Below are 66,422 nucleotides of genomic sequence, written 5' to 3' on the forward strand. Positions count from 1 at the left end.
ATTTATCCCTTATGTTGTAGACAAAACCAAAAAGTGTGACTTTTAACTCTGCAACACTTATACTACACCAGTCTTCGACTAAGAAAAAATCGAAACGTACTCACCCTGCAGCAACCTTTCGGCAAACTTTTTCGCAGAACTGCGTTTGATTCTAAACAAATCTTTTTGAAAACACTGAATTCCGTCAGTTTATTCAAACACAGCGGACACACGGTAGTGGGCAGGCCATCTCCCACAGCAATCTGAGATGTTAATAAACAAGTTATACATTAACAGAATTGGGAAACAGCAATATACAGAAAATGGATAACATATAATTTGTAACTTACATGTAAACCGACTAAGTCATGTAGGGCATCCTTCACAGTTATTTTGCATGCTACACTCGAAGAGAATATGTTGTAATAATAATCATGATTCTTCATGCAAAGTCTGCAATGGTCAATTTCTGAACTCCTTCCAGAAGAATCCGTGGAAATCCCACTGGCATGACTCATGTTTTCGCTTCAAAATATCAATCACTATTTAAAACAGATCTCTCGTCAAAGAAATCATCCACTCAGCATTAACCAACATCACAAAATTCCGCAAGGAAACTGCATTCACTACGAGTATATGTGAAAATGAAAATACTTTACAATGCTCAACGAAAGGGACATAGAAGCCAACAATTAATGATTCGCCTGAAAGATATATCAGGACGCAATAGCAAGGACTGACAATATTTTCAACAATTTTTGACACGATTACAAAATCCGTGGGCACAAGATACGCAAATATTGATCCACAACGTTACTTGTTAATATAAGACAATACAATCAAACCTCATATAGAGTCGATGTTTTCTAGTTGCTATTTTATCCGCGAATAGCGTATCTATAAAACAGGCCAAACATCCGCGTTTGAAGACAATTTTCTTTCCATTTGATATAATAAATAGATACTACAATCATATTGATCATTCTTGTTTTCAATGTATTGTAACATAACTGTTTTTGGCTAATATTTATTCAATAATTTAACCCAGAAACGGAATTTAAGCCCAACTTCGGCTTGCGCACGGTCATATTCCTTTTACGCTCTTTGAATCTTGTAATGACTGTAAACTTTCTTTGATATGGTATTAATCGTTAAAAAATATTCATGGATCATATATCTCAATAAATCTCAATAATATACCACTTATCGTTGAAAATACCTCACTTTTCGAATGTAGGCCTGTTGCATACGTTATCCTCTAGCAGTGCAATATGCAACTAAAGTACGGTATCTGAACTAAGCCTCGCTTCCCTGGTCAGTTATAAAGTGCGGCGTCAATAAGCTTGAAATTCTCGTGAAATGCTTGCTGTTTACTCTGCTGCTTTGTGATTTCTTTGTGAGATTCGACTTAAATTTGAGCTCATTACGCCCTTTTCTTGATAAGTCTAATGTTTTTGCATTGGTGTACGTGATGAAAATGATCTTAATGTATTAGGAATTCGGAAACCACTGAGTGCTACGTGGATGATTTGTTTAAGGAGTGAACTGGTTTAGAGTTTGAATAAGTTATTGCAGTGAAAACATGAGTATTACCATTGGGGATTTCTCGGAGTCTTCAGAAAGCAATTCCGAGGGTACCCCGTGCAGACTTTGCATGAAGAAATATGATTATTATTATTACAACTTATTCACTTCAACTGTGGCAAGCCAGATTACTGTAAAGGATGCCTTATATGATTTAGTCGGCTTAAAGGTAAGTGACGAGTTACATATTATCGATTTCCATAGTTCTAGTTATATTCCGTTCTATGAGTATATTTTCCACGATCCGTCTGAAATCTCGAGCATATGTTTTCATTGCTTTCTCAGGTTGCTGTGGGAGATGGCCTGCCTGGCACTTTATGTGCTCTGTGCTTGGAAAAGCTCATCGAATTCAATGATTTCAGAAATATTTGTCATAAATCGGACGCAGAACTGAGAAAAATTTCGTGTGGAATTTACTTCAGGGTGAGTGCATCTTATTATTTTTCATTGGAAGCTTCGTGTAACTTACAAATAATGTGAAATGAATGAATAGTTTCACGTTGATATCGACGAGATGGAATACTTAAGTAAGATGTTTGTATTTTGAAAATTGAACAGGTTAAGACAATAACGTGAAAAAGTGACTTAATCGTATATTTGATGTAGCCACGACTGGCTAAGTGCTAAGATTCATGCCTGCATCAAATTAATAAATGCAAAATTTACTAAAAATCACTTTGATTTGGATACAAGAGTTAATGGAGCATAAATTTGTTAATTAACAATATTTAATGATGTGAAAGGACCTCGCCAATGATCGACGTAGCAGTGAAACCAGTCCAGTTTCCCACAAGGTGTTTCCGAATCCTGACAAGGCATTTGTTAAATCGCAGTTGGTTATTTAGTGGTGAGGACTGCAGACGTTTTGTCTTTTCGTACTACTATGTGTTTAAAATTCAATCCTTGCAAAAAAAGTGGTAAATGGAATTCAACTATGACATCCTAGAAAAGGATATCAATGAATACGAAGAATTTTTTTTTAAAATGTGTTTTCGATATATTTCTTTTACTTTTAACCTCCTGTATGGATTTAAATTTGAACTGTTTAAGTTAAGGTCATTTACAGAATCGCATTTGCGTACGTTTTTTAAGTTTATTTGCCATTTTCTAGATGTATTAAACATTAAGTGATATTTGCAATTTTCTAGTTGTATTAAACATTAAGTGATGAAAGAAATGCAAAAATATACAAGCACTAAATAGTAAATTAGCTATACAAAAAGTATCCAATAAAATATTTCAACAAAAAGACTAAAATTTCTAAAGAAGGTTAAAAAAATTGATTCGACATACCATGGCTATTTAGTGTACTTGTCTTTTGTTATGTAATAATATTAAATATTTGCATTTTTTATATTTGTATCATATTTGATTGATTTGATATCAATATTATTTGCTAAAATTATCTATGTCAGTGGTTTATAATTTTTTATATCTTTGCTTACAAAAACTGTTTATTCAAATTATTTTATGGTAAATAATATTTTGTTTACAGAATTAAGGTGGGGTAGGTGCTACCCCTAGACAGCATATATCAAATGTAACGACCCTAGGAAATTTTTCAAGGCTTGCTAAAATCCTGAGATTCATTAAAAAATATAATTATTAATAACCAGAAAATAAAATTAGATTTGCGTTCCTCTCTCTGTAAAGTGGTAATTTTTATAAATTATTTCTTAAAGTCTTGTCAAGGGATCGCACTTTCCCTGTGCAGGGGGCAATTGCATCCCATAGCAGATGTACATTATATTTCTACATTACATGACACCTGGGGTAAGTGCAATATGCCCGGAAATTCAGCTTTACATTGCTTTTTATGGTATCACCTTAGGTTTAACTGTTCTAGAAATTCACTTTTATCTATACTGTTGGAAGTAGCTTTTTGTATCTTCTGGTTAATTAGGCATTACACTAAGGAATTTTAGTCCAATTTGTTTTACTAATGATGGTGACAGTATTCGAATTTCATACATTAATTTACAAGCATATTACAAATAGCTAATGTTTATAGAAGCTGAATAAATAATAATAAAGATAGCAAAAATGCGATGGTAATGTGATGATATATCCAGATGAAGGTACGCTGTATCGAAACTGGTCGCAAATATATTTTATTTTGTGAAACAGCAAAGTCTTTTCTTAACCTTTGTGCACAATAAAGATAGCATAAAGTTTGTATATGACTAGATATCTTAATATAAACTAGATTGAAAGGAACAAAAAATTGACTATAATGTAGCTTGCGTTATCAGTATAAAAAGCAAAAGGAAGAAAGAATGGAGAAAAACTCATGGTGTTCAAACAGTTGAGCAATGAATATTGATTTGTTTATTTAAAGTTGGGTTTTAACCTAAGAAAGATAGGCAAATTGTTAACTTATCCTCAACAGCCAACTAATGGCTTAGGTAATATTTTTGCAATGTCTTCCCTATGTATTTTGCTTTAATCCTCATTCTGTGGATAGGTGAAACTTATTTCAGTCCTACAAAGTGTCCTCAGAAAGCAAACCATGGGATCAACTGATTCATTGATCTCCAGAGTTTTCCATATGTGCAACAGACTTTTTACCACTGAATATGGTCAGAATCCAATCTCAACTACTACCTTGTATTTTCTGGAGCACACCAACTATCCCAAACTCTCTGAATACTACCAAAGGAGAGGGTTTAATTTTGCTATAAACACTTATACTCTCTTACTTAAGCACTAATGCAGTGATGCTCAAACAACCTAATGAACTAACTGTGCAAGTCGAGGGAAATACTCTGTTGCCAACAAATCTTGTCTTCCCTGGGTACGTAGAAAATGAAGTTTCATCCAGATTCTATGCATACATTCTGGCTTATTATTACGATGCAATTCATGTAGTGTCTTATGCAACAAATAAAAATGAGCATTTATCACAAAAGGTCATCAATCTTCTTCCTTGCATACTCAATCCTCAACCAATCTTCCCAAGGTTGGTCGTCTTTGAAAGGTATTTTATGCTATTTTTACGAGCATAATCGGCTATCATTTCCAAATCCACTTATGTAGACAATTCTAATCCAATTTTATCCATACACATTATCCCATATTTAGGAATCCGTTAATGTTTACTTGCACATTTTCTCCCCATTATATGGCAGTCCTTTTTGTGTTATTCTCACATAATTGTGCACCATTTCTCCTTGCAATCATAATTATTGCTTATATTATGACAGCAACCCCCATAATATGCACGAAATTTTTAAATATATGCAGCCAGATCTTAAATACAGCGAAGGAAATACTCGTGATATATCTACATAAAATATAAGCTTGATTTTGATATGGCTACAGGGAAGGTCTCAAGTTAAACTTTGCATAGACAATTCCAGCTGCATAGAACTTAGGTTATGACATTTAGAAAGATTGAAACGTTACGGCAAGAGCAAAATGCAAGGTAATTATTTTGTGAAAACTAACTTCAGAAAGTTTTCTTTATCAAGAAACTGAAAAAATAAAAGTTGATATGAGGACTCTAATTAAAAAACCTAGTTTTATAGTCTACAATGATTTGTAATATTTATACAAAGCAGTTTAATGCAAGAACTGCCAGACAGAAACTAAAAATTTAAGCTACACTACAATCACATAGCTACTTAGCACTAGAATGCCGAAGGGTGTCATTTTGACACCCTACGCGAACATTGTTTTCAAAGCTGGCCTTTAAAGAGTGTTGTAGAATAAAATATTTCGTGACTTTTAATCATTTTTAGGGCTGAGTAAGACGACAGTGTTAGGGATAGCCCCCTCTCTTTTTTCCGTCTTAAAAATGAATTTTTACCTGGAATGCTGGAGGGTGTTATTTTGACGTCCAGTATATTTTATCATTTGTTCATACGGTTTAGGTCTTTCATGGTATGTGGTTGGAGTATTACTAGCCAAAGTAGTATTTAAGAATAGTACATTACCTCCATGATTGTTCATGTTTTACATAATTTCAATAAAAATCAGCTGTTTATAATTTTTTCGAAAATTTATTAGCTTGTGAGGCAAGTATATTTCATACTATTTGTGAATGATTTGCCTTAAAACCAGCCAGATTTTACCGCGATGCCACTTATTTGCTGTAAAACACAAATGTAGTGACGCACGCCGCAGTGCAGTTGGTTTCTTCCAAACCTCTGTGTTCGGCTGCCTGGTGCAGAGTTAGGAACATTGGCTTGCTGGCGTGTCATGAGAAGTCGAGACGTTTCTCGACTTACGTCGGCAGTTTGGTCTTAATAATGTTACTGCATAGATGCCAGAGCAAATTATTGCAATACTAAATGATATTCCTCTATTTCATGCCATGAACTATGTGAATGGGCATCTAGCTTTGCTCTGAAACAGCTTTTTGTCAATGGTTATGTGTGGCCCAGGCTTGGTTATGGTTAGAGCATTGTAGTACTTCAGTTGCGAAAGATAAACATCTTAGTATATACACACAATTGAGTTGTTTTATCTGCTACTATGTACAGTATTAGCTATGTGTTCCTCATTGTGTTTGTATACGAACCTGGGTCAGCACTAGCTATCGGGCTGAAGAAATTTATGCGTAGTCGTGAGGTTGTATGCAGATGTGCTGGCCAGGCTTCAAAGCGATGATGCCTTCTCGCTCAACATCCTACCCAAGAAGGAGATGGACATGCTGTGGAACCATAGCATGGGCCACACATAGCCACAAATCTAAATGCCCATTCACGTAGTTCATGGCATCAAAGCATGATAAATATGGGCAAAAATACTGGCTTGTAGTAGATTAGGACAGTAATTATTTGATAAGTGGATTTCATTACCTTGGCAAGGACAACTCTCATCAAGCTGTCGGTCGTTTTACAGAGCATGCTGTATTGAAACTTATGCGGCCCTACTTGGCCAAGGGCAGAAATATCACTAATGGCCAATTTCACATGACTTTGATTGGTTTTGCTCGGAAAAAAGGGTACAAGCCTTTTGGGTACCTACCATAAATGAGAGAAAAAAGGACATCTCTGCTGGAATTAAAGCTTCTTGGGAAGAGTTGTATTAAAATAAATTGCACAAAAATGGTTATGTAACACTTACCCTTTATCAGGGAAAACCAAAAAAATGTGTTCATGGTCTAAGCTCTCTTCGCCCTCATGTGGTCAGTGACAACTCAAAGAAATCACCCGAAACTGAGCCAGAATGGACAAGAAACTGTCAAGTAAAGATAAAGTGCAATAAAAAAACTGTTGGCTTTTGTAAGCTGTGTAAAAAGTCGGTATGTATGGCAAAAACATTGCAAAAGTGCCAGAAATGTAAAGAAACTGCAACTTAGATAAATCTTTTTGGAAGCCTGTACAAAAAAGTATTCGATTTCTGTTTGTGTTTTTACTAAGTTTTTATGTTTTCTTTTATATAATGTTGTAGTTAAATAGTCGTAATTGATTTTGTTTCCAAATTTTCATCTGTAAAAGCAAATTTCCACATTCGAAGACAAAAACCTGATGCAAAAAAAGATGCCACAGTCCAAGAGAACAGATTTTTTTGCTTACAATTTTTTTACTTCAGTCAAAATCTCTTATAAAACATTAATTTTTTTGAAAATATTATGGAACCAAAAGCAAATATTACAATGAAGATGATGCTTTAAGTCAAGCGGCTAAGAAAAAAATAATCTGCAACATAACCCGGCTATAAGAACACGGGTGTCAAAATGACACCCTCCCGGCATTCTTGGGGTATGCCAATTTCCCGGCATTCTAGTGTTAAGGAAAGAATGATTGGATGTGGCAGGAAAAGTGCGACTCCCCGTCTTAATTCAATGTAATGATCCGATTTATAAAATTTAAAGTAAGCAAGAAAACTAACCCATGAAGAGGAGAAAACAAGTTCTTACGTAGCCCCTTTGATGCATTGATTCTGAAGGTACTGTGGTGTAACCTCTCCTCACAACCAACAACAGGTACGACTTGAACTGAAGGGTATATTTCCTAAGCATGTGGAGCGAGAATTTGAGGGATAAATATTTCAAAGTAGTTGGCTCTGGTTCCATTGCAATGGGTGAAATATGTTGTATTGCATCCACATGCTTCGAGAACGGAAATACGACCTTCCTTGAGGGAGGTCGCACTTACACCACCTCACCTTACAAGTTATTGTCCAAATAAATGTACCCATGAATGTACACTTGAATGAATGTACACATACATGTAATTTACCTGTGAAAATTGTTACCCTAAATCTCTATTTTAATTAGAAGATTTTAACTTCTAAAGAAGGGAGTGAAGATACTTTGCATGACCTTGATATTCCAGGGGTAACATGAGTATGCTGTGAATGCCACGATTTGAAGGCCTACTCATGGCCCCAATGATGCTATAATAAAGCCATAATAGCATGACCTAAGTTTTACCAAGAATATTCTTGCCCAATGTTGATTCTTATAGTCATGTGGTTTATGGTTTCAATTTTTATTTAACGTCATTGATAAGATTACAAAAATCCTTTTTAATCAAGATTATCAGCATTACTTATTTGTTGATTTTGAAGTAGGTGAGTTGTTTATCAGTGTTACTCTCTTTGCAGAGTTTTTTAGGAGAGGGGGCAGTTCATGACAATTTGAGGTCTTCTACTGAAACCAAGGACTGTGTTCATGATGCGATTGTAAGCACTTCAGAGGTAGTATGCTCAGTCCAGCCAAATGAAATATTCATTCTGGTGCCAGACATCCAACTGCCCACAGCCAATATGTTGGTAGGTTTTATTCTCATATACGGTAAAACCTGTGTCAGAAGATTCATTATTTTAGCTTTTGTTATATTAATATATCATTTGTATGATGAAAATAGGTTTTCCTAACATAAGTGTATGCATTTCTATGGTTATTCTTCTTTAATATTTTGATCATAAGGTGCATGATAGAAGGTGAAATACTTATCCATTTACTCACAATTCAATCTTAGTTGCACAATATGGCCAATGTTAAATGGTCTTGGTTTAAAATATAAGTGGCTCACCAGTTAACTCTCGAGTGATGAAACTTATTATGAGCTCATTTTAAATGAAGTGTGTCTCATTGGTCCCGAAAGGGACTGGAAGGCCATAAAATATTAGCATTAGGTGGTCCTCTTTGGGACTGCAAGTATGATAAAGGTTATTTTATGTGCATGGCTGTGACACAGCCACAGTAAATTCATTCTATGGTGGACAGAATTTAAATTGTACTGTCTGAAATGCATCTGTAACTTACCGTGGCACTTTTTGGGACAATGTCTGCAGTGTTCAGTGGGGGTGACTGTTGTAGTTACAAATGTTAGATGAAAAGAATTTTTTTGTGGAAGACGGTGATTTCGTTTTAAGAAGAAAAGTATTTCATGAGCCTCTCAACCGGTTGTGGGTTCATTAAAGTCTTTTCTCCTGCGTGTTGCCATCCTTGATAAACCGTGGGGGCCTAACACCTAGTACCATGAGTTTTGGTAAAATTGCCCTAGGAATCTGCCTTGTGATCTGCAATGTCAGCCCGCAATGGTTAAATTTGCAGCAGTCCAAGGGACTTTTTTCTCATTCCAATTCATGTGTATTTCATTTGTAATAGGAATTAAAACTCGATGACACAAATTTTTTTGTGAACATGTCCTGATTTGCTGATAGGAAGGAAAAAATAGCAACGAAAAAGTTGGACAACTTGATTTTACACGCAAAAAATGGGTACATATTAAGAAAAAAATAATTACAGGAAATGATAAGGGGCGGAAATTTTTTGACACAAATGATCCAATGAAGAATTTGATTCTCTTTCATATTCTATTGAAATTAATTGCCTCATTTAGACTATAAAGGCCCTCAAACTTGGCTGTCTTGCATTTAAATCAATGGTGTAAAAGGAACAATCTGATAGTTAACAACCAGAAAACTGTCTTCCTCCAATTTCAACATAAAAACTCCTTCAAAAAGGATCTTATCCCTCACATAGACAAAATCTCACAATCCTCTGATGTTGACACTACAAAGTTCCTTGGACTTCAAATCTCCACCAACCTTGATTGGGCACCTCACGTACAGGTCGTACTAAAAAAAATCTCCGTGGGTATATTTATGATTAGAAGGTTGCACCCGATTGTATCAATGGATACTTTAAAAATGGTATACTTCGCGAAAATTCATTCCCATATCTCTTATGGCATTCTGTTTTGGGGAAACTCACCTGCAGCAAAAAGAGCCTTTTCAGCCCAAAAACAAGCCATTAAAGCTATGTACCATGTCCCTATTTGCACTCCTGGTAAAATTTTCTTTGCCAAATCTAAAATCCTCACCCTCCATTCTTTGTATATCCTGACATGTGCCTTTTTTGTCAAAGCAAACCCTTCCCATTTTCTTCAAAACTCTACCTACCATGATCTCCTCACCCGTTCTAGAAATTACATCCATTCAAACCAATATTCCAGCTCTCTCTGCCTAAAAGGTCCCTACCACTCTGCCTCGATCCTATACAATAAAGTCCCCAATGAAATAAAGAATAGCAAATCACCTTCCAAATTCAAAATAAGACTGAAAGACCTCCTAGCTGAAAAATGCTATTATTGTATTAATGAATACCTGGAGGATGCATTATAAAGAAAACTTTCTAGATGGCAACCTGAATGCCTATATTTTTCCATACTTTCTGTTAGTATTTTTATGAGTGATTTATTTTTATGATGTAAATGATAATCTTGAGAATTCCCAAGAACCTGGAAAATTTTCAATCATGTATGTATGTTGGTATGTAATTATCTGTAATCTCATATTGACTTTAGCCTTGCAGATGTATAATTTGCCTATGGTGAAAGAAATAAATAAATTTCTTTACAGACAAAAGGTGGGATTTGAACATTTAACCCTTGGGTTGGTGACAATTATTGGGTGTACTACTAGGTACTTTCTCCCATGGCCATTTATACCCTAAATGGTGTTTAGCCTCACCAACTGTCTGCCTCCAATTTCTTATATCTTCTGTCTCCTCCTTGCAGACTCCCATTCTCCCTGTATCAACCAACATCTAATCCTTCAATCTTTTGTTGGGTCTTCCTGGAGGTTGTCTTCCATCAGGGTATTCTTACCGGTCTTTTTTTCCTCGGGCCTCTATCTGTCTTGGTATTCCCCTGCCAATGGCAATCTGCAGCTCTTAAGTTTCAGCAACTACGTTTTGGAAGTTGAAATGGTCCCTGAGTTCCCTATTGTGTTTTATTTTCCAGTTTTAATTATCTCTTATGGGTCGAAAAAAGCTGTTTAAAAACTTCATTTTAAAAGATACATAATAAACTTTTTTTTCTGTTCTTTTGTCGATGAGTCTTGATACAGCTCTATTCAGAAGGGTCGGTCTTATTTTGGTTTCACAAATTTAAAGTTTGGTTATGATGGATAAAGTTTTTGATGACAGGAGTCTGATGAGGACATACATACTTATACTACATTGAATATTATTAAAATATGTTATTAATATTGGGACTTTATTGAATGTAACCCTGCATTCTTTTCCAGTGTCAAGTACAAGTGGAGAATAAAGAATCTCAAAGAGAAGAGAATAATCAAATGCTGCATGGAACAACTGAAGATGGAATTGAAAGTGATGTAATAGACCTTTTGGCAACTTTTGATAACTTGGTAAGTGAACACTCTTTCCTTGTTTACACGTTCCGTGCTCATGATGCCACATCTACATCATGGCAGCCACTACCAAGTGGCTGATGACGTAAGGTTATGTCATGATTCCCTTTTGTGTTATTTTCCGCCCTGAGCATCAGCGCCCGGTGTTAGGGTATCGGAGATGGTCATTCTCCACTCTTTACGTATTTGCCCTGCTGAAAGCTCGGAAATTTTTTTCGATTTTTTCTATTTTACCCAGTTTTGCTCTGCAAGGACGTCTTTGGGGGTGGGTTTTTATAATCTATTTCATTATTACGTTCATTTTATAATGCAGAAAACAGTAAGATATTCTCACAATTGTTCTTATACCTTTAAAAAAACTTTAACAAATATTCAAAGTTAAATAAAGAAAGATCCTTTTGCAGTTGATTAAGATAGGTAAGATACTTTATGACAAGGTGTTTAATATTTCTTTACGAACTTTCACGCAATGATTAGCATGTGATTATTTAATTGGTTTTACGAGAAGGAATGGAAATATTTTGCCCTTGTTGTTATTTTTATTTTTAGTGTCATTAAATGCTATAGTGGTAAATTGCTTGGCTGGTTGCCTAATGTGGGGCATACTCTAGGTATGTGTAATTCAATATTTATGATAAATAATAAATGCTTTCTTTCCTGTACCTTAAAAGTTTCCGAGTGAATTTCATTTGCTATGATTTCATCATGGCAAAATTTTTTTATCACTGATTATTTGCTTGTACGCTTGAAATAATAACCATATTTGCATATTTTTTACAATAACTCAAGTGAAGTCCTGGTTCCACATTGCAATTTATTTTTACTATGTACATTACATGCACAATAGTTAGACTTCCCCATCCTTACGTTCTCTAACATTTGAATTAGAAACTCATTACTTGACTTATTCCATAATATGCCGTAAAAAGATAGGAGTTGATGACGGGAAGCTGGAAACCACTCCATTAAAACATGTGCCAATCATATGCATCAAGTGAGTTAAGAAAATTTATTCCCCAACGAGGTCTAGGAGAGAAATTGAGCACCTGCCTTTATAAATTAAGCTCTAAAACAAGACTATTTAGTGGTAATGTATAGTTATATAATCATTTTTATACGAATGTTTGCGTTTATTGCTTAATATCATTATTTTATGGCTTGAAGAAGCATATAAAATGTAAAAAATGTGAATTACATGGCAAATGGTGTATCAAAACTGGGGATTGGTTTGGTCCCCTAGTGGCAGACCATTGAAGCATGAAGTTTATTTATGCTCTGGGGTTTTCAAAAACAAATACATCCATCCATTTCTGATAAAAAACAATTAAAATAAGAGTGTGACTGTAGTACATTAAAAATTGGGTCATGGAAAAAATTAAGACATTTTTTCTAGTATATTGCTAAAGATGTGATGAATAATAAAAAAATGGATACTAGGGCTAACTGTAAATTTGAAAATGATGATGGAAGGGGAATTTTTATAGGTAAGGATGGAGAACTCAAGATATTACAACCGGAGATAAGTAAAGGTTTAAGATTGGAGGGCGCATGGAAAATAAAATTGCCGACCGTAGACCAAAAGAGAACTCCTTTTATAGGAGTTTCTTTCCACCATTGGTTCACAAAAGCATCTTTGGAGGAGGTTGCAAATACACCTGATTGTAATGCAATACAGCGTTTCCAGTAGCAACCCAATGCCAATGATGGATCCAGCAGTTGACAGTCCCTCTGAGAATCCTCTCTTACTGTAGACCACAAAAGGTGGCTGAAAGCATGCACGCATGAAATGGAATCGAGGAGTTAACTGCTTCATCATACATATGTACTACCAAATAAAAAAATGGTATCTGACATGTCTGCATAGTTTTCAAGACATGCAGTAATGTTTGATAATTTTGTAGTCTTCCACAGTAACAAAATGCAAAATGAACTGGCTAGCTCCCATCATGATGGATTATGTCAGCCATAAAAAATTTATTTTGAGATAATTGTGACAAAATAATTCATCCTTATTTGAAAACTAGTTTTAGCAGCATGAAATGACAATGATGCAGTTGGTGCACTCAAATATGCATCCACACACAGGAACCCACCTACTGTTTGAAAAGAAAACCAAGATACCAGTGTTTGATGGGCTATATCATCTATTCGAGGCAATCAATTTAAATGACCCAAAAACATACATAAGAGAATTTATTTCTATGTTGGATAATTTAATTTAAAAATTTCACCTTGGTCATTGTATTTCCTGTACTTAATTTTTTTTAAATAGTACCCGTTTTTTGTGTGTAAAATCAAGTTGCCCAACTGTGAGCATTTGGTATTTTCACATGTTTCATTCCAGTAACTTGGAATTTAATACAAGAAAGCCAGAAATTTGGTTGACCATTTGCAGAAAAAAAATTGTTTGCACAACAGAAATTGATAGATTTGTTGTAAACAATGCAAATATTTGCTAACTTCAAAACCAATGGATCAAATGAAAATTGATTGGTGCTGATGTATGAAGTACGATGATTTTAATATTCCTGTTTATAACATTTACATACAATATTGCTTATAAAGTCAGTATCACTCAATATTTATCTAAATGTTTCTACATGTGTACTGGCAGCTCTATCGTGGGAGAGGGAAGAGACATGAGGTGCGTGGTTGCCACCAACTCGGCCGAGGCAACAAGTGGGCGATTCATATACTACCAGGGTACAATGCATCGAACTAAATGATATGGCAACTGTGCACAGCATTGAGATACTTCCTCTTTTCTGTTGTTTTGGTCTTCCTCAGTAGGCAGAGAAAAACTGACAACCAGAGTCCAACAAAAGAATAATTATCAAACGGTATTAAATATACTGCTGCCATTTAACGCGTATGATCTAAATTCTTGCATTATTTACATTCCACGGCAAACAACAGTACCAATAAATTTTCAATTGGTCAAATGGTTTGGAAGTTAGCATATATTTGTGTTGTTTAAAACATCCATCAATTTTCGTGATAAAAGCAATTTGTCTTCTAAAAACTATTTAGAATAGATCCGGCTTTTTTACCTCAAAATTCCTAATTATTGGAATGAACAGTACGGGGATATATAGAGCTCAAATTTGGGCAACTTGATTTTACACGCAAAAAACGGGTATATATTTAGAAAAAAATAAGTACAGGAAATACTATGGGGCGGAAATTTTTTGACACAAATGATCCAATGAAGAAATTGATTCTCTTTCATATTCTATTGAAATTAATTGCCTCATTTAGATGATAAAGGCCCTCAAACTTAGCTGTCTTGCATTTATTTACAGACAAAAGGTGGGATTTGAACATTTAACCCCTAGGTTGGTGACAATTATTGCGTGTACTACTAGGTACTTTCTCCCATGGCCATTTATACCCTAAATGGTGTTTAGCCTCACCAACTGTCTTCATCCAATTTCTTATATCTTCTGCCTCCTCCTTGCAGACTCCCATTCTCCCTGTATCAACCAACATCTAATCCTTCAATCTTTTGTTGGGTCTTCCTGCAGGTTGTCTTCCATCAGGGTATTCTTCCCAGTCTTTTTTGCTAGGACCTCTATCTGTCTTGGTATTGCCCTGCCAATCGCAATCCGCAGCTCTTAAGTTTCAGCAACTAAGTTTCGGAAATTGAAATGATCCCTGAGTTCCCTATTGTGTTTTATTTTCCAGTTTTAATTATCTCTTATGGGTTGAAAAAAGCTGTTCTAAAAACTTCATTTTAAAAGACACATAGTAAACTTTTTTTTCTGTTCTTTTGTCGATGAGTCTTGAAACAGCTCTATACAGAAGGGTCGGTCTTATTTTGGTTTCACAAATTTTAAGTTTGGTTATGATGGATAAAGTTTTTGATGATAGGAGTCTGATGAGGACATACATACTTCTACTACTTTGAATATTATTATGTTATTAATATTGGGACTTTATTGAATGTAACACTGCATTCTTTTCCAGTGTCAAGTACAAGTGGAGAATAAAGAATCTCAAAGAGAAGAGAATAATCAAATGCTGCATGGAACATCTCAAGATGGAATTGAAAGTGATGCAATAGACCTTTTGGCAACTGATAACTTGGTATGTGAACACTCTTTCCTTGTTTACACGTTCCGTGCTCATGACGCAACATCTACATCATTGCAGCCACTACAGAGTGGCTGATGACGTATGAATATTGCAATCATTGAATAGTTAATCATGAATATAATGATGGTGCTTGCCCATGCAATTTTATGGCGTTACAGTTTTATTTCCTCACCAAGAATTTTAAAATAATAACAAAATACATTCACTCATTGAACATGATTTATGTGAAAAGTTATCAGTAGCCTACATTTATGTTGCACATTCATGAAACACCTTGGCCCAGTCATGCTATATGAATAGCTTCTATTGAGCAGATTATGCAGAAGGCACCGAGATGAATTGGTATCTAAATGACTCTAGGCCCCAGGAAACAGCTTTCTTTCTGTATTTATCTGGTGATACCCATGCTGGGTGCATATTATGATTATTTATGCTACTCGGTGATGGTAACCTAATCTCCTTTGAAGCTAGATTCAAAAAGGAGATGTAAATTGAGATGTCTTTTTGAAAAAGGTTACCATAGTTTTAGTAAGTTTTTATGAGGAGTTTTCATATTGCATAATCGGAGTGACTTCATGGCTCTTATCGCCAAGGTCAAAGCACGGAAAAATATGTTTATTGTGTTGACTAACAGATATAAATCGTTATCCAATAAATTTCTTGTGCTCTACGTTACATAGTCACTGAAGTCTCTTGGGATACACTATAGTTTTTGGGATTCATCTTAATTTCCTGTGTAGTGCATTCTTTTTTGATAACCCAAATTTCTGTGCTGGAAAAAGTTTTTGTTAATGACACAGCCTCACAGGTTATTTGTAAATATTTATAAATTTTTGTAATGCGATTTTTAATTACTGTGTGATTTTTTACTTGCCTACCTGCTTTTACTCTAGTCATCTCAGTATTGATGAAGCAATCACTGTCTATTTTTAGTAAGTTAGCCACTGCGGGGTAGTGGACTTACATGATTTGTTCATGCTTTCTCAATTCTCTCTTCAGCTATTTTGCCCATGAAAGCTTCTAGGTATCTCGATGTTGTTTTTTAACTTTCCAATCTTTCAAAAAAGCATGTAATGCTATAGCAAAATGAAGGCTGGACACGAGGATGGCATCATACCAACAAGAAGGCATCTATGGTCATGTGATACAGTGCTTTGCCAGAAACATCAACCCTTTCCTACCGGTGCCTACAATAGGAAAATGTTTTCCATGCTACAAGTAGATTAAGAATATTTGAAATCTCTCTGTGCTGAATTCTCGTTTAGAGTGGAGTTACCTTGGTATTAAAACATTGCACATATTTTTTTCTATAATTTACTCTTACAAATAACGAATTACTGATATTTTTTACCATAGCCGAATTTTTAACAAATTTCTAGTTTTAATAACAACAAATTTAGTGAACTCAAGGTACTAAGACTTTTATTCCAGAACTCTGTCATTTTAATGCTTAAATTTCATTAAAAAGTTGCTTATGCACAAAACAGATCAAATAATTAATTTAAATGATTAACAAATTGTATTATGCAACAAAATATATCATTGCAAAAACCAATGGTAATATAACCACTTCCCAATGGATTCCTGTGGTGAGGATGATGGTAAAGGAGTGGGAGGGTAATTGCCTAGGACTTGCCCTAATGTCTCGCTAATTGGAGTGATGGGCTGGGCCTGAATGCATACACTCGGCGATGGCATAAAAGAGCATAAACTCTTCCTAGTGACTACCCTTGGCAACTTCAGACATGGTTTATACGTTTTGACTGAAGAAGCATATCTATTTCACGTCATTTAACGCATGCATAGCGTGAAATTAGACTGTGCGTTTCGGGTTGCTTACCCACAAAACTGCTTTCGGGGACACGAGAAAAGGTCATTTTCTCGCTAATTGGAAGGAATCGTGTTTGATGTAAAATATCAAGGAAAGACCAATGTTATACATTATTGGAAAAAATGAGTGCTTGCTAAAACCAAATTTAACTTATTTACATTTTTAACGTTTTTTGTTGAAAATTTCGAAATTTCAAGACGGAAATGCGAACAAAAGATATTAACAGAATTAAAAAAATCATACCTGTGATACTTACCCGGGTACGCAACTTTTTTCAGGTATTACGTTTTGCTCCTAAATAAAAGTGGCAACTACGAGGCACCCTGTTGCCCATTGGGTCAACCTGATGGTTAGCACAAAAGGGTTGATAAGTATTCATTGGCATTGGTTGAGTTCCCTGAGAGTTTTGTCTTTTACATTTGGATAATTGAAGAAAATCTCTTGTTAAATGAGTGGCAATAGGAAGAGGAGCAAATTTTTTTTTCTATTTTACCCAGTTTTGCTCTGCAAGGACGTCTTTGGGGGTTGGTTTTTATAATCCATTTCATTATTACGTTCATTTTATAATGCAGAAAACAGTAAGATATTCTCACAATTGTTCTTATACCTTAAAAAAAACTTTAACAAATATTCAAAGTGAAATAAAGAAAGATCCTTTTGCAGTTGATTAAGATGGTTAAGATACTTTATTACAAGGTGTTTAATATTTCTTTACGAACTTTCACGCAATGATTAGCATGTGATTATTTAATTGGTTTTACGAGAAGGAATGGAAATATTTTTCCCATGTTGTTATTTTTATTTTTAGTGTCAATAAATGCTATCGTGGGATATTGCTTGGCTGGTTGCCTAATGTGGGGCATACTCTAGGTATGTGTCATTCATTCCTTATGATAAATAATATATGCTTTCTTTCTTGTACCTTAAAAGTTTCCGAGTGAATTTCATTTGCTATGATTTCATCATGGAAAAATTTTTTTATCACTGATTGTTTCTTGTACGCTTGAAATAATAACAATATCTGCATATTTTTTACAATAACTTAAGTGAAGTCCTGGTTCCACATTGCAATTTATTTTTACTATGTACATTACATGCACAATAGCTAGACTTCCCCATCCTTACGTTCTCTAACATTTGAATTAGAGACTCATTACTTGACTTATTCCATAATATTTGAAATACTAACAAGCATTTTATTTGGCATCCTCTCCAACAACAAAATGCTTTTGAGAACATCTTCCCTTGATGCAGTCTCATGCTGCTGAACTCTGAGAAACGGATCCGGCCCAATGGTATATACATCCAAGGATGTAAAATGGGAAATGCATGTCCTGCAGTAAAATTAGTAGATGGAAATATTAAACCATAGAAGAATTTCCCCGCTTTGTGGCCTTATTTTTCATACAAGAATTATGACGATTTCCCATATTTTATTCAAAATATTATTGAAAAGCTCATCCTCATATGACTTTGATTGCTTCAGGAGAGAGAAGATGCATGATCAATTCATGTCAATTCTCCAAGCTCTTCAAATCAATGAGAACCTATGTACGTTCTCTGACTCTAACACTCCTCTGACTGACTGATTATTCAAAATAAGCCCCGGTATAGACACATTCAAGGAAACAATGGACAAAGTAGTGACCCCCTCTCGTGGCCTAAGTTTGGAAGAGTGTAAGGTTCCATGGATAGCTAGGCTGGAAAATGGTGAATATATGAGGGGAAAGTGCTACAGGATGCAATAAAGTTGTATATGTTGATGCAGCAAAGGGTTTGGTGCTGCAAGTCCTCCAACTCAGAAGTGTTTGGAAAAGGGCATTCAGAGAAGATGGTAAACAAATGACGGAGGATCATTTTTACTGCAGCCGATCCTTTTTATATGGATAACTTTTATAACAGTTTTTTAGATTCCATCCAAATGGGAAACCAAACTTGACCACTGAGGAGAGGCAAGAAAGGTATTCCTCTTGTGATGCTCTGCCAGGAATTTAAGAAAGATGAGGTAGTGGAGGCCTTTTCTGAGGATAAAATCTGTATCCTAAGGTTGAAGGATAAGAGGGAAGTGCAGATGATCAGTGCTGAATTCAGTTCAGTGAAAGAAATGAAAAAATCCACGAAAAGACGAGGGTGCACGCCAAGAAAGCCTCAGGCGGTGGTTGAATACAGCAATTACAATTGTGGCATTGATCATTGGGATCAAATGATGTCTTACTTTTCCATTGAAAAGATATCCATCAAATGGTACTAAAAATGGGGAATCCACCTACTGAAATTACTGTTGCTGAACTGTTATTTTTTATTCAAAGAAAATTTTTGGAAAATTACCGTCATCGACTTCATAATTCAAATTATAGAATCTCTTATGACGGTATCTGTACCTTCGACCCCTTTCAGGAGATAGTCATCCTAGCCTTCCTCATGCAAAACCAAGGGCATATCAAGACTTTCCTGATTATCTGAAAAACAAGAAAGACAGGAAATACGAAAATAGAAGAGATGTAGGCAGTGCTTCAAGAAGAATGACCACCAAGACACATCATATTATAGCCCCACCTGCCAGGCTAAGCCTCGATTGTGTCTTGACTGTTTCCAGAAGTATCACAGGAATTTATTATGCAGATAATTATTTACCCAGTGGGAAAAAAATATTTTTTTATATTTTCTATTTAAATGTTTATTTAAAAATGATATAATTTAATGTATAGTAATTAGTAAATGAAAAAGTATTCTAATTATGCTGTCCCATTTCTGATTTGTTAAACAATATATTTCATTCCAATAATTCTTTGTTCATACAAATTTTCCTTTTCATTTATTAAAAAAAAAATATATATATATATCATTGTAAAATCTTATCCAGAGGATATCATATCACTCAGTTGCATTTTCCATCATAGAGAGCAACAATTTTGCTGGAAATATTGGTAATATGTACTTCCAATATTTTATTTAGAGCAATAAAACATTTTAAATCATATTTAAATGTATCATTTCCAGATTAAAGATTAATAATTTTCTGCATTTATATTTTCATTTTTTTCCAGAAAGTTATGAAGTCTGAAGGTTCATTACAGTGCTGACAAATAGCAAAGAAATATCGGAAACATGTAGGTGTATTGTGTGAGGGTATCACAAGTTTGACAGGATATTTAGAAAATTTTAATTTCAAATTAAAATATCAGGAGTGAATTGAACTCTCTCATTTCCATGCTGCAGGCATTTCTGTGAACCATTTGTAATGCTCCTCAAATGACGACATCAGTCAAGCTTGCATGCAATGGAATGGGGCTCTTATGTTTTCTCTTTGACAATAGTACTGGAAAACTCTTATCTATCATCCATACCTCATTCTCAATCATAGAGAGGAGACCGTAAAAAGATAGCAGTAGATGACGGAAAGCTGGAAACCACTCCCTTAAAACATGTGCCAATCATATGCATCAAGTGAGTTAAGAAAATTTTTCCCCAACGTGGTCTAGAAGAGAAATTGAGCACCTCCCTTTATAAATTAAGCACTGAAACAAGACTATTTTGTGGTAATGTATAGTTATATAATCATTTTTATACGAATGTTTGCATTTATTGCCTAATATCATTATTTTATGGCTTGAAGAAGCATATAAAATGTAAAAAATGTGAATTACATGGCAAATGGCATATCAAAACTGGGGATTGGTTTGGTCCCCTATTGGCAGACCATTGAAGCATGAAGTTTATTTATGCTCTAGGGTTTTCAAAAACAAATACATCCATCCATTTCTGATAAAAAAACAATTAAAATAAGAGTGTGACTGTAGTACATTAAAAATTGGGTAATGGAAAAAAATTAAGACACATTTTTTCTAGTATATTGCTAAAGATGTGATAAATAATAAAAAAATGGATACTAGGGCTTACTGTAAATTTGAAAATGATGATGGAAGGGGAATTTTTATAGGTAAGGATGGAGAACTCAAGATATTACAACCAGAGATAAGTAAAGGTTTAAGATTGGAGGGCGCATGGAGAATTAAATTGCCAACCGTAGACCAAAAGAGAACTCCTTTTATAGGAGTTTCTTTCCACCATTGGGTGACAAAAGCATCTTTGGAGGGGGTTGCAAATATACCTGATTGTAATGCAATACAGTGTTTCTAGTAGCAACCCAATGCCAATGATGGATCCAGCAGTTGAAAGTCCCTCTGAGAATCCTCTCTTACTGTAGAACACAAAAGGTGGCTGAAAGCATGCAGGCATGAAATGGAACCGAGGAGTTAACTGCTTCATCATACATATGTACTGCCAACTAAAAAAATGGTATCTGACATGTCTGCATAGTTTTCAAGACATGCAGTAATGTTTGATAATTTTGTAGTCTACCACAGTAACAAAATGCAATATGAACTGGCTAGCTCCCATCATGATGGATTATGTCAGCCAGAAAACATTTATTTTGAGATAATTGTGACAAAAAAAAATTCATCCTTATTTGAAAACTAGTTTTAGTAGCATGAAATGACGATGATGCAGTTGGTGCACTCAAATATGCATCCTCACGCAGGAACCCACATACTGTTTGAAAATAAAACCAAGATACCAGTGTTTGATGGGCTATATCATCTATTTGAGGCAATCAAGTTAAATGACCCAAATACATACAAAAGATAACTTATTTCTATGTTGGATAATTTAATTTAAAAATTTCACCTTGGTCATTGTATTTCCTGTACTTAATTTTTTTAAATACATAGTACCCGTTTTTTGTGTGTAAAATGAAGTTGCCCAACTGTGAGCATTTGGTATTCCCACAAGTTTCATTCCAGTAACTTTTTGATACAAGAAAGCCAAATATTTGGTTGACCATTTGCAGAAAAAAAATTGTTTGCAAAACAGAAATTGATAGATTTGTTGTAAACAATGCAAATCTTTGCTAACCTCAAAACCAATGGATGAAATGAAAATTGATTGGTACTGATGTATTAAGTACAATGATTTTAAGACTCCTGTTTATAACATTTACATACAATATTGCTTATAAAGTCAGTATCACTCAATATTTATCTAAATGTTTCTACATGTGTACTGGCAGCTCCATCGTGGGAGAGGGAAGAGACATGAGGTGCGTGGTTGCTACCAACTCGGCCGAGGCAACAAGTGGGCGATTCATATACTACCAGGGTACAATGCATCGAACTAAATGATATGGCAACTGTGCACAGCATTGAGATACCTCCTCTTTTCTGTTGTTTTGTTTTGGCCTTCCTCACTAGGCAGAGAAAAACTGACAACCAGAGTCCAACAAAACAATAATAATCAAACGGTATTAAATATACTGCTGCCATTTAACGGGTATGATCTAAATTCTTGCATTATTTACATTCCACGGCAAACAACAGTACCAATAAAATTTCAATTGGTCAAATGGTTTGGAAGTTAGCAGATATTTGTGTTGTTTAAAACATCCATCAATTTTCGTGATGAAAGCAATTTGTCTTCTAAAAACTATTTAGAATAGATCTGGCTTTTTTACATCAAAATTCCTAATTATTGGAATGAACAGTACGGGGATATATAGAGCTCAAGTTTGGGCAACTTTATTTTACACGCAAAAAACGGATATATATTTAGAAAAAAATATGTACAGGAAATACTATGGGGCGGAAATTTTTTGACACAAATGATCCAATGAAGAAATTGATTCTCTTTCATATTCTATTGAAATTAATTGCCTCATTTAGATGATAAAGGCCCTCAAACTTAGCTGTCTTGCATTTATTTACAGACAAAAGGTGGGATTTGAACATTTAACCCCTAGGTTGGTGACAATTATTGCGTGTACTACTAGGTACTTTCTCCCATGGCCATTTATACCCTAAATGGTGTTTAGCCTCACCAACTGTCTTCATCCAATTTCTTATATCTTCTGCCTCCTCCTTGCAGACTCCCATTCTCCCTGTATCAACCAACATCTAATCTTTCAATCTTTTGTTGGGTCTTCCTGGAGGTTGTCTTCCGTCAGGGTATTCTTCCCAGTCTTTTTTGCTAGGGCCTCTATCTGTCTTCGTATTGCCCTGCCCATCGCAATCTGCAGCTCTTAAGTTTTAGCAACTACGTTTGGCAAGTTGAAATGGTCCCTATTGTGTTTTATTTTCCAGTTTTAATTATCCCTTATGGGTCGGAAAAAGCTGTTCTAAAAACTTCATTTATAAGACACATAGTAAACTTTTTTTTCTGTTCTTTTGTCGATGAGTCTTGAAACAGCTCTATACAGAAGGGTCGGTCTTATTTTGGTTTCACAAATTTTAAGTTTGGTTATGATGGATAAAGTTTTTGATGATAGGAGTCTGATGAGGACATACATACTTCTACTGCATTGAATATTATTAAAAATATGTTATTAATATTGGGATTTTATTGAATGTAACACTGCATTCTTTTCCAGTGTCAAGTACAAGTGGAGAATAAAGAATCTCAAAGAGAAGAGAATAATCAAATGCTGCATGGAACAATTCCAGATGGAATTGAAAGTGATGCAATAGACCCTTTGGCGACTGATAACTTGTTATGTGAACACTCTTTCCTTGTTAACACGTTCCGTGCTATATGATACAACATCTACATCATGGCAGCCACTACCAAGTGGCTGATGACGTAAGGTTATGTCATGATTCCCTTTTGCGTTATTTTCCGCCCTGAGCGTCAGCCACCGGTGTTAGGGTATCGGAGATGGTCATTCTCCACTCTTTACCTATTTGCCGTGCTGAAAGCTCGGAAATTTTTTTTCCGATTTTTTCTATTTTACCCAGTTTTGCTCTGCAAGGACGTCTTTGGGTGTGGGTTTTTATAACCTATTTCATTATTACGTTCATTTTATAATGTAGAAAACAGTAAGATATTCTCACAATTGTTCTTATACCTTTAAAAAAACTTTAACAAATATTCAAAGTGAAATAAAGAAAGATCCTTTTGCAGTTGATTAAGATGGGTAAGATACTTTATTACAAGGTGTTTAATATTTCTTTACGAACTTTCACACAATGATTAGCATGTGATTATTTAATTGGTTTTACGAAAAGGAATGGAAATATTTTTCCCTTGTAGTTATTTTTATTTTTAGTGTCAATAAATGCTATCGTGGTAAATTGCTTGGCTGGTTGCCTAATGTCGGGCATACTCTTGGTATGTGTTATTCATTCCTTATGATAAATAATAAATGCTTTTTTTCTTGTACCTTAAAAGTTTCTGAGTGAATTTCATTTGCTATGATTTCATCATTGCAAAATTTTTTTATCACTATGATTATTTGCTTGTACGCTTGAAATAATAACCATATTTGCATAAATTTTACAATAACTTAAGCGAAATCCAGGTTCCACAATGCAATTTATTTTTACTTATACATTTCATTCACATTGGCTAGACTTCCCAATCCATAGGTTCTCTAACATTTGAATTAGACTCATTACTTGACTTTTTCCATTATATTTTAAATACTTACAAGCATTTTATTTGGCATCCTCTCCAACAAAAAAATGCTTTTGAGAACATCTTCCCCTGATGCAGTCTCATGCTGCCGAACTCTGAGAAATGGATCCGGTCCAATGGTATATACATACAAGGATGTAAAATGGGCAATGCATGTCCTGCAGAAAAATTAGTAGATGGAAATATTAAACCATAGAAGAACTTCCCCACTTTGTGGCCTTATTTTTCATACCAGTATTATGACAATTTCCCATATTTTATTGAAAAGATTATTGAAAAGGCCATCCTCATATGACTTTGATTGCTTCAGGAGAGAGAAATTGCATGATCAATTCATGTCAATTCTCCAAGCTCTTCAAATCAATGAGAACCTATGTACGTTCTCTGACTCTAACACTCCTCTGACTGACTGATTATTCAAAATAAGCCCCGTTATAGACAGATTCAAGGAAACAATGGACAAAGTAGTGACCCCCTCTCGTGCCCTAAGTTTGGAAGAGTGTAAGGTTCCATGGATAGCTAGGCTGGGAAATGGTGAATATATTTATCTTTTTCAATTTCTTATATCTTCTGCCTCCTCCTTGCAGACTCCCATACTCCCTGTATCAATCAACATCTAATCCTTCAATCTTTTTTTGGGGGTTCCTGGAGGTTGTCTTCCATCAGGGTTTTCTTCTCAGTCTTTTTTTCCTCGGGCCTCTATCTGTCTTGGCATTGCCCTTCCCATCGCAATCTGCAGCTCTTAAGTTTCAGCGACTAGGTTTGGCAAGTTGAAATGGTGCCTGAGTACCCTATTGTGTTTTATTTTCCAGTTTTAATTATCTCTTATGGGTCGAAAAAAGCTGTTCTAAAAACTTCATTTTAAAAGATACATGATAAACTTTTTTCTATTCTTTTGTCGATGAGTCTTGATACAGCTCTATACAGAAGGGTCGGTCTTTTTTTGGTGTCACAAATTTAAAGTTTGGTTATGATGGATAAAGTTTTTGATGACAGGAGTCTGATGAGGACATACATACTTCTACTACATTGAATATTATTAAAAATATGTTATTAATATTGGGATTTTATTGAATGTAACCCTGCATTCTTTTCCAGTGTCAAGTACAAGTGGAGAATAAAGAATCTCAAAGAGAAGAGAATAATCAAATGCTGCATGGAACAACTCAAGATGGAATTGAAAGTGATGCAATAGACCTTTTGGTAACTGATAACTTGGTAAGTGAACACTCTTTCCTTGTTTACACGTTCCGTGCTCATGACGCAACATCTACATCATGGCAGCCACTACGGAGTGGTTGATGACGTATGAATATTGCAATCATTGAATCGTTAATCATGAATATAATGATGGTGCTTGCCTATGCATTTTCATGGCATTACAGTTTTATTTCCTCACCTAGAATTTAAAAAAATAACAAAATACATTCACTCATTGAACATGATTTATGTGAAAAGTTATCAGTAGCCTACATTTATGTTGCATATTCATGAAACACCTTGGCCCAGTCATGCTATATGAATAGCTTCTATTGAGCAGATTATGCAGAAGGCACCGAGATGAATTGGTATTTAAATGACCTTAGGCCCCAGGAAACAGCTTTCTTTCTGTATTTATCTGGTGATACTTATGCTGGGTACATATTATGATTATTTATGCTACTCGGTGATGGTAACCTAATCTCCTTTGAAGCTAAATTCAAAAAGGAGATGTAAATTGAGATGTCTTGTTGAAAAAGTTTACCATAGTTTTAGTAAGTACTTATGAGGAGTTTTCATATTGCAAAATCGGAGTGACTTCATGGCTGTTATCGCCAAGGTCATAGCACGGAAAAATATGTTTATGGTTTTGACTAACAGATATAAATCGTTATCCAATAAGTTTCTTGTGCTCTACGTTACATAGTCACTGAAGTCTCTTGGAATACACTATAGTTTTTGGGATTCATCTTAATTTCCTGTGTAGTGCATTCTTTTTTGATAACCCAAATTTCTGTGCTGGAAAAAGTTTTTGTTAATGACGCAGCCTCACGGGTTATTTGTAAATATTTATAAATTTTTGTAATGCGATTTTTAATTACTGTGTGATTGTTTACTTGCCTACGTGCTTTTACTCTAGTCATCTCAGTCTTGATGAAGCAATCACTGTCTATTTATAGTAAGTTAGCCACTGCGGGGTAGTGGACTTACATGATTTGTTCATGCTTTCTCAATTCTCTCTTCAGCTATTTTGCCCATGAAAGCTTCTAGGTATCTCGATGTTGTTTTTTAACTTTCCAATCTTTCAAAAAAGCATGTAATGCTATAGCAAAATGAAAGCTGGACACAAGGATGGCATCATACCAACAAGAAGGCATCTACGGTCATGTGATACAGTGCTTTGCCAAAAACATCTACCCTTTCCTACCGGTGCCTACAATAGGAAAATGTTTTCCATGCTACAAGTAGATTAAGACTATTTGAAATCTCTCTGTGCTGAATTCTCTTTTGGAGTGGAGTTACCTTGGTATTAAAACATGCACATATTTTTTTCTATAATTTACTCTTACAAATAACGAATTACTGATATTTTTTTCCATAGCCGAATTTTTAACAAATTTCTAGTGTTAATAACAACAAAGTTAGTGAACTCAAGGTACTAAGACTTTTACTCCAGAACTCTGTCATTTTAATGCTAAAATTTGATTAAAAAGTTGCTTATGCACAAAACAGATCAAAGAATTAATTTAAATGATTAACAAATTGTAGTATGCAACAAAATATATCATTGCAAAAACCAATGGTAATATAACCACTTCCCAATGGATTCCTGTGGTGAGGATGATGGTGAAGGAGTGGGAGGGTAATTGCCTAGGACTTGCCCTAATGTCTCGCTAATTGGAGTGATGGGCTGGGCCTGAATGCATACACTCGGCGATGGCATAAAAGATCATAAACTCTTCCTAGTGACTACCCTTGGCAACTTCAGACATGGTTTATACGTTTTGACAGAAAAAGCATCTCTATTTCGCGTCATTTATCGCATGCATAGCGTGAAATTAGACTGTGCGTTTCGGGTTGCCTACCCACAAAACTTCTTTCGGGGACACGAGAAAAGGTCATTTTCTCGCTAATTGGAAGGAATATAGCTATCGTGTTTGATCTAAAATATCAACGAAAGACCGATGTTATACATTATTGGAAAAAATGAGTGCTTGCTAAAACCAAATTTTACTTATTTACATTTTTAACGTTTTTTGTTGAAAATTTCGAAATTTCAAGACAGAATTGCGAACAGAAGATATTAACAGATTTTAAAAAATCATATCTGTAATAGTTACCCGGGTACGCAACTTTTGCCAGGTATTACGTTTTGCTCCTAAATAAAAGTGGCAACTGCGAGGCACCCTGTTGCCCATTGGGTCAACCTGATGGTGGGCACAAAAGGGTTGATAAGTATTCATTGGCATTGGTTGAGTTCCCTGAGAGTTTTATCTTTTACATTTGGATTAGTAAAGAAAATCTCTTGTTAAATGAGAGGCAATAGGAAGAGGAGCAAATTGCATGTAGTTTTCTACTATGCAAGTGCTAAATTAAGTATTGATACCGAGTATCGAAGCTAACTAGGGGAGTGTTCAAAAATTGGGTCTCGGATTTCAATAAAACTTTGTATTGGTCTAGTATGTGGTATGCTGACCACAAATATACTTCCACGTGGGGTTATATAACCAATTTTTAAACAAAAGACGCCGTTAAACATTTACAGGGCAAACATTTTGCCACATAAACTGCGCCTCTGATAAATTGTGTCGTAGTCCAATGGTCATAGTGCCCATGTACGATTCGGTCGTCCCGGGGTTGATTCATGTGTGCAGCAATTTTTTCACAATTTCTTTACACGTTTTGTGTTAAAAAAATCCTGCTCTTTATCATTTTTTCCATGATTTCCATGGGAAATTACATGTTTCTGCATGGAAATCTTTTACTGCAATGCAGCTGCATCTGATGTTTCCCCATTTTTTCACTCGGAAGCCGACTTCCAATCATGTTATTTCAACATTTCAGCGTGAAGTGCCGTCATACTTGACATGCACTTGGATACTCTAAGGGCTGGTTTTATAATGTCTGGTTAAACTGGAGTTTAAGCGAAGCGTCGGTTGAGTCCGAAAATTCTGTTTATAATCGATGTTTAAGTCAAATCTGAGCGTTAAAGTGGTAGTCAAGCTAAACCATGTATTTCCCTTGGGTAAAAGGTTAACATTAAGTTTAAATTATTGAAAATGGCGGATGTTTTGAAATGCTGAAGTACCCTATGATATTATAGAGAAGAAATAATCGACCAAGCGCAGCATCCTCTGTTTTTATCCGTATCTACGATATCAGCAATCAATTTCCAGTATTTTTAACACCATAATAACAATTTAATAAGTGAAATATTTCCATAAGACCAGTGATAAATCCGGAGTGGATCACTGTTTTCATGCTATTCGACGTATTCTTCGGTAATACGCTACGAGATCCTTACAAACCTCTCAAGTTATATAATAATCACAATCCAATAAATAATTGTCAATTTTGTGAACTGCAGTCGGAAATCATGTGCTCAACCCCTATTTGTGCCGGAGGAGGCGTTTTTTATGATCTGTGCCAGCCAACGTGAGTTGGTGAAAAATACTAGAATTAGAATTACATATCGGAGGAAAGGAAAGAGGTGAAGCAGGAATGTAGGTAGAGAAATCTATTATTGCCTGGTTTTACTGACTTCATCAACGAATTCAAAATGTGACGGTGTTTACAAAGAGTTTGAATTGGAAGAACATCCAAGTTTCTTATTTGGCAATCAAAAGAGAGAAAAAGATCGTACCTACTAATTGCATTCTGATTTACCAGCATGTGAAGTCACTATGGAATTCTCCATTAATTGTGACGATATATGTTATGAGGTGAAAGGGGGTAAGCTGTTGAAATATTTTCGTATTTCCTTTTCCAAAGGATATGGTTGTCAAAGTACTGCAATAAAAATTCTAGGTAAGTCCATTAACAATATCTGGTGTACGGCTTGGTATTTCTTGGAGATAAATATGTAGGAATGAGTGAGGCATGTGAAAGATTGCGTGAAAAAGAAAGGATTTACGTTTCGTACGTAGTATATACAAGATGCTGTTTGAGTTATCTTTGGAATAAAATTCGGAGAATCAAGCAAGATGGAAAGGAATTGATTCATAATGAAACACTGAGTTGCAATTTTCCACAAAAATAAAATTTAATTCGACTCGAGTTTCGATGCCACTACATCATTTTCAAGGTACAACTGAGAGAGGAGAAATGGGGTGAAAATTCCTCAAGGAAGTGGCTGGAATGGGTAGAAGTGCAAGGCGTGGGGGGAGGGGAGAGTGGAAAAACCAGAGGAGGTAAAAAGGTTGGAATTAAAGGTTTTTTCCAGGGTTAACAAAATTTGAACATAGAAATGAAAGCATTTGAATACACTTGGCGGTCTTCTTATCCTCGGGTGTTGTTTCCGAGGGCCATCGGTGAATGGTGTGGAAGAGGGGGGGGAAAGACGTCGTCTGTGCCCGTAGGCTGCCGTGCGGATTAGTAGGGTCCTCGAGGACGCGTTCTTCTGAGGGTGTGTAGTAGGGCGGATCGGAAAAATCGATTTTTTTTTTCAAATCCATCTGGCCCAATGAAAAAAGTTGTGGGTCCGATCAAAAATAAGGCTTGAAAAATTTGAGACCTTTAGGTGAACCCCTGACCCTCGCTCAAATGCACTTTAGGGGGGGAAGGTCGAAATTCGAAAAATATAATATTTTATGGCCATTCCCTATAGATTTTGCCGAGTTGATGCTCTTTTACGGCAAAATTTTCGTGCATTTTGACGTATCTGCCACCGTTTTGCCACAAAATGCCTAATTTGAGTCCGCTTCCGCGAAGAAAATATTCCAACGCCCATGCAGCGTGGCGGATACAAGATCAGCTGGCCGATCCCTTCCCCTCCCCGCTCGCTTCTCCCCCTCCCACGCCTTGAATACTGCAAAATTCATCCCGCGTGTGCTTCTAGGAGGGCGTTCATCTTGGATAATATAAATCTGAAGTTGGTAGAAAGTAAAAAAGGATGCATCGTGAGACTTGTCCCTTATTTGGCGCCTCGTCGGCGATAAAGAAAATCGATGTGACCAGCATTTAGAGAAGTGATGAAATATTTTTAGATCCGAGAACGCAGGAAAGGAGCCTACGGTCTATGAAGAGTCCTCTCGAGTGGCTATAAAGGTGTGCGAACTTTGGATATGCACTTCTATTCCGGTATTGTCCGACACCTGTGACTAAAAGGGCATCAACTCGGCAAAACCTATAGGGAATGACCATTAAATATTATATTTTTCGAATTTCGACCTTCCCTGAATTTGAAAAAAATCAATTTTTCCGATCCGCCCTAGTATTTCGGTGGGGAGCGGGGGGTCGGCGGTTAGGATTCACTGTATGGTTCTTGTGGGATCTCATTCACGTGGAATGGGCGACAGGAGGGGGAGAAGGGATTGTAACACTTCTGGGAAACGCACTATTGGAACACAATGGAAAGCAAGAGCCATTTTGAAAGGTAGAGGTTGTCGTTGAAAAGGGAAACCTGGGAATTTTTACGTTGGTGGATCTCTAATTGTTCCAAGGCGTCTAATTTCCTCCTTTTGGTATGTTTATCGAGAACTACGGTTGTGAAGTTTGGATTGTGGCCGCTCTCAATGATGTGTTTGGCCACCTTCGAAGTTGGGTTACTATGGGCGACGCACTTCCTATGTTCATTGAATCTCGTGTTGAAATCTCTTCCTGTCTGACCTATATATTGCGCATGGCACTCGCAACGCTTAATCTCGTATACACCACTCAGTTTTTCACTTTCGAATAGGTCTTTGTGTTTACACAAGAGTTGGGATAATGATGTGGGGGTGTAAAAGGAAACTCTGAATTTTTCCTTAGGGATTTGGTTGGCAATCTTGTAGGAGAGATCTTTGATGAAGGGAATTTTGCACCATTTACGGGGTCACTTGTCTGCTGTGGGGAGAGAGAGGTGTTGAGGTTCACTGCTTGTTGTCCTCTTTTCTTTGCAAGCAAAGAGTCGATGAGTTCCACAGTGTATCCATTGTTAATTGCTATTGACTGGACGGTCAGGAGTTCTTGATGGTAGTGATTATTATTCAAAGGAATGTTGATTAATCTATGGATTAGGGAATGAAAACCAGCTAGTTTGTGTGAAATAGGGTGACATGAATCCGCTGGGATGACCTGATCTGTGAAAGTAGGTTTTCTGTATATTGAAAAGACATGGTTTTGTTTTTGAATTTCCACAGACAAATCTAAGAAATTTAATTTTTTGTCAACTTCCAATTCCATTGTAAACTTTATAGAGTTATGTAGTGAGTTAATGAGCTGGAGAAAACTATCTAGCTGTCTGTTGGTGCCGGTCCAGCAGTACAAAATGTCATCGACGTATCTGAACCAGTAGAAAATGTTTTGGCAATACTGTGGGTGTCACTTGAATAGTTTTTCTTCTAGGTGGTCCATGAAAATCTCGGCTAGTATGGGCGAAAGTGGTGATCCCATGGTTAGACCTTAAAAAAAATCTTTTGTTTTGCATTGGCCTAGTGCCCAGTAGATGGCAGCACCTGCGTAAGGATGTCCCAATTCATGCTCCCTTGTGGTTGGCTGCCCAGAATCTGGCCGGCTAAATACATCTACATCTACATAATACCCTGCGAGCCACCTCTAGGGTGTTTGGCAGGGGGTGATCAATCACCAGCATGCAGCATGCATTTGGACTCCCACATGCACACCACACCGTCCAAAAAACGTCCCGTATGATAACAAACTATACTACTACATGCTGTTAGAAATAGAATACAGAATAGAAATTCAGAAACGTGCATTAAGTTTTACATAGGTAGGTAGGCTACACTACAAGTCATGCAATCTATTTACGAGTTCTATTGCTGCCGTTATAATCTCTTATCGATCGTGGAAAAAATGACATTCGGAATCTGTCTGTTCTGCAATCTATCTCTCTTATTTTATTTATATGATCCTATCTTCCGTAGTACGTTGGCGTCCGCAAGATATGGTTAACTTCGTCAGAAAAGACACTGCTCTTGAATTTATCTAAAAGGTTTAGTCTATTTTTCAATCTACGGTCCGACAGAGATTCCCATCCGAGTTTATCTAAGAGGTCAGTTACACTAACAAGACTATCGTAACGACCTTTCACATACCTGGCAGCTCTTCTTTGAACGCGTTCTAACTCTGTTATTAAGCCTTTTTCATGAGGGTCCCAAACACTGGCAGCGTATTCCAAATGTGGTCTAACGAGGGAAAAGTAGCTAATTTCTCTCACTTTGTCGTCGCACTTTCCTAATATTCTTTTAACGAAACCCATTTGACGATTAGCTTGACCGGTTATTTCTCGAATATGTTTATTCCACGATAGATCATTATTGAGTCTAACCCCTAGATATTTCACGGATTCAACTGCCTTTAACTGGGTGCCCCGAATGATATAGTTACGCTGTAGGGAGTTGTTCTTCTTCCAGAAATTCATTACGACGATTTTTTTCAAATTTAGTTCTAACTGCCAAGCATCGCACCAAGCTTGGATAGCAGCAAGGTCATTCGTTAGTTCATCTATATCTTTGCTGGAACGGGATCTCTGTAAACTACAGCGTCGTCTACAAATAATCGTAACTTACTCTGCACTACTTTGCCAATGTCGTTTATATAAAGAAGGAATAGGAGTGGGCCAATGACACTACCTTGAGGAACGCCAGAAGTGACTCTAACCTCATTGGAGACTGCACCGTCTAATACTACTCTTTGGACGCGGTCGCTAAAAATTCTCTAATCCAGGAAATGACATCTTCGTCTAGACCATAAGATTTCAGTTTTATTATTAACTTTCCATGGGGTACTTTACCAAATGCCTTTTTGAAATCAAGAAAAATTGCGTCTACTGGAATGTTGTCTTCCCCGGAGACTAAAATATCGTGGGCGAAAAGCGCTAACTGAGTTTCGCACGATCTACTTTTCCTGAATCCATGTTGAGTTCCCATTAATAAGTGTTGCGCGTCTAGGTGTTTCATTACCGAGCTGACTACGATGTGTTCAAGGACTTTGCAAGAGATGGACGTTAAAGATATTGGACTGTAATTAGATGGCTGTTTCTTATCTCCACTTTTAAATATTGGCGTTACATTAGCGATTTTCCAGTCATTAGGTACTTTGTGTTGCTTGATGGATTTACTGAATATTATTTATTGCAACTAATGGGCAATTTCTGAGGCTAGTTCCTTATATACGCGAGAAGGGATTTCGTCTGGACCAGGTGATTAATTTGGAGTAAGCGATTTCAATATATTTTCTATTCCGAGCATACTAATGTCAATAACTGGCATCTTATGTATACAGGGATTGTCATCGGTCTCGGGTGAGTTTCCGGAAGGCTCCGTGAACACGCTCTTTAAGTAGGAATTTAATAAATTGACTTTATCGTAACTGCTTGTCAACACATCTCCATTTTCGTTTCTCAGCGAACATACGGTAGATCGTTTACCTTGAACTTCTCTATCATATGACCAAAATGCTTTTGGGTTATCCTGTAACTGCTCTACTAGTGTTTTTCTTTTAAAATACGTGAAAGCATTCCTGAACGCTTCCTTCGTGGCGGCTTTAGTCATCCTATATTTTTTAATTATTAGCTCGCGTTCATTAGCGGATAAATCCGTGCTGACTTTTAAATACACGATGCCTAATGGCTAACGAGTTGGGACACGGCTTAAATAAATCTTTGACCTTACTTCACACTCCATTTGTCAATTTCGACTTTCGTTTGTTTCACTATTCGCGATCAATTTTTAGCATGAGAACACAGTAGCTGCGCTTTCCTCTCGTCAAAGTTCCCATCAGCCAACCGGCGGTAGAATTTGCTTTATAAAACTCAACCTCTCGTTTAACTCCACGTTTCCGTTATCTCCACGTTAGTTAACGTGAGGTTTAACCAGGCATTATAAAACCGGCCCTAAATGTTAACTATTTGACTGTAACCAGAATATACTTACTCAAGGAAACATTAATACATTCCACTACTCATAGATGCACAACTCCTATTAGCAAAGAAACCCCTGTGACAGGGTTGCTGGTGTAAGTGCAAAAAGACTCATAAAATATTTTTGGATAGAACCATTGAAATCCTGGGAGGACGAGCTGGGTTGAAGGGGAATGTCTTCTGGAGTTTCATCATCCATATTTTCAGTGAGCTGTCACTCAACTGTATAAAAGCCATTGGTAACTAGAGGCTCCCCAGAAGCATATTGTTAGTGAACTCTGCTATTACTTCTCCCAAAAATGGAATAGGGTGATGGACTAAAATTTATGTCATAAAATGATTGTGTTTTTGTGTTAGCTGATGGTAAGGAGAGTATTAAAAACTCCAAATGTACCACAAAAAATAAGGCATTTGGTCATTCTGATTAAATAAAAATTGAAAATCTGCGGAAAGCTTTAATTCGCTGACTTTCAGTTGCTAGTTTCAAAGAAGATAACACTTTTCCATCATTTTGCCGTCATATTTCGTTGTGAGGGAATTTAACCTCTTCACAGGGATGTAATATTTTGAATAAGTTCAACAGATTTTGGCGTTATATGGTGGAAGTACGAACTATTTAAGTAAAAGATAATAGCACTTTTCCACAGTATTTTATTGCATACGATGCGTTTCGTTCTGTTACACCAGAGGATTGCTCAGTGAGCCCATATACGTCAAATGCATAAAAATATTGTGGAAATATGCTACCAGCTTTTATTATATTGTGTAATACTTAAGTTGCCTTCATTATTTATTTTATTTAATCTTCCCTGTGCATTGCTGAATTTTGGGAATTCCATTGCTTACTTTCAGCCTACCTTCAATGAGAATGGAGAGTTCATTGAAAATTTGGCAATGGCCGTTAAGTCTACAGCAGAAGCATCAGGTGAGTTCTCTATAGGATTAGCTAATAATTCTTACGATGGAGGGTTTTTTTGTAACTGCACATGCCTCCCCGTAGATCTGCCTATGATGAGAAGTTTCGAATCCACACGAAGTTTTATTTTCGACTAATGTTTCAAGCTTATAGTTTTATTAACCTTGCCACACCTCGCATGCAGAAATCGTCTTTGGATTTAAAATATTATTGTTTCCAAACCCAACCCTATTTGAGGATATAAATTATGTTTGAAATTATTTGGTTAATATTGCAGTGAAACGTGGATAAATCGAACATCAAAGGACCAGTTAAAAAATTTGTATTATCCAAAAATCCGATTACAAGAGGTCCTTCATAAAAAAGCACAAAAAATAAAATTCTTCTTTCCAATGAAAACTCTTTATTAAATTGACACTATTGAAGTGTAAATGCCTTGACTAATGCTTATGAACAATCTAAAAGTAACCTTAAAATAGAAATATTTATTTCAACAAAGTACGAAGTAAAGCATTGTTTCAGTTTTATTCTAACCTTAAAATACCGTAAGGCAACATCTGAATGGCTGCGCACTGTCAACTTATAATCATGTATGTTTATAAACAAGACAGAAACATGTATGTCTATAGACAAGGTGTCATAGTATGAAGTCCACTATACATGGTGAATGACCATGCTGATCATTCACAGGATCATGCGAGCAAAATAGAACATGTTCTAATTTTCACTGAATGGTCATGCTCATGAAGGTTCATTCGCGAATCGTTACGTCATACATGGTTAATGATCATGCTGAATGATCACGCGATCATTCAGCATGATCAGCATCATCAATGAAATCATTAGCCGTGTGTAGCGGCCTCAATACACTGCAATAAAATCACAATAACCAAAGATATAATAAACATTGAATACGTGTACTTTATTGACTAACAATATTGAAACATGAACATAAAGCTCCTGGGATGGCAACCATTTAACAAAGCCATCTGTTTTTTTTAAAGGATGATTCTTCGCCTGTTTCCTCGAATTAAGTCTGCTGTTATAAAACGTTCCAACATATTCAATGAGTTGAAGTATGAATCACTTACATTAAATCGGCTTTCAAGAAAACGAGCTCTTGTACGTGCTTCATGGCATCAGCTGCACTTGGCTCCTTCGTGTTTTCTGAGTTCTTTCTTAACGTCTTTTTCCACTTCTTTAACCAAAGCAACTTTTTCAGCCAGAGTCTTAAGTTTCATGGGCACGGGTTTTTGTCGACGAGGTTGATGCCATGATCGCTACACTCACTTATTGATAGATTCGCAATTATTTTGTGTCACAGATTATAATTTATACCTTAATTTGACACACCAAAATTCAAAATATCCAAAATAAAATTTGAATTATTCACCATTTTATAGCACTGTTTGAATAAATATTGCCAGTGACCAAGAAAAATATTTAAATTAAAGTATATTTCGAATTAAAGAAGTTCAAATTATCCAGGTTCCTCTGTGTATCTAATGGCTGTTATGGGTTATTTTTTCATTTGTATATTCTTGTGACTTTCCCTTTTACCACGGATTTGTCCTTATTCTTGGAGAAAACAGATATTTTGTAGATAAGCTTATCCTTCACACTCCGTGTCCCTTTTTACATGAAATGTTTGGGGAGGATTTTTGTCTCAGTACAATATCGTCATAAATGGCCGAATACTAACACTGACATCCTCCATTACCATTAACACCGTAAGTGGCTTTGTGTTAACTTACATATTGTTTTTATGGTGGTATTTGTGAGTAAAAATCGTAGATTTTTTGTCCTAGCAGCAATAATCAAAGTGATAATGCCTCCTTAAATTGTTGTGTCCTTGAGTTTGATGTTGGGCATGCAAGTATGTAAATGCAAATTATGATGTTTTTCATATATAGCAAAGTATCCTTAATTGTTGTGGATATAAAAAAGGAATCGTTGACAGTGTGGTGATGGTGTAAGGAATATAGCATACTAGTGATTGCTTACGGCAATGGGGAACTTGCATGGGTCGAAGATTGCTCTAAAAACTATTTTGAATAAGTAAAATGGATACATTAGCTCTCAAAAATACCCTAAGTTTCTCGATTCAACATCGACAGAAATAAAAAAATTGCATTTAAAATCGAGAAAAATTTCTCTGAGCCGACCACTGCGCGAAGACACCCGAGCATTGCCGAGACCAGGCGTGACGTCATAGGTGCGTAAACAACCGTAGGGAGTTGGGAAATACGCTGAGCGCATGCTGTAAAGTTTGAGGGAGTATTTAGCCGCTAATTGTCACTTTATTTTGTTCTGTTATTCTTGGGCAAGTTTTCCTATTGCTTTTGTGCCACGATTTTTACTTGGGATATTAATAACACTGGTCAACAGTGATTTTGTTGCCCATTAATTTTCAGTGAATTTAGAATAACTTTATGGCCCTGAATTCGAATATGTCATTTGTTTTGCTAAATTGGCTCTTTTTATTGTTATAACCTACAACTCGCACGCTCCGCGCGCTCGTTAAGGGGCTCCGCCCCTTAAAAACCCCGGTTCCGGCTTCGCCGTCTACATTTGTGGTCGCTCGAAGACTTTTGAAGTTCGAATAATCTCACCTCAGCTAGGGGCCGGCTTCGCCGGCCAGGGGGTAGGGAGGCGCCCCACTCATTCCTCGAAACGGCTTCGCCGTTCCTCGCTGGAGGGCGGCTTCGCCGCCCAGGGGTTGAGTGTGAGTTGAGATGGGTGGAGTCTACAGCGGCTGCGCCGCTTGAACGTCAGGGCGGCTTCGCCGCCCAAGGTTACTGAAGCTCCCCCTCGCCTACGCCAGTCACTTCTCGGAACGGCTTCGCCGTTCATCGTTGTGGGGCGGCTTCGCCGCCTTGGGGTCGATGAGCCCCCCCGCGGCTGCTCCGCTTAGTTCTCATTAATGCTCTTCTCCACCGAGAGGGGTGCCCAGGGGGATTCGGGGGTTTTAATGTGTTATGCATGCGGTCACTAATCGTCCACAGTGATCACGTAGCGATGATTGTAAAGGGTAGTGCAACGCGGAGTAATAGTGGCGACAAGTACCCATAAAAGAAGACTTAATGGCAAGTTTTTCATTTTTTGCGGGGGTTCCAACGGAATACCGGGGGGCTTTATACTTGTGTTAAACCAGTGGTCACAAATCGTTCTCATAAATTCCGTGCCGATAAGTCCTAGGGGTCCGGAACAGTGGTCTGACGATTCTTTTACCTGGAGAGGCGATTTATTAGAAATGTTTTGTGAGGTTTCACGGGGTTTTCGGGGGTTTTAATAAGTGGTAGGGGCACCGGTTAAATTGTGACGAAAACTACTCGGAAAGGCGACTTTAAAATTCATTTATTTTTTTTCAGCGATGTTCCAGGAGGTGATCGGGGGTTTCTGGTATTTTTTCCCGTATGGTTTACGGTTGCTCGCCCTCACCAAATATTCCGGATCTAGACCTCAGAGGGGACGGGTAGTGTGGCGTAATGTTTGCGAGAAGTACCCAAATAGGAGACTAAATGACACATTTTACATTTGGGAGGGTTTTAAGGGGGATACCGGGGGTTTAAATGTGCGTACTCTTGGCGTTCACCATCCATTTACATAAATTCCGTGGGGATGAGTCGTTGGGGGCGGTGGAATAGTCACGAAAAATACCCAAAAAGTAGACTTATATGCAACATTTTATTTTTTGTGGGGGTGTATGAGGGTTTACCGGGGGTTTATAGGTTTTTACTGCCAGCGGTCATCTATCGTCCACATCAATCCCGTAGCGATGACTGTTAAAGCTTGGAAAAAGGGCGGAATTGTGACGAAAAGTACCCGAAAAGGCTACTTTTGTGCAAATTTTAATTTTTTAGGGGGTTTCGGGGGGTTTAAAGATGACAATACTATATGGTCACATTCATTTACTGTCATATCTAACAGAAGTGTGCCCTATGACATCTATATTTCGAGAGTAAAACAATAAAAAGCAAACCAGTCCCCGAAAAAAGTGAGTATAACCCGCCATTTTTATTTTTTCGCGGTTAAATACATTAAATCATTTATTAAACGTTCATGTTTTCTGAAAGACAATAAATAAGTGTATGTAACTACAAAGTTTGAAAGAAATCGGTCAGGTTAAAATTGACATAATCTTGTGTTAATCTTTCGGAAATCGTAATTTTCGGTGATTTTCGGAATATTTTAATTTTTTTCTGAGTAACCAAGGACGACGAAAGAAAATTGTTACCTAAATTTCGTAGACGATGTTATAAGCATATATATTAATCATTTTCGTTATCCTATACCTTAAATTAAGTCGAAGGGAGCGGAAGTTATGAAATTTTAATAGAAAAACGAATTTTTGGACGCCATTTTGGCTGCAATTTTCTTAAAAAGAAATTAACAGCATTACGTAATTACGTGCCCACATTTATCAGCTTTCAGGAAATGCATTAGCGATCCGTGTGGCACACACCATTCGCGCGCAGTAAAATAAAAACCGAAAGACTGTCCCCGAAAAAAGCCCGATTTCGGCCATTTTGTCGTCCTAGCGACGACACGTGGCGGAAACTTCCGGTTTTCGGATTTTTCCTCCGGATCATTTCGGGTTCCCCGCAAGCGTGCCAAATTTCAGCTCTCCAGCACTTCTAGAAGTGGTCGGGAATTTGTATCCATGAGTGAGTCAGTCACCACGCCGGCTGTATATAGATAGGATATGTAGATAAAAAAACTTCAAAATATTAATTGAGATACATTGTGCACACAAGCAAATGAAAATGAGAAAACATATGAAAATAATCACAAAAATGTTGATCCATTGTTCATATTGCATGTAATAGAAAACGAATGAAAAAAACAGTCTTTGAAAAATATAGTAATTAGCATCTCGAAAAACTCTGCCTGTGTGTTTTTGTTTTTCTGTTTCTTTTCTGTCGTGTTGAACATCAGGACAGTCACGCTGAAGATTCCAACAGTAGTCTGCTATCATGTGCTGGTCCCATCTACCTTGATATCGTTCTTCCATCACCTGAAAATCTTGATGGAATCTTTCACCATGTTACTCGCTGTAGTCACCAAGATTGTTCGGAAATCTATCAAGATGGCTGTGGAGGTAGTGAATCTTAATGCTCATATTTGCCCCCAAGGTTTTGAAGTTTCTGAGCATGTTTTTCACCAGTTCCTCATAATTATGTGCTTTGTAGTTACCCAAGAAATTCTTGACAACAGATACAAAACTGCTCCACGCTGATGCTTCAATGCAATTCATAACTGTAATGAATTCCAAATCATGCATAAGTTTCCGAATTTGGGGACCATCAAATATACCAGCTTTTAATTTTTCATTACTGAGTCCAGGGAATGATTTGCATATATATTTGAAACAGTCACCATTTTTATCCAATGCTTTCACAAATTGTTTCATTAGACCAAGCTTGATATGAAGTGGTGGAAGAATGATTTTGTCCCTATCAACTAATGGTTCTTTTAGGATATTAGCTGTTTCTGCAGTAAATGTGTCTCTTGATTGCCATGAAACTTTCTCCCAGTGATCGTGCTTTGCTCTGCTGTCCCACATGCAGATAAAGCAGGGGAATTTTGTGCATCCACTTTGCTGTCCAAGCAAAAAGTAAACCATTTTCAAATCAACACAGATAGACCATTGGTGGTGGTTATAACGAAGTTTCTGGAGAATCATCTGGATATTTTCGTACTCCTCATGAAGTTTTGTTGAGTGGCCAATTGGAATGGATGCATAGCGGTTACCATTATGCAACAACACACATTTTAGGCTTCTGCTTGAGGAATCGATAAAAAGCCTCCAGTCTTGAGGTTGATATTTTGTTAGTCCCAGTTTCAATAGATAGATTAGTTTATGCGGTGGGGGATCAGCTCCCAAGGCACTTAGACCTATAGGTCCATTGTGCTAACCACCGATAATGGATCACCCATAGAGGCCAATGTCCTTAACGAAGGACAAAAGGTCCCCAATGGGAAGATCTCTTACTTCCTTGGGCTCTATAAAAGGTGAGCCCAGGTGTCTATATCGAGTCCTCATGATTGCGGGGCACTCGCATATTAGATGAGTTGTTGTTTCCTCTCCCATCTCACACCATCTACACCTATCTGAGTCTGTTATCCCCAGCAGGTGCATATGTCTCATTACGTGATAGTGACCCGTAACCCAGTTTCAATAGTATACCAGGAATGCCACTGCAGTAAACAAGTTCATCTTGTTGACTGAAGTATTGAAGTAGATCTGCTTCTCTTGTCCAGTAAGCTGTGATTTTAGTTCCTGGTTGCGGGCAATTCTTCTCATTAAGTCTAGATGCCAAGAGTTTAGAAGACTGTTTAGAAAGACCGAGATCTCTTATCAAATCGTTAAGCTCTTCCTGACTGAAGAGCTGATGTCTTGTGAAGCTTCCTTCGTATTCACATTCACTACTGCTAGTGTTCACGTGCTGCAAATCATCGTCATCTGAAGGGAGTAGTTTTGGCAGAGTGGTGAAGACTGGTACAGGAATTTTCATCGTTGTGTGGCACTGGTCGCCTTGCTGATTCTAAATCGGGATATTCCCACTTATACTTCTTGTAGCGATTGAAACCTTTTACATTGACCATGCAAAAATAGCAATCATTATGGTGGTTTTTTGGCTCTAGTCACGCCATTGGCACTCCAAAGTTTAAACCCCTTCGTTTTCCATTAGTCCACAGTCGTAAAGACTCCACACAGCGTTTGCAAACTTTATGAGGAGCCCAATTTTTATCTTGGTCTCCCAGTTTAACACCAAAATATGCAAGATAGGCCTGTTTCACAAAGTCAGTAATGTTCTTCCGTTGTTCTTGCGGAGTGTATTCTCCACAGATATAGCAGAACTCATCAGGAGATTTGAAACAACCTTTACGCGAAGAACTCATGTTAATCTATGAAAAGAATAAAATAAGAATATATTTGCAAAAATATGGTAAGGTGGAACTAATAAAATAATATTTATAACAATATTATCTATATGTTACATTTAACTAAGAATATAATGCAGTAACTAATCGCGACATACCTTTTTCTTGATACAGTGAACGAGAAACTTCCCTAGGAAAACTTTTATTGGCTATTACACAAACTGCGTTCTCTCACACGCTCTTCCCTCTCTCGACTGCCGTTGTTCGCTTTCGAAATTCGTATTTTCCAACGAAATGTCCAAAGGGTGGGTTACGTATAGAAATGAAAACACGAACTTGGGAATGGTTTGTGGACTGTATTACGATAGTGGTTCACATAACTGGATCGGTCACACTCGCTCGTCTGACGCCGCGCCGAAGACTGAGCGCTCCGTCCGTGTCTCTGAGCCGACGAAGCCCGTCAAACAAAGCCACATCATGTCACGACTGCCTCCACACCCCATCCCGATGGTCCCAATAGCCGTTCTGCGCACGACTCTGACCTTCACTGCAACAGGGTGACTCACTGATGCTCCTTGAAATTGTGAGACACATGAGGGTGTCTCAAATTACTACCACGTTCCATGATCTCACCTTCTCCTCTATATTTTGTAACATATAAAACATTACATTTGTACATACGGAGTTACAAAATATAAAATGAATAGGCATACAGAATTGAGGAATCACAACCGATTTACTGATAATTTAACGATTAAACGCTACACGCCAGAGGTAGCCTGTATCTAAGAAACTAGAGCCAATTGGGGAAATCCGTTTTCAGATTCAGATTCAGCATACCAAATATACCCAGTATTCGTTGAAATATCTCCGGCAACAACAAAAACTTTTTTTGTAGAGCTGAGTAATGCGACATCGGGATGATGAAGTGCAAGCGTTTCACTTCGTATGTTTTATTCATCAGAAAAAATGGATGATAACGTTGCCACTCGTTCGAATACTACATCTGAAATTCATCTACACCTACATAATACCCCGCAAGTCGCCTAAAAGGCGTGTGGCATGGGGTGTGAGGACACCAGCCCTTTTTTTTAGGACACCAAAAATTGTTGCCACAACCCTCATTGGCTTTGTTAAGACAAATTATTGCTATACGTCGGCGGCAAATCGAGATGTAAAAGAAACTGTTGATACTGGAGGATAACTATTGTAAGCTGTGCTGTTGACATTAGAGTAAGCTGTGCTGTTGAATTTGGCAACGCCGTATTAGCGGAGAATGTAGTCTTATCCATCCTACGGTACGAATTCACTGCAAAATAGTCTGCACACAATCCACATGTGAGATCGCGAATCGGTTCCGCTGCCAACACACACACACAAGCAACAACCTATTTCAATAATATAGGTATATCCATAAACAATATGCTAGCATACACCATAAAGATATAGTGAGAAATAGGCAAATACTCTTATCAAAAACTGGAAGTCACTGTCACATTCTTATATTCATAACGTGCAACTTACAATAACAGAGCTTGTTATTATTAGAACAGAACTATTTATTCAATGATTAAAAGTGTTAAACTAGCCCACACAGGTGACTTTTCTCTCTACTTTTCGTTGAAATAATGGAATGAGAAACTTCGCACGCAGTTTTTTTAATCGTGAAATGTGCTTGATCGTGAAATGTCATATCTACGGTGAACAACGGAGGGTAACACGCCACTGAAAATTTTACACTACTGTTAGTCATTCATCGATAGCGTAATAGTACTTTTTACAATGCAATCACGATGGAACACTGATAACTCTTGGCCGATATTTGTCTATCTAATCAAACTTTGTGCATTACAACCACTGGCACTGTGATTATTAGCAGTAGCTTAACGGGAGATGTCACGTTGAAAATAACACTATTTTGGCACAAAAGTGTTCTTTTATGTCTCCAATCAGCGAGCAAAAGTTGCATTGACGGGAATTCACCTCATAATACAAGCACAGACAGTCCGAAACGACGAATTCTCCGGTGCCTACTAATAAACGGATGAAGTTATTGTATATAAAAGCTAAGCGGACATTAGTAAACATCAAAATTATTCTAATTACATACTTTAATGAATGATATGCCGTCGACAACATCAACTTACAATTAACGTATCCCCCTTCCTACGATAGTGGCTCAGACTCCTACAACGATATTACTTAGATATTATAAAATTTTTGGTTGAACTGCTCCAGTTTTATATTTTATGTCCTAACTCAGATATTAATATTATAAATAATACAAAATATGAGGGCTTCCGAGCCTCTATCGTTGGATATTTATCTTTCAATTGAAAATAATCAACACGTCTAGCTTCGTGGGATGTTTAGGCACCTTTGACGTCATCGAGGCTTCGTCGGCAGTGGCTTGGGGGTGAGGGAGTTTTTCCCGCACTTTAAAATTCGTTATATTTATCATTGAATATCTCGCGAAGGAAAACTCGGATATACATGCAGTTTTCTTTGTTGTAATCAGAAAATAATTTTCTGTCCGTCTGTGAAATGAAAAAAAAATTCATGCAAGTTCCCATTTCTTGGGTAACAGTAATGGATTTTGATTTTGTTAATTTCAAAACCATTCATACTTTTGCAGTCTCTGCTATGATGTTAAAAGGTTAGAATAGACTTGAAGAGTAAGATTTGTGATTTACCACTGAAAGTTCGAAGACTGCTGCATGTTTAACTGTAATGCATGTTGTGTCAGGATGAGTAATTCATTATATCTATTGCTTTGAGAGCAGTCATTATGTTTCTTCTCCAATTATATTTTTGCAATTATCCAATTTTTACAATTATTGATTGGTTTAAACATTCGTGTGGTGTATTTTCTGAGTTTTACAGAAATTCATTCTGGAGAAATTCAAAGTTCCAAGAATAGTTTGAGTTGTTTGGGTACTTTCAGAAAACGGGTAAATCATTTGAGAAAAGTCAGTGAAATTGAAAATTTTATATTAGTGTAATAACTGAAAAGCTGTAAACTTTGTAATCCATACCTTTTTCAGATTATGTCTACAAATGGACAAAATTAGAAAATGAAGTAGACTGTCTCAAGGCCTGGTTACACGGTACAATAGAATGTGCAAGATTCTGTACATTTTTCTGAATGGTTTTCTGAACAGATTCTTGTACTTTCTCATGGACAAGATCCACGAGTAGGTGGTTACACGGTTCATTTTTTCGGACATTTTTTCGTGCATTTTAAATGCGCAACAAGTTACTTCAACTTCAAATATAAACCAATTGGGAACATGCAAACCTTTTTAAAAGTACTAGAACAATAAGATACTTACCTCAAATGTACTTGCCGAAAATTTCGCGGATGAATAATGTTTTATAGCTGAGATATGTGTCATTAAAAATAATCTTCATCGACTGTTTGAAAACACGTGACGGAGCGTGCGCACGTTACATTACGGCATGGTATCCACTGATGACAGGCCTAGGAAGTGGATAGAAAAACTGTCTATGTGGGGCCTCAAACGCATATTTAACGTCGAACTTCGGAATTGTGAATATTTTTGGTTGCCAATAAGGCGTTGTTGAAATAAATAAAGGCGATTGTTTGCGGAGCTTTGGAAAGATTAAATCCAAATAAGTTGATTGCAGATTGTGATCTACGTTACACACCTACATCATTTGCTTAATGCAGTAAGTGTATTGCAGCATGGACCTTCAATAGAAAAACGTGTGAAAACCATATAAATCTTGTATCCCATAAAACCATATAAAGTGCTCCGTCGTCTAGTACCTCTATTTACTCGCCGGAGAAGTTTTTTGCTTGTGTTCGAAAAGACAAAAATATGAGGAATAAGTGGTTAATGATTAACAGAATGGAGTCAAATACATTATCTATATTGTCAAAGGGATATCCTCAACGTAAGTACACTTAAATAATTGTTACCGCAGGATTTTATCAAGTTACTTATTTCACTTTGGAAACAACTCTATAAATGTACCTATCATTCTACCCATTGTAGGATCAAATTATAAGGAAAGTAAATGTTTACGAGAATAAATACTGATTACGATTAAACCACGGAGAAAAATAAGGGATGTAAGGGGCGGCCGGCCTCTCGTCGAAAGGAGCCTCTAACAAGGAATATTCACGAAGTATCTTTCGCCGATATCGTTCAAATTTTGTTGGATAGTAGTGTTCCATAATAAAAGCTCATTTTAAAATTTTCTCGTGTCCTTAAGCCTTGTGATATAAAAAACAGGACACAATAAAGGCAGTTGAATTTTAGTCTTGAAAGCGAGTGGATCGTGATTTCCCTCCATCCTTCCCCTGTGAATCGGCGGTGAATCGGCGCACGCTACAGGAATATACTAGAAATATGAGACTTTTGGCAAGGTAAATTCAATATTTATTACTGCGATGCCCATAGCGTTCGCTGCATGTCAGCACCTAAAATTTCGACTCGTTTTGCAGTCGGTCTTGATTAAAAAACAGGAACTCAAGTAAATACAGTGTAAATAGTACTTGAAACTTATTTCTTTGCCTATCACAGGCTTTTTTATGACCTTTTAACGATCATTTGGATCTCATTCTTGGACAATTCTCGCGGTTCATTCATTGATGGCCTTTCCATCTGATCCTTCCTTTTACCGATCCCCTTTTCTTGTGTTCCATTCTTTCACTACCCATAGCCAATCAGTGAGATATCCAAGTCAAGCAAGATTATATCAAATCGAAATAACTATCGGGGCCGTACGTAAACAAAGAAGTCGCAATAACAAGCCAGATGAAATGAATGTGTCGTTATCGTAGTCTGCCACCAGGTGACTCTGAGTTCTAATTGTATGATTGTCTGAACGAAATTAGAGGAGGCGTACAGAAATTCATACATTCTTACATTTTGCGTGGTTACACGGTGCATTTTCGCGTTCATTCTGAGATTCAGACATCCTCACATTTTCTTGTACATTCTCATGTACCGTGTAACCAGGCCTTAATAACTTTCACTTATGGCATGATCATGATTGTGGACAAGATTTGGTGTTCTATGAGGAATGTATCCCCACTTCTTTGCAGAACATGTGAAGAGAATTGTGATAATTTTTTTCCATAAACAATGGCCACTTCCAAGGAATGAGTGTCATTGGCTGTAAACTTATCAATAACAGTTGGCAATTATATCTGTGGCATTTGATGTGCCTGTTAAAAATCATACTCATTGAAATTGAAGAGCCACAAAATATTTTCGATAATTATGTAAAGAAGTGTTATATGGGTTTACTGTGCTCCTGTAATGTAGGAAAATTCTTAATATTTTTATAGGTATCCATCAGAAATGCCACAAAATAGAATCACTGTTATTGTTGAAAAGTGAACAAGTTAGCATAAGTTGGTTTTATCCAGAATATTCAACTTATGATAATGCATTTGCCATTTTTTATTTGAACGTTTAGGATATAAAAATAAGACATTTCCTCACTTTTTAACCTTTCAAATGAGCAAATCCTTTAAGGCCTCTTATTCCATTTTAAATGAGCAATCATTACCCAGAAATGAGATAAGTATTGAGGTATGCTTTCTTTGGTAAAATTAGAAAAGGATTTTAATAAACAAATATTATAGATACTTTTCACTTCCCTTTACATTTTGTCTATATAGCACCTTAACTAATGATCAAACAAAGTAGCTACCTTTCTATAATTAAAAACATATGTCATTCAAACATCATCTAGGTGTCATGTCAGCAAGTTTTAGGTTTCATATCAAACTGTGATAATGTTAATGTGAGAATCTTCCTCAGGGCTTCCAGCTCCTGAGAGATCGCAGAGGAAAGCATCATCAGCTTCATACCTGCTGGCTTTAAGAGATGTGAGGACTGATCAAAGTTATGGCCGTCTTCCCCCCTCAAACGCAGTGACACTCATTCAGTCCAATTCTGGAGCATATCATACAGAGGAAGGAAGGAATGTGATTGATAAAGACTTGGAAAAATGTGGTGCTTTTCATGACGATATGGTAAAATTGTGATTATTTCCTAGTGATGGACAGTCTTATACGAAAGACATCCAAGCATCTAAAATCATTGGAGATGGAACCAGAAAGAGTTTTGTTGGGGTTGGTTGTGATGCACCAGATACCACAGATACCCTTGGATGTATCGAAAGCAGAGAAAAAGCAGACAGTGGCAATGAGGCAGTCATGGGAGAAAAGGAAGAGATTAGTAATTACTCAATCAAAAATCCAGGGAATAGTTGCAGATCAAACGAAAGTTCATATCATTTCCTCAGCACTAGAGATGGAGTCAACTCCAAAGATGAGGTCAGCAAACACCTACAAACTAATCCTGGTGCCAGAAATTTAGATGGTTATGTTCAATTGTCAGAGGGACAAGATGAGTCCATCAAAGCCATTGTATCAAATGAAGAAAGTTATACTTCCTGTCAATATACATCCTCCAACAATATGGGAGGGATGAAGATGAAAAGGAAAGGGATGAGGAAAAAAGGAAATGGGCCTATTAGAGAGAATTCTGGAAGTATGGGGGAGAGGGAGAGTCTGAGGAAAAATAGGGAAATTAGTACTGTTGATACGAAACTGTCCCCACAAAATTTATCGTTGAAGTCACATTCTTGTTTTGGAGACCGCCACGATCAACCATGCGGGAGCTCAATGGAGAGAGTTTACTCGTGCAGTGTGTGCACTGAAACTTTCACTCAAAGAAGAAATTTCAGTGAGCACATGCTAACGCACACAAGAGATGAACTATCTCACTATCTCATTATCAGATCTTATTCATGCGAAATGTGTGATAAGTGCTTCTCTAGAAAAGATAAACTAAATGAACACATGCGGACCCACAGACGAGGGAAACCGTATTCATGTGATGTTTGCCGCAAATCCTTCTCTACAAAGAGCTTACTCGTCATACACTGTCGTATACACACAGGAGAGAGACCATTTTCATGCAGCATTTGCTGCAAGTCTTTCAATCAAAGTGCTCACCTCACCCAACACAAGCGTACACACAACGGAGAAAAGCCGTACTCATGTAATGTCTGCAGCAAGACTTTCGCTCGGAGGCGCAACCTGAACGAACACATGCCAATCCACACAGGTGAGAAGCCTTTTTCTTGTGATGTTTGCAGTAAACCCTTCTCTAATAAGAGACGGCTCGTCGTACACTGTCGTACGCACTCGGGAGAGAAACCTTATGCATGCAGCATTTGCTGCAAGTCTTTCTATCATAGATGGGACATCACCAAACACATGCGCACACACAGCGGGGAAAAACCTTTTTCTTGTGAAGTTTGCAGTAAGTCTTTCTCTAGAAAGAAACAGCTCGTAGAGCACTGTCGAATACACACAGGGGAGAGCCCTTTTTCATGCAGCATTTGCTGCAAGTCTTCCAATGAATGTTCTCACCTCATCCAACACCAACGTACACACAACGGGGAAAAGCCGTATTCATGTAATATCTGCAGCAAGTCTTTTGCCAAGAGGTTCACTCTGGACGAACACATGCGAATCCACACAGGTGAGAAGCCTTTTTCTTGTGAAGTTTGCAGTAAAACCTTCTCTAGAAAGAACGTCCTGGTCACACACTCCCGTATACACAGCGGAGACAGACCGTTTTCATGCAGCATTTGCTGCAAGTCTTTCAATCAAAGTTCTAACCTCATCCAACACAAACGTACACACAACGGGGAAAAGCCGTATTCATGTAATGTCTGCAGCAGGTCTTTTGCCAAGAGATTCACCCTGGACGAGCACATGCGAATCCACACTGGCGAGAAGCCCTATTCTTGTGATGTTTGCAGTAAGTCCTTCTCTACAAAGAAGCAGCTCGTCGTACACTGTCGCACGCACTCGGGAGAGAGACGTTTTTCATGCAGCATATGCCGCAAGTCTTTCTATCAGAGATATGACCTCACCATTCACATGTACACGCACAACGGAGAAAAGCCGTATTCGTGTAATGTCTGCAGTAAGGCTTTCATTTGGAAGGGCCTCCTGGACGAACACATGCAAACCCACACAGGAGAAAAACGTTTTTCTTGTGAAGTTTGCAGTAAGTCTTTCAATAGAAAGAAACATCTCGCAAAACACTGTCGTACGCACACAGGAGAGAGACCTTATGCATGCAGCATTTGCTGCAAGTCCTTCAATCAAAGTTCTCACCTCATCCAACACAAGCGTACACACAACGGGGAAAAGCCGTACTCATGTAATGTCTGCAGCGAGTCTTTCGCTCGGAGGTGCAGCCTGCGCGAACACGTGCGAATCCACACAGGTGAGAAGCCTTTTTCTTGTGAAGTTTGCGGTAAGTCTTTCTCTGGAAAGAGCAACTTCGTCTTGCACTGTCGTACACACACAGGAGAGAGACCTTATGCATGCAGCATTTGCTGCAAGTCCTTCAATCAAAGTTCTGACCTCACCAAACACAGACGTATACATACAGGGGAAAAGCCTTATTCATGCAACATATGCTCTAAGCGTTTCCCTCAAAGTAGTAACCTCACCGAACACATGCATACACACACGGCAGCGACACCCTTTTCATGTGATGTCTGCAACAAGTCTTTCGCTCAGAGGCGCAGCCTGCACGAACACGTGCGAATCCACACAGGCGAGAAGCCTTTTTCATGTGAAATTTGCAGTAAGTCCTTCTCTACAAAGAGACAGCTCCTCACACACTGTCGCACGCACTCGGGAGAGAAACCTTATGCATGCAGCATTTGCTGCAAGTCTTTCTGTCAGAGTTCTGACCTCATCAGACACAAACGTACACATACAGGGGAAAAGCCGTACTCATGTAATATCTGCAGCAAGGCTTTCGCTCGGAAGGGCCACCTAAACGTACACATGCGAACCCACACAGGAGAAAAACCTTTTTCTTGTGAAGTTTGCAGTAAGTCTTTCTCTACAAAGAAGCAGCTCGTAATACACTGCCGTATACACACAGGATAGAGAACTTTTTCATGTAGCCTTTACTACAAGTCTTTCTATCAGAGTTGTGACCTCATCAAAAACAAACGTATGCATACAGGGGAAAAGCCTTTTTCGTGCAACATATATCTACATTGTAGCCGTTGCCGTTTGGCTAGGTACATTTACGAGGTAGGGAAGGCTTGCGTAAATTATGAAGGGTCGAATAAATATTGTAAAGTGTTTTTTTAATGTTATGTAAATGCTCATGTAATTTTGTGTGAATGTGTGTGTGAATGTAAAGTGATGAATGAATGACCAGATTCTGTATTTTTCCGTCCCCCATCCCTCCCACAATTCTCCCGTCTACGAAGTGGAAAGTTCCGGTGCCTACGTGATACGTAGCATGTTTCTCCCCATCCCACTGTGAAGCCGAAACACCTGCGTACGGAGATGATGAAATCCTCCAACCCTGCCCTCCACAGAAACCACCCCCCCCCCCCTCCCCTACGGAAGAATAGCCGAAAAAACCCGGTGCCCGGGGTTTTTCCATCCACCCATCCCCCTCCCAGAAAGTGGCTATATAAGCGACATGCGGACGACCTGCAAAAAGGATTCTGCTGGAGAGATCGGCCGAAGGCTCTGCTTGTCGAGGTACCAGAGAAAGAAAGGAAGGCAGTCCAACGTGGAAAAAGACGCGAGTATTAAACGGCGGTGACTTTGGAAAGAGGAGATAAGACGGAATCTTCCTAGCACGCGCAGCAGAAGACGTCAACCCACGGCGCCAACACAGGAATTCTCTCATCCCACAACGATACTAGTCGCAGTATCGAGCCAGCCTTGGAAATCTTCTCCACCAGCAGACCAGCGAGTGTGATAAGTACTCTAGCCACCAATATCCCCAAATTTTCAACAGAATCAGAAGAGCCCCCCTCCCCATTTCCCTCTCTATTCCATTCAAGAGAAGAAGAACAGTGATATTTTCCCGTACATTTTTTTATATTTTTTTTTAAGTTCCCCCGTGTCCCCGTGTGTGTGTGAATGATTAATGGTAGTTTGTAGGACAAGATATTATTGGAAATTGGCGTTTGTCATTTTTCAAGCATTTTTATAATATTTCACGCCAACAATTGTATTCAAGGTTTATTTTCTTTTCTGTCATTTATTAATTGATTTTATTAGGTTCATAACTGGTCAGTAGCAGTAATTTAATTTGTGTTATTCAAAGAGTTATTCATTTATGTATTTTGTGGAGAAATTCCTATTTAAAGTGATCATTAAACGTGTTGTTGGAATTGTAAACTGTTACGTAAGCCTTCATTATTTCGTACGCGCCAGCCTCCATTCAGCAAGTGAACCTACCCCAACTTATCTTTCCATTTCTTTCCCCCTCCTTCCCTTTCCCCTAGCCATCGAACCGCGACCCGCTCACCTTGAGCAATCCCTCCAAACTATCCTCCCCCACCCCCTTAGAAAGTGGAACCCAGTCGGACGGAGTGCGGACGGGTGGGTTACAATATATATAACTCGCAATATATATCTCGCCAAACACATGCGTACACAGCTAGGGGACAACCTTAGGGGACACACGGGAGAGAAACACTACTCATGTGATGTTTGGAATAAGTCTTTCTCTAGAAAGACCAGCTTCGTCATGCACTGTCGTACACACACAGGATAGATACCTTTTTCCTGTAGCATTTGCTACAAGTCTTACTATCAGAGATCTATCCTCACCATTCACATGCGCACACACCATGGAAAAGCCGTATTCATTCAATGTCTGCAGGAAATCTTTCCCTCGGAGGTATGACCTGGACGATCACATGCGAATCCACACGGGAGAGAAGCCTTTTTCATGCGATGTTTGCAATAAGACTTTCCCTAGAAAGAATAACGTCGTCATACACTGTCGTACACACACGGGACAGAGACAATTTTCGTGCAACATTTGCTGCAAGTCTTACTATCAGAGTTGTTACCTCATCTAACACAAGCGTACACGTACCAGGGAAAAGTCTTAATCCTGTAATTTATGCTGAAAGTCCAACCTTGACAGGCACTAGCAACCACACTGGTTGCTTTCCATTCATTGACACACGTCGACACAAGTCGACTTGCGTCGCGGTTTTCGTGTTCCATTCTGTGTGTGTCGCCGACTGTTGTGATACCAGTCAACAAACGGTAACGCACAGAAATTGGAGAGTTATAAACAGTTACTGCAACGACACTAGTCGACGCGTGAGTCGCATGAATGGAAAACCTCACTCATGATACATTTGCTGCAAGCTTTCTCTCTGAGATATTGCATTGACTGTCAAATGCCATCTCAATTATTGTAATGTTTTGGTGGTGTTATTAATAAGCGTTAATTTGCCTTCAAGATCATTGCTCTTGATTGTCTGGAGGATTGGTTTCATTGAAATCTTATGCTAGCTTCGTTAATGATAAAGTATTTGTGAACATCAAACATGACAATGTTTGATATCCTAATACATAAATTCTGGCATTCTTTCAACTGTAATAAGTAATCCCTTTTCTGTAATTGCAGAACATTACCATTCATATAACACATTTGAAACATAAACCTGACACATCCTTTCTATATTTCTGTTATTTTTTCACTGTTCCTCATAAATGCATTCCTCTGTTAATATCATTTTGATAATTAAATATGATTGATGTATGAAGAAAAAATTAATAAACTGATCTGCATGATGGTTGATGCACCTACATTCCTTCAAGCAGCTCAATTATGATTTATTCGTATGTTTAAATTTGCTTCAACATCAATATGCAGTGACCGGTTTCAATCATATGGCAATAATCTCCATGGTCTAATAATATTGGCAGTCATTGTTGGGGCTCAAACTTGTGATCTCTGAAAAATGTAGTGTGTGTCTACTTCCGGCGAGTTACCGACAATGCCCTGGTTAATGTGTTCTAATGATAGGCATGAACCAGCTGACTTTTCTGAAGTGATTAAGTATAATGTGTATCATTTGCATGTTCACCTTTCCATTGCTTGAACTATGACTCCCGGTGATTTTATCTAGAATAAAATATTTTTACATCATAAAAATGACAAATTCATAGTGACCTCTCGTCACGGGTCAAGGGGAGAATGGGAGGGATTGGGGTGGACAAGAAAAGGGAAAGGGTTTTTTTTTCTTTGGGAGAGGAATGGGGAGGGGGGCGCGGAAAGGGAAGGGAACGTATGAGTGATCTCTTGGTGATCGGTGCGCTTGAAAGAACGAGAGCCTTCTACAAATTCTTGGTTTAACACAAATTTAATGAAAATAACAAATAATGGAAGTACATAATCATACATCAGACTACCGCTTCCTTGCGGGTGTATGCGAGAATTCAACTTAATATAACATTAAAAGAAAATTGAGTAAATTAGTGAAACGACTAATTCTCGCCTGATTGATTTTATCAGTTCATTTTGCACCATCTGATCGCAAAGTTAGATAGCAGTATAATCACAAGGAAAACGTACCCTATCCTTACATACTAATACACACATATACACTCGAACACCGGGGGAGGGGGAATCGGGACAGAGTAAAGATTGGGGGGGGCTCTTCTGCACTGAATGGGGAGAGACAGCTTTGGGGATCAGTTAGGGGTTCGTAGACGACACTGGTCCGGGATCTTCTTACATCTTGTGAGAAGGGGAATCGTCTTATTTCGAGGTTGGGGTGGGGGTTTTGGTACTTATCGGATCCGGGTCATGTCCACGCCGAGAGCTGAGTTCTTGCTTTTTTTGCGGCTCCTGGTGCGGGATTTTGCCTTCCTCCGTGTCTCCTTGGTGGGATAGCGCGTGACGGCTTTTCTTTGTCGACGGAAAATTACCTCCTGTCGCGCATCAACTTAGCCTGTCCACCCGCGCCACTTCCCGGCGAATCTCCTCCGGCTGCGTATCTCGCTGGCAACACTTCAATAAAAACAAGAAACCAGGCCGACTTCTTCCTCCAGCTTTGCACTCTCACGCCCCGCGTGACCCGTCTTATTCTCTCCTTTCTGTTATTTTTTCTCCCGGCGGCCAAAAACGCAGGGTTTTTATCCCCCGAAAGTCGATGTGGTGTACCTGGGGTGGGGGAGGATGTCTTCGTCGTTGCACATGTCGGGGACTCGGGAAGCGGGGATTGAAGGGGGAGGTGGGGATGAATCGCGCTCACTGCTCACTCGCATACCGGGGCAATCCACACACGCACATAAATACAAAAGAAAAATGAACCTCCACTTGACTACGAGGTAAGGCTCTCCCTCTCTCAACACGTCCGTTCCACCCGCAATGTGACCGGGCAAACGGCCTCGGTTACAATATATTTTGTATAAAGTCAAGGGAAGATAAACGAAATATGGTTTCCATGTGAAGTAATGAAACTTTTTCTAAAGCAACATCATAAAAAATATTTAAAGCACAAAAGTCAGATATTTTAAAGCTACAATTAAGTGAATTATCATAAATTTATATATGCAATCCCTGCGGCACTTATAACAGATGTGCACTGTGTGCTACCATTTCCTCTCCTAGCATTATGCAATCCGTATCCTGGTAAGTGAAGCTTACATGAAGAATTCAAGTTATGTAGGCAAATTACTTAACTATGAGGTGTCACATTATTGGTTGCTCTACCGGCTTTGAAAATGTGACGTACAAGGTACATGGTTTACAACATGTTGTGGATGACTGTTGGGTGCATGGACCATTTGAAAAATTCAGTGCTTACTCCAACCAAATTATTTACTTCGTGATAAGTGTAAGTTTGGCAAAATGAAGGACCGTCACAACTTACCTTTAGGTTTGGAGGGACCCAGCTATTATGTAGATTGGAAGGGATCGTGGATAGCAATAGCTCCACCAGACAAATGTGTTGTCATGAGTGATGGCAGTGCAGTTATTGTAATTATCATTGCCAAGAAAAAGAATTTGCTTGGTGGGTGAAATTTTCACCAAAGTTAACGACGCCTACACTTCACCTGCTCCTTCAGGAAATGTTGGTGTTTTTGTAGGCAGTGGTTTAGGGAGCTCAGAAACATTGTTACTAGCTGACGTTCTAGTGAAAATGATGATGCTTCCACTATATCCTCTTCCTGAATGTGAGAAATTCTACCTTGCTGAATTGGTCTCATAGTGTATGCTTTTGTTGTATGGTATGTTTACTACGCTATTATGAACATTAGTCCCAGTATGCAATAGTTTTAATTTGAACATAATATTTTATTAATCAATTTTTTTCACTCTTTCAGGATGTCCAGCAAATAGTGAAATTTCTCCCACACACAATGCAATGGGGATACAATGTGTTAACCGTGCAGGTAGCTCCCTCATCTTGGATGAGGCTCGACCTAAACTAAATAGTTTGTCACTACCCCAGGGACATCTATAATTGGGTAGCTCTCTCTCGGGCAATTAAGAATGCATCTCCACCTTGTGATGGGTGGGATGTAATCGATGTGAAATTCTGATAGGGAACTGTTGTCTGTCTCGTTCGAATGTCAATAACTCACCACAATTTATTTTTGACATTGTGTATTCACAATTCCTTCCTTTCATCAACCATGGTGACGATGAAAATTCCTCTTCCAGAAACTCTTAAAGAAGCCATTGCCATTGAGCAAAAAATGGCCGCGTGTGATGACACTGACTTGGGAGGCATTCTTAAAAGCGGAAATGTGTCATTTTGGGAAAAGGAGAAGAACTCCAAAGAATTGAAGATATCCCAATGAGAGCTCGTCCGAGGTAGATGATTAAGAGGATTATGCCATACCCGAACCACCGTCACCTGGTAAATATTAGCATTTTTCGTGAGATTCTCCTGCTCTGGCTAGTAGACACGTACATGTAATATGAAAACAATTTTTTTCGCAGATGTATGGGTAAAACAATATCCCCGCCAACAATCCCCAACGACGGGCCAACAGAGCATTACAGTCGGGCCTTCGCATTTCAAACCATTTTCCAACAATGTATCGTTGGCCCTTTCAAATTCTTTTAACTGATTACACAAATGTTGTCATTTTACCGGCATTTATCATTTGTTAGAATAAAATTTTAATTGATTCAGCATCTCACACGATATATAACTGGAGGACAGAATAACCTTTGTCTTAAATACAAATAGATATGAACACCTTCTCTTGATATGCAAGGGATTAAATTTGCTTTATCTATTTTATCCATTAAATAATTAACCCTTCCACCATAAGGAATCATACCTATGCCCTTGGTGTGGTAGGGAGGCTGATGTTAGCATTTACAACTTACTGGTGTAGAAAAAATGAAGTGTTATGTAAATCAGATTGACATTAAATACATTAATAACCAATGAAATTGGAAAAAATATACAAAATACTCTAAATATTCTGAGGAATTTCTCCTTACACTCTCTCAAACTGATAAATCCAAATTTTCACTGGAGGCACGATCACAAACAGGCAGGGATGGGCAAGCAAGATACCCGAGTTTGAGGAGCTCTAGCAACGAAGCAATCAATTTCAATGCAACAAAAAGCATACGGAAGTGAATGTATCTCCTTGCTGTAACAAGCACAAAAAAATCTTCGTCTCTATAGTGTTTCTAGTTCTTAATTTTTTCTCAGAAACGTGCCGGTTTTTTGCGCGTAAAATCAAGTTGTCCAAATGTGAGCGCTTGGAATTACCATAGTTTTTGTTCCTATAAATTACAATCTTGATGTAAAAAGCCACATCTATTATTAACAGTTAGCCAAAAACAAATTGTTAATACCACTAAAATTAACGGATTTATTGTATACAACGCAAACCTATGCTAACTTCAAAACCAGCGGGTCAATTGAAAATTGATTGGTACTGTTGTCTTCCGTAGAATGTTATTAATACATTTACGTAGATTGTACACGTTGAATTGCAGCAGTAAAACAAAACTAATAAACAGGCAGTGAACTGACAGCGCACTGTCCTCCACCTGTTAACTGGCTGTGGTCCAACAAGTAAGGAGCAGAGAAACCCGCCTCCGTAACCTCCTCCTCCTCCGGGAGAGAATAGTCCAAGTAATATTAGCCTCTTGGTGCAGCTTGGCTTCCGAGTTTCCCTCAGCGCCGATCCGTCTTTCTACGACAGTTGCGCCGGCGTTGTTGCAGGCGTGTTCATGTTTGGAGTGTCGGATGCAGATTTTTTGCAGTCTCATATAAGGCTTGATTATGGCAAGGTGCGGAAAGTTGTGGCAATTGCCTGGTTTGGGGAAGTTTCTTCCAGACGTTGGAGAGCGAGTAGTTGTCCTCTCTGTTGAAGTTTGGCGTTTTGGCTATTTCGATAGCCTCTTTAATCATTTGGGGAAATTATTGCTTCCCTCTGGTGATGAGTTTAGAATTTCCGAAGTACACCTTGTGCATTGGCCCTCCCCATACATACTCGGCGATGACGGATAAACGAACTTATCTATTCTTGGCTGCTCTTTCATTCTGCATTTCAAGGCTCGTGATGTTTGGCCACGACTATCCGCAAGAGCACTCGACTTGGTATATTTGCCTTTGTATCTGAATGGCACTTGGCCTTTCATATGGTGTCGGCTGTCTTCTTGACACAGGATTCTTGTAAAACACGATGTAGTCACACACTTGTGACTATGCCGTGTTTTGCAAGAATCCTCGCACCTTTTTCCGATGTCTCGGATACGTAGAGCCTTGAAATGCAGAATGAAAACACAACGGCCCACCAAAAATAGACAATTTCGTTTATCCGCCATCGCGAAGCACGAACAAGTTTCACTTCGAAAACGCTGAACGCTATGAAATTTTGGAAGACAAGTGGTTCCTGAACTGGCCGCTTTCAGACGCTGATGATGTGTGCGTCAATTTTTTCCGCCACTATACCTATCTTCAAAACTTTATCGCAGGTAACCATTAAACCCTCTCGGGCAGTCTCCTCCCGGACATCAGAATGGGGGACTACTTTTACCTCCGGAATGTTTTACCTTAGGGAATTCCATCGTGAATGATTTTTTAACGTTGGAGAGACAGCAACTCCTCGGGATAATAATGTGGTTGTTTCCCCTTGCTTTCCTCATCGCAGCACTACAGCCGTTCACGTAAATGTTCTCACGCCTGCAGTGAAATGAGTGTCGCTGTACTGACCACCGTGGCCTCTACCTTTATTCATTTGAAGATGAGCTGCTGCCTTCTCCCCCAGGTGATCCAAGGCGTAATTAGAAGCCTCCCATCGCCAAATCACGGCATTTCCTAAGGCTTTATGTATTATTTAGTTGGCCTATCTTGCCCAGGGACTGACTCACACCAGCTCGAAGCACTGCCCCCTTTTCCCCATGACTGCTTATTCGACTTATAAACTTGCTTATATCACAGCTAAACATGACTAAATTTTGACACAACATCTTCATCTCCGTCGGACGCAGTCGGTAGCTTTAAACCTTTAACTGGGGGAGCGTCAAATTTTTCTACCACTGTGTGCGGGACATGAGCAGGGAAGATATTTTTCCGTCGACCCCGGGCGTGTGCCTAGCAGGTGGTGGACCCTCGTAATCTGGGAGTGCTCACCCTATCCCCTCACGACAGACCACGAATTTAAATTTCCTTGGTAATTACGCGGGGACGGAATACCCACCACCGATAGGACAAGGAGGAGAGACCAGTGCATTCAAATAAGTTTCCCTGGCTAATGTACAACAGCAAGATAAATAAATTCTTAGGAAATGCAAGGATTCGTTGTAATTATTTCATCGTGAACGCGCCGCGCAGAGCAGGGAGCTCTTTCTCTCTCGGAGAAGGGATAATCCGGGCAGCGCTCCCCGTGGTGAGGTATCTAGTCCTCGAAAGACGTCTTTTTAATCTCTACCACTATACCCTTTTTCCGAACTGATGGCGGCTGGGTTGAAAATAGCAAGTAGCCATCCAGAAGCGCTGGCCCTTCCATCTCTCCCTTCTCCTCCATCCCCTTCCATTTTCCCCTCCATCCGGCCGACCGGCGTTGCCAGACTTGGGAATAACGGTACTTTCGGGGGCGACAGAAGATTCTCGGACGAACGCTGTGCGGTCTCCACGGATTCGAGTTGGCAACACTGCGAGCTGGAGAGCGATCAGCACTGCACGGAGTTTGGAGAGAGACTGCGGGCTCCTCCACACTTTCTACTGTCGCTCTTCTGTAATTGGCTAAAAGAGTGGGTGGGTTTCCAGCAAGCTCACGGTCAGCCGCCGTCAGTTCCGAAAAAGGGTATAGGTTTGGCCGAGTTCAAGCAACCGCGGAAAGGACGGCATTGAAATCTTAAGATAAGGCTGCCAGTGGCGAGAAATTTGGTCAAATGTGGAAACACGTTCTCCCCGTACTCACCATGCAGACAATTTAAAAACGTTTCCGCAGCCTAAGGGATAACCCATTAGAGCATAGCTTCCGACTCATCGGACGTGCGAATATAATTTTTTCCTGGGCTCCAATTGAAACATGCGCTACATAGTGATACTATATTAAGTTGACATGGATAACTGTCTTCACCGCTTGGCTAATATTTTAGTTGACTACTTGAATGTATCCACTTGAGAAGCATTTATGGAAGATATGGATTTCAAAGAATTTTCAGTCACCCGCACAGGGAAATTAAAATATTTTCATTGAAGTCTTTTTCTCAATATGTTGATATCTTTCATCTCGTTTTTGTCCTTAAGGTTGATCCTATTTTTTCATATTTTCTTAAGTTGTTCTTTACTATTTTTTATCTATTACCAACATTGACAGCTGGCCGTTCGATATATCGGGCGCCATGCACGGGGGTCAATTCTCTTTGCTAATCTAAAGATGGCTGCTCATATGTTTAACCAAGAATTTTTATTTTAGAATAGTATATTTAACTCTTAAACAGCGGAGTTTTTTTCAGAGTTTTATTTTGTTTTTCCGTTTAAAACTGCTTAATTACCTCCCAATGATTCAGAGAAACACTTAATTTTAAAATTCTGTCGATTCGTTCTTGCTAGAGGGGGTGTGCCCATATGGGCACGCTAGCCGTTCCGGCCACCGGTCTGCATTCTGCAGAAGAATCGCTCGAACCATCGTAATTCTTATTTTTACTGCGTGATACGCCATATATTTTCGCATTTACCTATAATACTTCTTTTATTTGGCAATTTGAAGTAATTTCAAATCATTATACTATATTTTTTCGGTTTCAACATTTTTTGGCTGTCCAAAGATCTTAGCAGTATAAAACTCAGATTTGAAAACAGTTATTGAATAAAAAAACACGTTGTCGATGAGTTTATTTACAAAATTAGTCCTATATTGCTGGTAGAGTCTTTGAATAATATATATTGGGTTTTCAATTGCCGAGTATGATAGTTAGAATTTCATTGAAGGCAAAGACCTGGGCACTTAGTACAGTCTGAGCGCGCGCGGGAAGAATATTCTTCATAAGAACATCGGCGTCTAATGAAACGGGACAAATTGGTTATCCCTGCCATCATACCTTATGTCATCAGACTTTCTATGATTAGTTGCACTTGATAGGGAATATTAAATACGACCACCAGGTCTGGGAAAGGTACATCTTCGTTACAAAAACACTTGTGCAATCTCTCGCCTAAAGGTTTACTGCGGTATATTTGAACAAGAATTTTCCATTTAGATCCAGGCATTTACGATGACGGCATCAAGGAAATAGCTTCATGTGGACCATCACCATTTTTTCCTCTGATAACATTCCTGTACCTGTTGATATTTTGATCCGTGAGATCATTTCCGCCTATCTAAACATTGTAGCTAGAGACCACTGCTGGCTGCCTAACTTGTACCATTTTTGAGGTAACACGCGGGAATCTCGTGACCTTTTTGAGTGGGTGTACACATTGGCAAGGTGACTTGACAGTCACTACCGAAAATTCATTCTATCTAACAACAAAAATATTCCCTTTTTCTCCCGCGCGAAAGCATGGGAGCAGCGGGGCCGCTTAGCTAGCTGTTTTTTCGACCTTTGAGTATCCTTTTTCTCACAACTGTTCCAGTACCCTCACATCCTTGAGATTTAAACTGACTTAAAAGAGGAAAGCTAGTAAACCAATTGTCAAAATAAATGGAGAAGATTTATCGCTTGCTCTAGTAAATTGTCCAACATGATAAGCAAATACGAAGAGCATTTACCTACGAATTTATAGTAGTTATTTTTTTCTTCAGCACTCAGTCCCTGCTATATGCTGAATTCCACCAAGTAATCTTGAGGAGCATTCAAGCACTATATTTTAAAGCCGAAACTTATAGGTTCACCTCGTATGAACTGTTTGCAGCCATGATTGCCAAAATATTTTATCATGGATTCATCAAGTTTTAGCTTTCTCATCCACCCTTCCACCATGCCCTTGATTGTTGGGTATGTATACCAGTGGTAGAAAATAGCCGTATTATTCTTCATACTAGATAGTTGAGCAAAGTATAACGCAAGCATCGTGAATAAAAGTGATGAATAGTATAAAATGTATTTTTTGCACTCAAAGTTAATGGAAATATTAGAAAAAAATACAGCAAAAAATATTGAAGTCGTTAAAATCGAGTGACATAAGAAAAAATGGAAGATTGACAGCAACTTAGCGTTTTACATCGAAATTATTTGATAACAGACCCAATAATGACGTTTGTAGCGAAGAACACCAGCCAAAAAAGACACCCCCGGGTACCGGCTAGCGTGCCCATATGGGACCACCCAAAAATAAATTCAAATTCCTTGTTTCATACGAAAGATATCACAATGCTGGCAAAAGAAACTGAAGTTGATAACATTCATTATGAGGATAAGATTAAATACTTAGCCGAGTATAAAAAATAAGAAGGAAAAAATCGCATTTTCTGAAGACACTTCGCCATTTTTCCTCTTTTGCCACCTCGAACAGAGTGAGTAAGAATACCCATCATGCCACAGTCAACTACTGCTATAAATGCTGGCCGTAAGCACACGAACCGAATAATGTGATACATTGTAATCATTTTTGGCGAAACCAGCATGCTCTATAATGTTTGGGTCGGAATTTATACGAAATTATTTAGACCACTGCAGCTGTGCCAATATGGGCACGCTAGCCGTTCAAGGGTTAATTTTACAATTAAGTTAAATATATTTATCGATTGAATGCAAGTATATTGTTAGCCACTATCCATAAAAAATATTTTTTTCCTTGGCAATATTTAAATATAAAACCCAATGGCACCTCTGGAGGTGACAAATGATGCAAGGTCACCCTCAAATGTAACATCACATAAACTATATGACTGGAGAAAGGGGAATCCTCTAGTTAACCTGAAATGCATTTCTTCATTCTGAAAAGGTATTGAAATGTGAAATTTGACTGGAATTTTTCTTTATTTTTCTCAGATAAATTGTTACATAACATTTGCATATAAAGTATCATAAATTTTAACTATAAAAATGTGAACCTAGCTTTGCAGGAGGAATTTACGGCATTTCTCGGCGATACGGTAATGTCAGCACACGCTTAATCTTTTTTATATGTAATCTTTAATATATGTTTATCTATCCGCTATGCATTTCCATACGGCTGCAGAGATTGCGGCCAAAGTTTGTACATAGATGAATCCCTTCCTCACTCACTCCGCAGTACTACTTTTGGTTGCCTCCGACGTGTCCTCTGATTCATTTTCTCATTACCATCCCCTGCAAGTGCGCTCAGCGCCACCTAGCATCCATTCCCCACCCTCTGCTTACTCTCTCACCCTCCGATAAGATCCCCATTCACTCTGCCAATGTTAGTATACATTCCAGCTCCTTTACTGCCTTTTCCCGCAACTTCGCCGTTCTGAGGTAAATGACCCACGATTATCCTTGCTGTCCTATTAACCGTGCATTCCGACAAATCGTGACGAATCCCTCGGCCGCAAATGAAAACAGAGAAATATGAATAAAATTGCATATATTTTAGTAATGAAAATAAATAACATACTGAATTCATTAAATTATCAAACTCGGCCATAAGCCTTTTATTATGCACTAATATCACATAATTTCCAAAAAGCAGATCCAATATTAATTATTATAACAAAGAATATTCAAAGGACACATGATTAATTCAAAGAAAATTCAGAACCAATTAGGAGATGACAATGAAGACTGGACTTAAAGCCAGAAACATTGGAGTTAATATTGTGGACGTCTTTAATCAAAAATGTGCAGTGTAGGCTGCTTCATCCTAATCAGATAGCCAGGGCGTGCCCTTTTCTGCAACTACTCTCCTTCAATATTCATTACGAAAATCCAAAACTACATTACTTGGTACGCATTTCATAGAAACATGTAGATGGCCCATCATCTCTATTGACACAATATTATCATTCACTTCTCGTTGTGCAGGCGAGAATTAACTATTAGACTCCTCCGTGCAGCTTTGCATGAGGTTTAATTAGGACATTTGTAAGATTTATATGAATTAACCTGAACGCGAGAAAATGTTGCATGCGCAAAGGTGACTTTTCTGTGTGAAAGCACACAACATGAATATAGTATCTCACTTTTGAACGCATGTGGAAGTTGAGATTAGAAATAACAGTGAAGGACTTAGTGCAAAATACGCAATAATAATACATCACTATTGTACGTATACACATGTGGTGGTCAGGGCCGCTCCTTGTAGTAATGCACTTGATGCGGACTATGCGTTAACAAGGCTGCTCACATGTGTGAGCATGTATGAATATCTGTCAAGGTAACCACTCACTGCAAAACACTTCCAACAAATGTTACATTTGATAACTTTTATCTTCTGTGTGTATACGAATGGGTTACTAGGTCGCATCACGGCGTGGCAGACTTGTTGCAGAAATAAAGCAACTCGTTTTTTTTGTACAGATGTACTAAGAGGCTCTTTGTCGAGAGGGACATTCAAAATCACCGCACGAATAGGATTCTTTTACGTGTTGTTTCGCATGTGACTCTTAAGTGAACGACTCCTGAGTGAAAGATTATTTTTGTAGATTTTGCATGATAAGGGTCTCTCTCCTATGTGCTTTTGCATGTGTCCCACCACATAGCTTCTTCTGTAAAAAGAATTTTCGCACATTCTGCACGACTAAGGCTTCTCTCTCGAAGGTATACGAAAATGTGGCACTAAGGGCCGTATTCTTAGTCGACCCTACATAACAAAAGGCCCCTACATGCGTTTCTCAGTCGACCCTACATAAGTGGTGGGGGTGATTCCGTCGTCAACTTCTCTGAGATGACGTAGATGATGGCGCAGCGCCAATTTTCCATACTGGTGGTGTAATGGGAACTAACTATGAAAGTAAGAAAAGACGTCCTATAATTTTCGGGCGCATTGTTAGGGCAACAGCTCAAGGTAAATAAACAATCGGTGTCGTCCGTCAGGTCGTGTCGGTACCTTAATTATCGCTACAAATACACTCATATCGAGCCAAAAGTAGAACCTTATTGTATTCAAATTACTTCAAAAGCGGTCCGTACAAGATAGTAATAAGTACGGAGCAAATATGATCATTGACGTGGGAATTTACGTTGCATCATTAAGGTTCGTCGTTCGCTTTTACCTTCCGTAGTAAAGTTTATTATGTGGCAAATAGTGGCATGAAAATACGTTTTCTATGGTTGTACGTAAACGAAGTATTGGCTTCCCAAAAGTATACCAAGTGCCAAACGTGAAAAATATTACATGTTCGTAGAAACCAGATGCTTGTTTACCGCTATATTCTTCTTATTAGTTTGTAGCAGGCGTAGGAATTGTCTGCTAGCAATGATAAGGCACTGTAATGGTTTGGACGATCTTTATTAATCCGTTCCATATTTCAGACTGACTTGCCGGCCAATTCAAATTCAAAATTCAACGGCCGAAAGACCGCAGTATTTATTCTATTGGTGCACTTCCAGAATGTTCTATGTTACTGTTCTTGAACATGAAAGAAATTTCTAGAAAGGAATTCTAGAAGGCAAGAAAAAATAAAATGATTACAATATCCGGCACGGGGAATCGAATCCGGGCCGCCCGCTTGGGAGGCGACCGTTCTACCGCTGGGCTAACTAGCCTGTTGGAGAGATGTGATGATGGAGCGCGATTCATTT

At 38.1% G+C, this 66,422-nt stretch overlaps 2 protein-coding genes across 4 annotated transcripts; both read left to right on the forward strand.

Annotated features, from left to right (window-relative positions):
• Nucleotides 1-1,317: 1,317 nt before the first annotated feature.
• Nucleotides 1,318-48,464, forward strand: LOC124172206. Of its 3 annotated transcripts, XM_046551628.1 has the most exons (7): nucleotides 1,318-1,732; nucleotides 1,849-1,986; nucleotides 8,119-8,286; nucleotides 11,053-11,175; nucleotides 15,145-15,264; nucleotides 35,484-35,556; nucleotides 48,234-48,464. In XM_046551628.1, the coding sequence occupies exons 1-7, from the start codon at nucleotides 1,562-1,564 to the stop codon at nucleotides 48,458-48,460; spliced, it is 1,020 nt and encodes a 339-aa protein (XP_046407584.1). In that variant the 5' UTR covers nucleotides 1,318-1,561; the 3' UTR covers nucleotides 48,461-48,464. The 3 variants fall into 3 exon arrangements, with proteins under 3 accessions (XP_046407584.1, XP_046407586.1, XP_046407585.1); XM_046551630.1 differs by lacking the exon at nucleotides 8,119-8,286; XM_046551629.1 differs by lacking the exons at nucleotides 35,484-35,556; nucleotides 48,234-48,464 and adding an exon at nucleotides 23,529-23,725.
• On the forward strand, nucleotides 48,464-51,519 carry LOC124172200 (zinc finger protein 271-like). Its single transcript, XM_046551620.1, has one exon. The coding sequence runs from the start codon at nucleotides 48,632-48,634 to the stop codon at nucleotides 51,398-51,400; it is 2,769 nt and encodes a 922-aa protein (XP_046407576.1). The 5' UTR covers nucleotides 48,464-48,631; the 3' UTR covers nucleotides 51,401-51,519.
• Nucleotides 51,520-66,422: the final 14,903 nt, after the last annotated feature.

The sequence above is a fragment of the Ischnura elegans genome (genome assembly GCF_921293095.1).
Source record: "Ischnura elegans chromosome 13 unlocalized genomic scaffold, ioIscEleg1.1 SUPER_13_unloc_1, whole genome shotgun sequence".
NCBI classification, from domain to species: domain Eukaryota; kingdom Metazoa; phylum Arthropoda; class Insecta; order Odonata; family Coenagrionidae; genus Ischnura; species Ischnura elegans.

Excerpts from the sequence above, each read along its gene's own strand:
- LOC124172206 (XM_046551628.1), top strand. The coding sequence starts at position 1,562 with ATGAGTATTACCATTGGGGATTTCTCGGAGTCTTCAGAAAGCAATTCC. Across the intron at positions 1,987-8,118 it reads CGTGTGGAATTTACTTCAGG|AGTTTTTTAGGAGAGGGGGC; the intron begins GTGAGTGCATCT and ends CTCTCTTTGCAG. Across the intron at positions 15,265-35,483 it reads TTTTGGCAACTGATAACTTG|CCTACCTTCAATGAGAATGG; the intron begins GTATGTGAACAC and ends GCTTACTTTCAG.
- LOC124172200 (XM_046551620.1), top strand. The coding sequence starts at position 48,632 with ATGGGAGAAAAGGAAGAGATTAGTAATTACTCAATCAAAAATCCAGGG.